Below are 64,626 nucleotides of genomic sequence, written 5' to 3'. Positions count from 1 at the left end.
TTTAAGTTTTCTTTTGGAAAACAAAATCAAATTACAAATAATTTTTACCTAAAATTAGTATGATCAAAATGAAGACGGTTGTTTTACTTTATAACCTTGTGACAAAAAGTGAGGCTAGTGGATCAAATGGAGGGGAGTTTATGATCTATAAATAATGGACCAATCAGACTCATTGTTTTAAAGGACAATCATATTTCATTGTATTTTAATTTTCCAGCTACAGTAACCAATCATATTGTTTTTAATCATGAGACCACTAAGTTCACTATTTAAACCATTCACATTATTCCTAGTCAGTCTGAAGTCTGGATATTATACTAAACTTATTATTTTAAAATCAAGATTATTTAACCCAGGACATGGTCAAGTAGGGGTAACATTTCAATGGCATCCGACCAAACCTCAAAGCAGTTCAGTTGAAAAGTAACACACCTTCTAATGTTCAAGTCAGTGAAGTGGTATCCGATTATGGCATCACTTAAATGGAGGTGGCCAGCTTTTAATATTATATATTAAAAATGTCAACTACAATTATCAATTTGAAGGGATGATCAAAGTGTAATCATCGTTATAATATACTACATACATACATAATACATACATACATATATATATATATATATGTATGTATGTATGTATGTATGTATGTATGTATGTATGTATGTATGTATGTATGTATATTATGTCATATAATAGTATATATAAATATATATATATATATATAATATATATATATATAATATATAGATAATATATTATACCAGCAATGAAGGACAAAAGAACAGAGCTCTTGCTTTGCTTGCTCTGTAAGTATGACCATCGATCTATTTTCACGAGAGTTCCGTGGCGTTATATAGTACATGCAGTACCACCCATTGTTCCACCCACCTTTAATTACAACAATTATTTGTAATAAAATCGCCAAATTTAAATTCGGTCAAATTTATTTGCTTATTTTGATGGCAAACTGTCAAATATTTAAGCCGCCAATAATACTCGCTATACGGTATATAGGATATACATACCAGGAAAAACCCCTGAGAAATGTCCTATGTACTGTTAGTATAGCATATAGTACACTAGTAGAACATCAGATTGTGTAATGAGCTATTAAAAATAAATTACAAGCGATTTTTTATATGTGATTTTTGATAATAGTCTTTTTCTGTAGATTATAAAAAAGTGTACCTGTACTTTGAAGTCAACACTTTGTGTCACTAAAGATCGTCAGTACAACTGACACCCCTCCTCCTCTTCAGTTACTGTCACTGTCCAATCCAGTACTTTACAAATTCCTGTTCAGTCTTCACGTGACACAAGTATCCAGCCAGAAAAACTATTACAGTCTATAATTCTGCTAACAGAAAAATGGCCACTGATAATACTCTTGCTTCATGGTACATAGAGCAGATAGATCGTGTTAGGAATGACGCAAAATCTCAAGCTACTTACTATGGTATTGAAAATTTAACATCTTCCCTAACAGGAAGAAGCTCTGCTACTGAGATGTCACACTCTTCACACGCACGTCCTAAACCCATCATTCCCACTGCTGCTCTTCAAACATATGCTAACTATCTTAAATCTTATTATAAAAAACAAATTTCCCAACTATTTTAAAAGTCATGTTCTACGTTTCCACACTCAAAAGTACATCAACTTAGCTTTAGTACATAAAGAGATTGAAACCAATCACGAAGGTGAACCATCAATTCTTCTTCAACTTCACGGTAAGGTAGATCAAATTCTCAGAAGAAAATCTCCATTGACTATTGAGGAAATTGGTATATTCAGTGGAGCTAAAAGCTCGGAGCATTTTAATTGAAGGTGCACCTGGTGTTGGTAAAGACAACATTGTCTTGGCATTTGTGTCAGAAATGGAGTGAAGGGTTATTTCTTCAGGAGTGGTCTCTAGTGGTGCTAGTGCGAATGAGAGATAAACGGGTTCGTGAAGCGAAGTGTTTTTTCAGACCTATTTTACTATCCTGATCCACTTGTTCAAAAAGAAATTTGTGATGAGTTGATGTCTACTAATGGAGCTGACTTGCTGATTCTCTTTGATGGTTATGATGAGATTTCAAAGTATCATGCTCCATATGATTCATTGTTCTCTTTAAAATTCTTAACCGTGAAGTCCTGACAGAAGCTACACTCCTGGTAACTAGTCGCCCTATCTCCACTCAACTCTTAGGAGATGAATTTATCCAGTCTATTGACCAACATATTGAAATATTGGGATTTGGAAAGCAAGACATTAATAATTACATGCTAGTAGCTTTAGAAAATAATCCTGCACTACTTGAAGCATTTAAATTTTATCTCTCTTCTCATCCTTTTGCTCAGTAGCTATGTACATTCCTTTACACTGTGGCCTTATTATTGAAATTGTTTTCGAGCTAATTGGAGAAGAGAGAAGGGGTTTTCTCCTAAAACATTGACTCAGTTATATACATCTTTAGTGTTACAACTCTATTGAGGTGTTATATGGATGAGCATGTTGAATACAAGGACCGTGAATCAGTCAGAAACTGAACGATCTGCCTGAGAAGATCTATGAACAGTTGATGCAACTTGCCAAGCTGGCTGCAGAAGGAATTGAAAAGCAACAATATATTTTTGATGACATTCCATGTGAGTCATTAGGTTTGATACAAAGAGTAGATGAACTCTACGTTGACCAAGATGCTAGAGTATCTTACAGTTTTGTTCATCTTACTTTACACGAGTACTTAGCAGCTCTGTACTGGTCTAAGATACCAGAACAGTTGGAAGAGCTTCTTGCAAAACCACATTTATTCCCACTGACTGAATTTATTGTCACAAACAATGTTAGCATTGAAGAACAATCTTCCAGCTTTGGTTCAGCTTCTGTCATACACTGGCCTGTTTTGCTGTTTCTTTCAGGTCTCACAAAGCTAGAAGGCTTAGATTGCTCTCTTCTTAGCATAACAAAAATCAGTAATGATTTGACACAGTCATTTCTGTCAATCCTGGTCTTTGTCAAGTCCTATTTGAAGCACAGTCACCAGAGTTAGTTTTCAAGTTATTCTCTTCTGGTTGCTTTAAGCCTGTTATAAACACAACACTAGATGCAGTAGTAACAGGTTATTGCATTTCTTGTAGTTCACCACAATCGTACTGGGAGATCTACTTTTTTGGCCACACTCATAAACCACAACATTGCGTATGTTAGCAACTGGCTTACATTATTTAGATACACCTAAAAATGGAGGACACATATCACGACTTGTTTTGGATACTTGGGATCAACTCTCACAGTGTATTGAGGTTTTGCCAAAGTTTCATCCTTACACACAAGAGCTTGTAGATTTACAATTATGTGGCAAGCTAACATTTGGTGCTTCTCATACTGATATTCTAGTACAAGTTGCTACATATTATCCTTCATTACGTAAAGTGACTATTATTTCATCTAAAAACTCATCACATAGTTGGAGTCACCTTATTTGTCTCTTCCTCAATTGCTCTCTTTAGAAACTCTTTATTTGGCTTTTGTATATCTCCAGGATAACTCTTTGGAGGATTCAGAAGATAGCAGTCAATTACTTTGTCGCCCATTGTCACTATGTAAATCATTAAAACATTTTAAACTATGGCTTTTCGAACACGTTCCAGTGATAGCAGTCAACTGATGAGAATTTACTTAATGTCCTTGTAAGCAGACTCCAGATATTAGAATTGGATTTTTCTACATTAAATGAAGCATCCACTTCACTTCTAAGCAAGACATTACAAAGTGAGCATTGCTGTTTGCAGAGGCTAAAACTCGGGTCCTGTAAAATTACTCCAAACAATCTGAATCACCTTCTCATGAGTTTTAACAAAAAAACACCAGTCTGCATAACCTTAAAATTGAGAACTGTACAGCTTTATCTCAGACATTACCATCTCTTAAGGAAATACTGTTACTAACACTACACTAAAGAAAATGGTGATATGGGACAATAGTATACTAGAAACTGATGTCGAGGAATTAGTGCAAACTGTACAATCTGGTACTCTATCACAACTTGTCCTTCATGTAGACTATAAACTACACTGCGCACCAGGCATGGGTCAAAATACATTGAAAAGTATTTAAATACAAATACAAATACCCTCAAAAATATGAAATACAAAATACAAATACAAATACTTCTAGCAGGAGTGTATTTCAAATACAAATACAAATACTTTGAAAAGTATTTAAATACTTTTAAAATACGTCTTTGTACTATCCAGAACCTCCCCATTATTTGCTTTTACATGTAATAACTAATTACAAATTATTGATTGCATCTAATAAACATACGTTCTTCAAATGTTTTGTTGATTAGGCGACATTAATCCTATCTCACAGATAGTGTACCTGTTGGTACTTATAGGTGTCCATAGATCTTACACATAATTATGCAGAAGAAAAAAACAATTTAAAAGGGAGTATTTGAAGATTTCATGAAGTATTTGAAATACAAATACAAATACTTCCTGTTCAAAAGTTCAAAATACAAATACAAATACAAATACTCAAAAAAAGTATTTAAATACAGCTAAATACAATACTCATGTATTTGACCCCAAGCCTGCTGCGCACATATTGACAAAGTCTGTTTTCAGCAGTCAGATGACCCATTATAAACCAAAATTTAATAATGATTCCTTAACCATAAACCATTAATTTATATGACTTTATTATTTCAGTAGACCACAGGGTGGGTTCAGTCCATAATGTCAACTCCCATAATGATAATATCACTCATGATTTGACATTTGGATGTACCAAGTCACAAGGCAACACTCATTTATCTACTTAATTACAGTCATAGCTAATTATTAGTAAGAGGTCTGCACTTAAGTAATTTTTATTTTTAACATCTTTACTCTGATTTATATAGTCATATACTAGAAATTCAAAATATGACAGAGATTGGGGCAGTATATTAGGAATGACTATAATACAGGTTATAAAGGTTCTTTGGATTGTTTACAAAAGTTTTCTTTGTCTTTGTGTAATGTCTCTATAATATTTCTATAAAGTTAACTTTGAAAATACCTGAATACTGATAGAGACAGATTAAATGTAAATAAAGATAACCTCATGATCACTTGATTATATTATATCATGTCACAATTGTGTATAGAAGTGTAATAACAGTACAATTATTGTACTGTTATTACACTTCTATACACAAGTACAGATGAATAGATCACAGTAAGTATAATCACAGATTAACAATGGTTTTGCTGAATTCCTCCTATCTCGACCATATCATTAAGACCAGACAATATACCCACATCTGTCTCAAGCTTGCCTTCAAAGGAATTGTATGTTCAACATAAGTAATTAGAACTGTTTCTATATAGTTTTCAGTAATTTCTGCTATTTATGAGGTATCACTCCAACTACCCAACAATCTTGAAACATCTTGAACCAGGTCAGAGGTCTAATGTAATTAGGTAGGGTATTTGAATCAAAAGCCTGAAATGAGGGTAGCTATAATACTAGTTAACCATCCAAATGATAGTTCAGTTAATTTGTTAGAATAGAAAAGATCATCTTGGTCTCATTACATTGCTGAAATCATTGAACAGATTCATTATCAGCTACAATGAATAATGGAACAAAAGGAGAAAAGGGAGACACAGGACCAAAGGTATGTTGTGAACATCATTCAGCACTGCTTGATTGTAATGATATAGGGAATAAAAGGAGATATGGGTAACAAAGGAGAGAAGGGGTCAAAAGGCAATAGTGGATCAATGAAAGTAATAGTAAGTGGTATATATATTTGTACAGCCATGTAGCTATTTATTATTTTGTTAGGGAGAGAAAAGAAGAAAAAAAGGAAATATGGGTCAACCTGGTCCAAAAGGAAGTAATGTAAGCTACATGTATAATTATTTCAAATTATAATATATATCTGTTGGTTTAAAGGGAACAAAAGGTCAAAAGGGTGAAGTAGGACCTAAAGGAAATATAGGTCCTACTGGAGACAAAGGAGACAAAGTAATAATTTCCTTTAGCATGAAGTATTTTTAAAGTCATTATTCAATATTTATATAACAGGGTGAAAAAATGAGATAAAGGACAAAAAGGAGAAATTGGTCCAATTGGTGATACATGAGATAAAGTAAAAATGTAACAATTTATGTGACTTATTATGAATGAGGACATTTTAAAGGAGAGAAAGGATTAATTGGACTAAATGGTTATATAGGAGATGAAGTAATTTGATAATATTAAATGAGTCTTTACATATCAAAATAACAGGGTGACAGAGGACTAAAAGGTGACAAAGGAAATATAGGACCACCAGGTAAAGATGGCACACAAGGACAAGCTAGAATACCAGGTAAAGATGGACTATCAGGATGTAGTGGACCTCCTGGAAAAAAGGGGAAAAAAGGTCATAAAGGAGAAAAAGGAGACAAAGGGACAAAGGTTAACATTCATAATGTCTCTGGCTGTATAAGATATTTTATAGGGTGTGAAAGGAGATATGGGTTTAAAGGGACAAAAGGGTGATACTGGCATGAAAGGTCAAAAAGGAAAATCAGGGCTTAATGGAACTAAAGGAGAAAAAGGGAATACCTGGTAAAGATGGCATCCCTGGAATTCCTGGATGAGCTGGAAAACCAGGGTACTAAAGGAGCTAAAGGAACACCAGGAAATCCTGGTTTACAGGAGAAAATGGAAGGACAGGAGTACCAGGAAAAGGTCAGTGTAGTAACCATGAAACAATGATTTAAGGTTTTATATTTTGGCAAATATGGCAAAAAAGGAGATAGAGGTCTCCTAGGGAAATGGGACAACCTGGAAGGAATGGAACAGATGGAATAAAGGGAGAAAAAGATAGTCCAGGTGAAAAAGGAATGAAAGGAAGAGATTGTCCACCTAGAATGAAAGGTGAATTAAAGGTTCTCCAGGAGCTATAGGAAATACTGGAAAACCAGGATCAAAGGTATATGTTTAGTTACAGCATTGAATTATGTATAACTGAAATTTTAAAGGGTGAAAAGGGAATGAAAGGATCTAAAGGAGACATTGGACTGTCTGGAAATTGCACTGGTATGTTTAACCACAATAATTTAATATCATATAAGAAGAAATTCTAACAGGCATAGAAGGGCCTGTTGGACCACAAGCCCCTCCAGGACATAATAGGCTACCTGGAAAGCTTGCCCCCTAGGACTTACTGGACCAAAAGGAATGATAGGCAATAAAGGCACGAAAGGAGATATTGGTTAGTAATTCTTTCTCAATAACATACACTTAGTTTTAATTTGACTACAGGTCCACCAGGACCTAAGGGTATGGAATGAGAGAAAGGAGAAAAGGGAGATGAAGGAGATAAAGGACTGCATGGAGATAATAGTACAATAATTGGACCTAAAGGTGAAACTAGGTCCACCAGGTGAGGAAGATAATCATATTACTGTTACATGAAATTAATGTCTTTGATCACTACAGGTAGACAAGGTTTTCCAGGAAATAAAGGTACCAAAGGAGAGAAAGGCCCATCAGGTCCTAAAGGTGAACCATTACCTGGCCCAAAAGGAATGCCAGGTCATCCTGGCCCAAAAGGAGACATTGGCAGAAAAAGGCCTACCAGGTCCACCAGGAATGAATGCATTGGTAAGCAATCAGTAATATGAAGAAGGACATGATACAATTTCAATCTATATAATAGATCTTTCAGAATGAAACACATCTATGTCAAGATAGAAACAGTCTATCCACATGGCACTATAGCACTCAATCTTGACAACAAAAGTCTCTATGTATATATTACTAGAGTTGGATGGATAAAACATACATGTAATTATGAAGAAACTGACACTCGCTGTAAAAGAGATGTTGAAACAACTCAATCAAATGGGTCAGAATATAAAGATATGGAAGTGGATTTAAATAAGTTAATTGTTGGCACAAAAAAGAGAAAAATTCTAGTATTCTAAACAAGTAATACTCGTTTTACTAATTATATATATAATATTTGTTAGGTTAACTAGTAATTCATATCATTTGCTATATAATTTATAAACCAATCAAACAGACCAACAATGTAATACTAATATAGTCAATTCCCATAACATTAACTGTCAATGTCCAAAAAAATTTCATTTTCAGTATAAACTATGAACTTGTACAAAACATGTCTTCTTAAATTTAAACACAGAGTATAGATGACGTCATCAAATTATATATGTGTCTATTCAGTCTAACAGTACATGTCAACAAGATGGCTAAGACAGCAAAAGCCATGTATATTGAGAACTTTTCTGTTTACTTTTCATAGTATTACCCAATATAGCTGATTTTACAACTGCTTTAGCAAAGCGCTGATTAGTTTTAGGACGTGGGTGGTCATACCTATGACAAGTAATAATATAGATCTACTTAATCAAACTAGCTAGTGACATAGAACTAACCATCCTGTAGCTCCCATTCTATCAGCTCGCATCTTGTTTCTCTTAGCATCTCGTATCAAAGTCTCCATAGCTAGCCTGAAGAAAGTATAATAAGAGCAAAGAGGTAGATAATAACACCACATGATGTCAATGTTTAATATTTGTATGTGTATGTTAAAGATTGATTGTAAATTTAGCCCATCTTAAAATATGTTGATAGCTTGAAAACTTGTTGGCCAGCTCAAAATTAAAATGTCTTAACATAACAAATCTATCTTGTTGAAACCACATTTTGTTGTTGAAAGAAAACAGTTAACAACACTTTATGATCAGCCACTACTATATAACTGACAGTAGAATATTGTTAAGTTAATAATCATTCATTGGAAAACAAAATCACAATTTCCAAATAATTTTTACATAAAAATTAGTATGATCAAAATGAAGACAGAGGTTGTTTTACTTTTATAACCTTGTGACAAAAGTGAGCTAGTGGATCAAATGGAGGAAGTTTATGATCAATAAATAATGGACCAATCAGATTCATTGTTTAAACGACCAATCATATTCATTGTATTTTATTTTCCCACGCTACATTAACCAATCATATTGTTTTAATCATGAGACCACTAAGTTCACTATTTAAACCCATTCACATTCATTCCTAGTCAGTCTGAAGTCTGGATATTATACTTAACTTATTATTTTAAAATCAAGATTATTTAACCCAGACATGGTCAATTAGGTAACATTTCAATCGCATCCGCATCCGACAAACCTCAAAGCAGCTCAGTTGAAAAGTAACAACCTTCTAACTGTTCAAGTCAGTGAAAGTGGTATCGATTATGGCATCACTTAAATTGAGCTGGCCAGCTTTTACATATTATATATTAAAATGTCAACTACAATTATCAATTTGAAGGGATGATCAAAGTGTAATCATCTTTCTAATATCTACATACATACATACATACATACATACATACATACATACATACATATATATATATATATATATATATATATATATATATATATATACATACATACATACATATATATATATTATGTATGTATGTATGTATGTATGTATGTATGTATGTATGTATGTATGTATATATGTATATAATATATATATATAATGTATGTATGTATGTATGTATGTATATATATATATAATATATATATATATATATATATATATATATATATATATATATATATATATATATATATATATATTATATATATATATATATATATATACCAGAATTGAAGGACAAAAGAACAGAGCTCTTGCTTTGCTGTTACTCCGAGTTTCACGCGTTATCAGACAGCTGAATGCATCTGTTGGTTGAGCATCGAGGTGTTAACTATTGTCTTGTCCCTTGAGAACTGTGCTAAATAGTACTACTTGTTTCATTGGTCGGCACTTTGAGACGAGTTCGGACCTTTTGTTAAAGGTGGTGGTTTTGTCGGCGTTGATAATAGAGAGTTTTTCGGTTAGGCAAAGGTTTTGCACCGCTTTGTTGTGTTGGAGGCCTTCGGTTTATTGACCAGGTAATTTGAATTCCTCACCTTCTTCTTCAATTGCCAAAACATACTTCGATAGTTCCGTGCTGTTTCCAAAATAGCACGGAACTATCGAAGTATGTTTGGCAATTGAAGAAAGAAGGTGAGGAATTCAAAATTACCTGGTCAATAAACCGAAGGGCCTCCAACACAACAAAAGCGGTGCAAAACCCTTTGCCTAACCGAAAAACTCTCTATTATCAAACGCCGACAAAACCACCACCCTTAACAAAAGGTCCAAACTCGTCTCAAAGTGCCGATATGAAAAACAAGTACTATTTAGCACAGTTCTCAAGGGACAAGACATAGTTAACACCTCGACGCTCAACCAACAGATGCATTCAGCTGTCTGATGATCGCATAACGCGTGAAACTCGGAGAGTAACAGCAACAAAGCGAGAGCTCTGTTCTATCAGGAATTACAGTTGTTGTAACAATGATTGGCAACAGAATATAGCTTTTAATAGAAAGTCTTGCAAAGTCAATAGCAAAATATTTTGTATATGACAATGATAATAATGATACATGATACCTCATGTTCATGAACATTTGAGCTCTAAATACCTCATATTTCTTATAACATCAAAGGGAAATATTCAAAAAATGTCTAAAACAACATTGATCATGACTAGGAAAATCTTTTAAAAATTAATACTTATCACATTCTCTATAAACTGTATATCAGATTATGCTAAATGAGACAAAGGAAAGGCATAAAACAAGTTCACAAAAGTTTAGAGAAATGATAAATGTATGATCTTGTGTGATATAATCTATATATAATAAAGACATTTTTACAAATAATAGTGAATAGATATGTTATATAGAGTATATTATAGTTAGTATTTAATAAATAAATGTAGGTCATTCTACAATACATTGGGCATTGTTTTATATGTTTATAATATTAATTTTAGAGTTTGATTTGTATTTACATTACTAGTAATCTTTGAAATGGTTTGTACTCCACAAATTAAATGATATCCATGAAGTAATGAATTGTTTTTCTCTTAAAATATTTATCTTAAATTTTACAGCAAGTCATACTTGAGAGACTATATGTAATCAATTCAATAACGCTGTGTGTGTGTGTGTGTGGTTGTAATGTTTGACAACTATCTTTACATCAGCACTGTTACTTTTACCATAACACCTTATAGAATAGTCCCCTCTTTGAACAAAGGGAGGCTGCCTTGTGGTTTATCTAACCAAATGTATGTTTATATTATAACTTGATAAATCCAAACCTCATTATTTCTGTTAGAGTGCAGTGCAAGTAGCATGTGATTTCAAATTGTAGATGTTTCAATAATTTAGAGTTAATTTCTGTCTAAAGTTCCATGGCATTACTAGTGGACTGAGTTCATATTGTTATGCATTAACTGCAATTTTCATTCTATCAACATGCTTTACATTATCAAAGTGCCAAGATGGTAAGATTAACTTATTCATTGTGTATATAATACTATAATGTTTATATAATTTGTAGTGTCACTGAATCTGCTTCAGCTCACAAATTTGCAAGATAGAATGGCAATGGAGTGAGCATAGTCCCAGGACCTGTAGGAAGTCAAGCATTTAAGTTGTCTCATCCATTTACTCTTATTGCTCAAGATAGTTCATGGATTGAATTGAGCCAAAGAATTGGCAATTGTGCTTTCTTCTGTCAAATTGATAGTAACTATAGTGGTAATATTCTTCAATGGTCTTCCTATTCTGGTAACATTCTCAAAGTGGATATTGAGAAAGATGCACAGAACAACAAAATTTCTGAGTGTGAAACTGTTTGATCAATCACCCGTTAAGTTTCAACTCCCTGCATCAATGGGTAATTATCTAAGCATTGGGTTCAGTATTAAGTATGGCTATACAATTACTGTCTATGCTGACTGCTATCAAATCACTTCTGCTGATCTACCAAACTTGCTATATGGAAACTAATACAACTAGAAATGTTACGATATTTCAAACAGCATCTCCTTCTTCAATGCCAATGGTATTTTTATAGTTAGCTATTGTGTATACTTGTTATATTGTTTTATTTCAGGTATCTGAGATGATATTATCAACTATCAAAACATTAGCAATTAAGGATTGTCCAGTTAGTCCTGATACAATGACTGTTGTTTATTTACTTTTATTTGTTTTTATAGAGGATCAAAATTCGAGTTCAATCTCAGGTTAATAGAATTAACTAGATTCATTTATCTTAATATTTTTAGGGAAAGGAGGGTTGTCCTGGACCAACAGGATATGTTGGGCCAAAGGTTTGTTTTATTTAATTTGTAAAGTAAACTGTTATGTCTATTATTGTTTTAGGGTGATATGGGCTCCTTGGTAATCAAGGAATATCAGGCTATGATGGGAAAAATGGTAGCACAGGACCCAAAGTGAGGTTATCATGTAAATTACTGGTTAAAAATTGTTTCTAGGGATGTGTCGGAAAGAAAGGTGAGATGGTATGAAAGGAATAAAAGGGAGATCCTGGAATAAAAGTAAATTATTATTCACTTAATTAAATTATTCCTCCTATCTTATATAGGGTCTGTCTGGAGATAAAGGTACAAGAGGACCTGTAGGAGGTCTGGAATGAAAGGAGACATAGACAAACCAGTATGTTCTGACAATATTATGTTAATTATAATTTCAACAGGGAGAACTTGGAATAAGAGGTCAAAATGGAACTGATGGTATACCAGGTCACCTAGGACAACAGGGAAAACCTGTGTGTTTTAATTATGTTAGGGCTGTTTTTAATTCTTTGTTTGTGTAGGGTCTTGCAGGAACAAAAGGAGCTAAAGGTAGTATTGGACCAAAAGGAGACAAGGTACATATGATGCATACTAGCAGCTTATCTGATCTACTATCATCCAAATATAGGGTGATAATGGTACAATAGGTGATGATGGTAAGAAGGGGACTAGTGGTCTTCCTGGTAACAGGGGGACACTTGTGAGTATAATCAGAAATATATGTTATTATTATTGTTGTTGTAAGGGTCTTCCTGGAATTAAGGGACAATATGGTGTTAAAGGAATGAAAGGAATCAAGGGAGAAAAGGGTTCTGTTGGAATGATAGGACTGAAGGGGACAAATGGAATGAAAGGAATTAAGGGAATTAAAGGAGACAATGGTACAAATGGCTTAAAAGGAGACAGAGGAAAACGTGGTGATAATGGAAAGACTGGATGTCATGGACCACGTGGAGCAGATGTAAGTATTCTGTATTATGAACATCTATGAATTCTCTGTCATTAGGGAGTACCAGGATCAAATGGTAGTAATGGAAATATGGGATCACCTGGAACACAAGGATTGACAGGATCAAAGGTTGATATTAGTATAATGTAATATTTAATAATTATAATTTCAATATTAGGGTACAAGAGGACATATGGGACCATCAGGTATTAATGGTGTACCAGGTTATCAAGGTGGACAAGGACTAACAGTAATATTGGTCACATGTAATACATATTTATACAAAAAATGTTCTAGGGTCCTCCTGGAATGACTGGACCACCTGGTATGAAAGGAGACAAAGGAATACCTGTATGTTATCTGTTGATAATAATTTCTCTATATTGCCTATTTCATCTTTATTATGTGTGTGTGTGTGTGTGTGTAGGGTGATGATGGTATAAAAGGAGACACTGGTGACAAAGGAACCATAGGACTTCCAGGTCAAAATGGATCTCTTGTAAGTTAGTAATAATTGGTATACATTATGAGTTGATATCTTTCTTAACTAGGGACTTCCTGGAATTAAGGGACAATATGGTGTTAAAGGAATGAAAGGAATCAAGGGAGGAAAGGGTTCTGTTGGAATGATAGGAATGAATGGGACCATTGGAATGAAAGGAATTAAAGGAATAAAAGGAGACAATGGTACAAATGGCCTAAAAGGAGACAGAGGAAAAACGTGGTGATAATGGAAAGACTGGATGTCATGGACCACGTGGAGCAGATGTAAGTATTCTGTATTTTGAACATCTATGAATTCTCTGTCATTAGGGAGTACCAGGATCAAATGGTAGTAATGGAAATATGGGATCACCTGGAACACAAGGATGACAGGATCAAAGGTTGATATTAGTATAATATAATATTTAATAATATAATTTCAATATTAGGGTACAAGAGGACATATGGGACCATCAGGTAATAACGGTGTACCAGGTTACCAAGGAGGACAAGGACTACCAGTAATATTGGTCACATGTAATACATATTTATACAAAAAATGTTCTAGGGTCCTCCTGGAATGACTGGACCACCTGGTATGAAAGGAGACAAAGGAATACCTGTATGTTATCTGTGATACATAATTTTCTCTATATTGCCTATTTCATCTTTATTATGTGTGTGTATGTGTGTGTAGGGTGATGATGGTATAAAAGGAGACACTGGTGACAAAGGAACCATAGGACTTCCAGGTCAAAATGGATCTCTTGTAAATTAGTAATAATTGGTATACATTATGAGTTGATATCTTCTTAACTAGGGACTTCCTGGAATTAAGGGACAATATGGTGTTAAAGGAATGAAAGGAATCAAGGGAGGAAAGGGTTCTGTTGGAATGATAGGAATGAATGGGACCATTGGAATGAAAGGAATTAAAGGAATAAAAGGAGACAATGGTACAAATGGCCTAAAAGGAGACAGAGGAAAAACATGGTGATAATGGAAAGACTGGACGTCATGGACCACGTGGAGCAGATGTAAGTATTCTGTATTATGAACATCTATGAATTCTCTGTCATTAGGGAGTACCAGGATCAAATGGTAGTAATGGAAATATGGGATCACCTGGAACACAAGGATTGACAGGATCAAAGGTTGATATTAGTATAATATAATATTTAATAATATAATTTCAATATTAGGGTACAAGAGGACATATGGGACCATCAGGTATTAATGGTGTACCAGGTTACCAAGGTGGACAAGGACTACCAGTAATATTGGTCACATGTAATACATATTATACAAAATGTTCTAGGGTCCTCCTGGAATGACTGGACCACTAGTATGAAAGGAGACAAAGGAATACCTGTATGTTATCTGTTGATACATAATTTTCTCTATATTATCTTTATTACATGTGTGTGTGTGTGTAGGGTGATGATGGTATAAAAGGAGGCACTGGTGACAAAGGAACCATAGGACTTCCAGGTCAAAATGGATCTCTTGTAAATTAGTAATAATTGGTGTACATTATGAGTTGATATCTTTCTTAACTAGGGACTTCCTGGAATTAAGGGACAAATATGGTGTTAAGGAATGAAAGGAATCAAGGGAGGAAAGGGTTCTGTTGGAATGATAGGAATGAATGGGACCATTGGAATGAAAGGAATTAAAGGAATAAAAGGAGACAATGGTACAAATGGCCTAAAAGGAGACAGAGGAAAACGTGGTGATAATGGAAAGACTGGATGTCATGGACCACGTGGAGCAGATGTAAGTATCTGTATTTTGAACATCTATGAATTCTCTGTCATTAGGGAGTACCAGGATCAAATGGTAGTAATGGAAATATGGGATCACCTGGAACACAAGGATTGACAGGATCAAAGGTTGATATTAGTATAATGTAATATTAATTGTGTATTTTCAATATTAGGGTACAAGAGGACATATGGGACATCAGGTATAATGGTGTACCAGGTTACCAAGGTGGACAAGGACTAACAGTAATATTGGTCACATGTAATACATATTTATACAAAATGTTCTAGGGTCCTCCTGGAATGACTGGACCACTGGTATGAAAGGAGACAAAGGAATACCTGTATGTTATCTGTTGATACAACTATCATAATTTTCTCTATATTGGCTATTTCATCTTTATTATGGTGTGTGTGTGTGTAGGGTGATGATGGTATAAAAGGAGACACTGGTGACAAAGGAACCATAGGACTTCCAGGTCAAAATGGATCTCTTGTAAATTAGTAATAATTGGTATACATTATGAGTTGATATCTTTCTTAACTAGGGACTTCTGGAATTAAGGGACAATATGGTGTTAAAGGAATGAAAGGAATCAAGGGAGGAAAGGGTTCTGTTGGAATGATAGGAATGAATGGGACCATTGGAATGAAAGGAATTAAAGGAATAAAAGGAGACAATGGTACAATGGCCTAAAAGGAGGACAGAGGAAAACATGGTGATAATGGAAAGACTGGATGTCATGGACCACGTGGAGCAGATGTAAATATTCTGTATTATGAACATCTATGGATTCTCTGTCATTAGGGAGTACCAGGATCAAATGGTAGTAATGGAAATATGGGATCACCTGGAACACAAGGATTGACAGGATCAAAGGTTGATATTAGTATAATGTAATATTTAATAATATAATTTAATATTAGGGTACAAGAGGACATATGGGACCATCAGGTATTAATGGTGTACCAGGTCACCAAGGTGGACAGGACTAACAGTAATATTGGTCACATGTAATACATATTTATACAAAAATGTTCTAGGGTCCTCCTGGAAGACTGGACCACCTAGTATGAAAGGAGACAAAGGAATACCTGTATGTTATCTGTTGATACATAATTTTCTATATTATCTTTATTATGTGTGTGTGTGTGTGTGTAGGGTGATGATGGTATAAAAGGAGACACTGGTGACAAAGGAACCATAGGACTTCCAGGTCAAAATGGATCTCTTGTAAATTAGTAATAATTGGTATACATTATGGGTTGATATCTTTCTTAACTAGGGGACTTCCCTGGAATAAGGGACAATATGGTGTTAAAGGAATGAAAGGAATCAAGGGAGGAAAGGGTTCTGTTGGAATGATAGGAATGAATGGGGCCATTGGAATGAAAGGAATTAAAGGAATTAAAGGAGACAATGGTACAAATGGTTTAAAAGGAGACAGAGGAACAACGTGGTGATAATGGAAAGACTGGACGTCATGGACCACGTGGAGCAGATGTAAGTATTCTGTATTATGAACATCTATGAATTCTCTGTCATTAGGGAGTACCAGGATCAAATGGTAGTAATGGAAATATGGGATCACCTGGAACACAAGGATTGACAGGATCAAAGGTTGATATTAGTATAATATAATATTTAATTGTGTATTTTCAATATTAGGGTACAAGAGGATATATGGGACCATCAGGATTAATGGTGTACCAGGTTACCAAGGAGGACAAGGACTACCAGTAATATTGGTTAGTATGTGATAACATATTTATACAAAATGTTCTAGGGTCCTCCTGGAATGACTGGACCACTGGTATGAAAGGAGACAAAGGAAACCTGTATGTTATCTGTTGATACAAACTATCATACTTTTCTCAGTATGGGTTATTTCATCTTTATTATGTGTGTGTGTGTGTAGGGTGATGATGGTATAAAAGGAGACACTGGTGACAAAGGAATCATAGGACTTCAGGTCAAAATGGATCTCTTGTAAATTAGTAATAATTGGTGTACATTATGAGTTGATATCTTTATTAATAGGGACGCATCGAGGTGTTAACTATTGTCTTGTCCCTTGAGAACTGTGCTAAATAGTACTACTTGTTTTCAGGGTCGGCACTTTTAGACGAGGTCGGACCTTTTGTTTAAAGGTGGTGGTTTTTGTCGCGTTGATAATAGAGAGTTTTTTTCGTTAGGCAAGGTTTTGCACCGCTTTGTTGTGTTTAGGAGGCCCTTCGGTTTATTGACCAGGTAATTTTGAATTCCTCACTTCTTTCTTCAATTGCCAAACATACTTCGATAGTTCCGTGCTGTTTCCAAAATAGCACGAACTATCGAAGTATGTTTGGCAATTGAAGAAAAGGTGAGGAATTCAAAATTACCTGTCAATAAACCGAAGGGCCTCCACACAACAAATCGGTGCAAAACCTTTGCCTAACCGAAAAACTCTCTATTATCAACGCCGACCAAAACCACCACCCTTAACAAAAGGTCCAAACTCGTCTCAAAGTGCCGATATGAAAACAAATACTATTTAGCACAGTTCTCAAGGGACAAGACATAGTTAACACCTCGACGCTCAACCAACAGATGCATTCAGCTGTCCTGATGATCGCATAACGCGTGAAACTCGGAGAGTAACAGCAACAAAGCGAGAGCTCTGTTCTATCAGAATTACCAGTTGTTGTAACAATGATTGGCAACAGAATATAGCTTTTAATAGAAAGTCTTGCAAAGTCAATAGCAAAATATTTTTGTTATATGACAATGATAATAATGATACATGATACCCTCATGTTCATGAACATTTGAGCTCTAAATACCTCATATTTCTTATAACATCAAAGGGAAATATTCAAAAAATGTCTAAAACAACATTGATCATGACTAGGAAAATCTTTTAAAAATTAATACTTATCACATTCTCTATAAACTGTATATCAGATTATTGCTAAATGAGACAAAGGAAAGGCATAAACAAGTTCCACAAAGTTTAAGAGAAATGATAAATGTATGATCTTGTGTGATATTAATCTATATATAATAAAGACATTTTTACAAAATATAGTGAATAGATATGTTTATAGAGTATATTATAGTTAGTATTTATAAATAAATGTAGGTCATTCTACAATACATTTGGCATTGTTTTATATGTTTATAATATTAATTTTAGAGTTTGATTTGTATTTACATTACTAGTAATCTTTGAAATGGTTTGTACTCCACAAATTAAATGATATCCATGAAGTAATGAATTGTTTTTCTCTTAAAATATTTTATCTTAAATTTTACAGCAAGTCATACTTGAGAGACTATATGTAATCAATTCAATAACGCTGTGTGTGTGTGTGTGTGTTTGTAATGTTTGACAACTATCTTTACATCAGCACTGTTACTTTTACCATAACACCTTATAGAATAGTCCCCTCTTTGAACAAAGGGAGGCTGCCTTGTGGTTTATCTAACCAAATGTATGTTTATATTATAACTTGATAAATCCAAACCTCATTATTTCTGTTAGAGTGCAGTGCAAGTAGCATGTGATTTCAAATTGTAGATGTTTCAATAATTTAGAGTTAATTTCTGTCTAAAGTTTCCATGGCATCTACTAGTGGACTGAGTTCATATTGTTATGCATTAACTGCAATTTTCATTCTATCAACATGCTTTACATTATCAAAGTGCCAAGATGGTAAGATTAACTTATTCATTGTGTATATAATACTATAATGTTTATATAATTTGTAGTGTCACTGAATCTGCTTCAGCTCACAAATTTGCAAGATAGAATTGGCAATGGAGTGAGCATAGTCCCCGGACCTGTAGGAAGTCAAGCATTTAAGTTGTCTCATCCATTTACTCTTATTGCTCAAGATAGTTCATGGATTGAATTGAGCCAAAGAATTGGCAATTGTGCTTTCTTCTGTCAAATTGATAGTAACTATAGTGGTAATATTCTTCAATGGTCTTCCTATTCTGGTAACATTCTCAAAGTGGATATTGAGAAAGATGCACAGAACAACAAAATTCTGAGTGTGAAACTGTTTGATCAATCACCCGTTAAGTTTCAACTCCCTGCATCAATGGGTAATTATCTAAGCATTGGGTTCAGTATTAAGTATGGCTATACAATTACTGTCTATGCTGACTGCTATCAAATCACTTCTGCTGATCTACCAAACTTGCTATATGGAACTAATACAACTAGAAATGTTACGATATTTCAAACAGCATCTCCTTCTTCAATGCCAATGGTATTTTTATAGTTAGCTATTGTGTATACTTGTTATATTGTTTTTATTTCAGGTATCTGAGATGATATTATCAACTATCAAAACATTAGCAATTAAGGATTGTCCAGTTAGTCCTGATACAATGACTGTTTGTTTATTTACTTTTTATTTTGTTTTTATAGAGGATCAAAATTCGAGTTCAATCTCAGGTTAATAGAATTAACTAGATTCATTTATCTTAATATTTTTAGGGAAAGGAGGGTTGTCCTGGACCAACAGGATATGTTGGGCCAAAGGTTTGTTTTATTTAATTTGTAAAGTAAACTGTTATGTCTATTATTGTTTTAGGGTGATACTGGGCTCCTTGGTAATCAAGGAATATCAGGCTATGATGGGAAAAATGGTAGCACAGGACCCAAAGTGAGGTTATCATGTTAAATTACTGGTTAAAAATTGTTTCTAGGGATGTGTCGGAAAGAAAGGTGAGACTGGTATGAAAGGAATAAAAGGAGATCCTGGAATAAAAGTAAATTATTATTCACTTAATTAAATTATTCCTCCTATCTTATATAGGGTCTGTCTGGAGATAAAGGTACAAGAGGACCTGTAGGAGGTCCTGGAATGAAAGGAGACATAGACAAACCAGTATGTTCTGACAATTATTATGTTAATTATAATTTCAACAGGGAGAACTTGGAATAAGAGGTCAAAATGGAACTGATGGTATACCAGGTCACCTAGGACAACAGGGAAAACCTGTGTGTTTTAATTATGTTAGGGCTGTTTTTAATTCTTTGTTTGTGTAGGGTCTTGCAGGAACAAAAGGAGCTAAAGGTAGTATTGGACCAAAAGGAGACAAGGTACATATGATGCATACTAGCAGCTTATCTGATCTACTATCATCCAAATATAGGGTGATAATGGTACAATAGGTGATGATGGTAAGAAGGGGACTAGTGGTCTTCCTGGTAACAGGGGGACACTTGTGAGTATAATCAGAAAATATATGTTATTATTATTGTTGTTGTAAGGGTCTTCCTGGAATTAAGGGACAATATGGTGTTAAAGGAATGAAAGGAATCAAGGGAGAAAAGGGTTCTGTTGGAATGATAGGACTGAAGGGGACAAATGGAATGAAAGGAATTAAGGGAATTAAAGGAGACAATGGTACAAATGGCTTAAAAGGAGACAGAGGAAAACGTGGTGATAATGGAAAGACTGGATGTCATGGACCACGTGGAGCAGATGTAAGTATTCTGTATTATGAACATCTATGAATTCTCTGTCATTAGGGAGTACCAGGATCAAATGGTAGTAATGGAAATATGGGATCACCTGGAACACAAGGATTGACAGGATCAAAGGTTGATATTAGTATAATGTAATATTTAATAATATAATTTCAATATTAGGGTACAAGAGGACATATGGGACCATCAGGTATTAATGGTGTACCAGGTTATCAAGGTGGACAAGGACTAACAGTAATATTGGTCACATGTAATACATATTTATACAAAAATGTTCTAGGGTCCTCCTGGAATGACTGGACCACCTGGTATGAAAGGAGACAAAGGAATACCTGTATGTTATCTGTTGATACATAATTTTCTCTATATTGCCTATTTCATCTTATTATGTGTGTGTGTGTGTGTGTGTAGGGTGATGATGGTATAAAAGGAGACACTGGTGACAAAGGAACCATAGGACTTCCAGGTCAAAATGGATCTCTTGTAAGTTAGTAATAATTGGTATACATTATGAGTTGATATCTTTCTTAACTAGGGACTTCCTGGAATTAAGGGACAATATGGTGTTAAAGGAATGAAAGGAATCAAGGGAGGAAGGGTTCTGTTGGAATGATAGGAATGAATGGGACCATTGGAATGAAAGGAATTAAAGGAATAAAAGGAGACAATGGTACAAATGGCCTAAAAGGAGACAGAGGAAAACGTGGTGATAATGGAAAGACTGGATGTCATGGACCACGTGGAGCAGATGTAAGTATTCTGTATTTTGAACATCTATGAATTCTCTGTCATTAGGGAGTACCAGGATCAAATGGTAGTAATGGAAATATGGGATCACCTGGAACACAAGGATTGACAGGATCAAAGGTTGATATTAGTATAATATAATATTTAATAATATAATTTCAATATTAGGGTACAAGAGGACATATGGGACCATCAGGTAATAACGGTGTACCAGGTTACCAAGGAGGACAAGGACTACCAGTAATATTGGTCACATGTAATACATATTTATACAAAAATGTTCTAGGGTCCTCCTGGAATGACTGGACCACCTGGTATGAAAGGAGACAAAGGAATACCTGTATGTTATCTGTTGATACATAATTTTCTCTATATTGCCTATTTCATCTTTATTATGTGTGTGTATGTGTGTGTAGGGTGATGATGGTATAAAAGGAGACACTGGTGACAAAGGAACCATAGGACTTCCAGGTCAAAATGGATCTCTTGTAAATTAGTAATAATTGGTATACATTATGAGTTGATATCTTTCTTAACTAGGGACTTCCTGGAATTAAGGGACAATATGGTGTTAAAGGAATGAAAGGAATCAAGGGAGGAAAGGGTTCTGTTGGAATGATAGGAATGAATGGGACCATTGGAATGAAAGGAATTAAAGGAATAAAAGGAGACAATGGTACAAATGGCCTAAAAGGAGACAGAGGAAAACATGGTGATAATGGAAAGACTGGACGTCATGGACCACGTGGAGCAGATGTAAGTATTCTGTATTATGAACATCTATGAATTCTCTGTCATTAGGGAGTACCAGGATCAAATGGTAGTAATGGAAATATGGGATCACCTGGAACACAAGGATTGACAGGATCAAAGGTTGATATTAGTATAATATAATATTTAATAATATAATTTCAATATTAGGGTACAAGAGGACATATGGGACCATCAGGTATTAATGGTGTACCAGGTTACCAAGGTGGACAAGGACTACCAGTAATATTGGTCACATGTAATACATATTTATACAAAATGTTCTAGGGTCCTCCTGGAATGACTGGACCACCTAGTATGAAAGGAGACAAAGGAATACCTGTATGTTATCTGTTGATACATAATTTTCTCTATATTATCTTTATTACATGTGTGTGTGTGTGTAGGGTGATGATGGTATAAAAGGAGGCACTGGTGACAAAGGAACCATAGGACTTCCAGGTCAAAATGGATCTCTTGTAAATTAGTAATAATTGGTGTACATTATGAGTTGATATCTTTCTTAACTAGGGACTTCCTGGAATTAAGGGACAATATGGTGTTAAAGGAATGAAAGGAATCAAGGGAGGAAAGGGTTCTGTTGGAATGATAGGAATGAATGGGACCATTGGAATGAAAGGAATTAAAGGAATAAAAGGAGACAATGGTACAAATGGCCTAAAAGGAGACAGAGGAAAACGTGGTGATAATGGAAAGACTGGATGTCATGGACCACGTGGAGCAGATGTAAGTATTCTGTATTTTGAACATCTATGAATTCTCTGTCATTAGGGAGTACCAGGATCAAATGGTAGTAATGGAAATATGGGATCACCTGGAACACAAGGATTGACAGGATCAAAGGTTGATATTAGTATAATGTAATATTTAATTGTGTATTTTCAATATTAGGGTACAAGAGGACATATGGGACCATCAGGTATTAATGGTGTACCAGGTTACCAAGGTGGACAAGGACTAACAGTAATATTGGTCACATGTAATACATATTTATACAAAATGTTCTAGGGTCCTCCTGGAATGACTGGACCACCTGGTATGAAAGGAGACAAAGGAATACCTGTATGTTATCTGTTGATACAACTATCATAATTTTCTCTATATTGGCTATTTCATCTTTATTATGTGTGTGTGTGTGTGTAGGGTGATGATGGTATAAAAGGAGACACTGGTGACAAAGGAACCATAGGACTTCCAGGTCAAAATGGATCTCTTGTAAATTAGTAATAATGGTATACATTATGAGTTGATATCTTTCTTAACTAGGGACTTCCTGGAATTAAGGGACAATATGGTGTTAAAGGAATGAAAGGAATCAAGGGAGGAAAGGTTCTGTTGGAATGATAGGAATGAATGGGACCATTGGAATGAAAGGAATTAAAGGAATAAAAGGAGACAATGGTACAAATGGCCTAAAAGGAGACAGAGGAAAACATGGTGATAATGGAAAGACTGGATGTCATGGACCACGTGGAGCAGATGTAAATATTCTGTATTATGAACATCTATGGATTCTCTGTCATTAGGGAGTACCAGGATCAAATGGTAGTAATGGAAATATGGGATCACCTGGAACACAAGGATTGACAGGATCAAAGGTTGATATTAGTATAATGTAATATTTAATAATATAATTTTAATATTAGGGTACAAGAGGACATATGGGACCATCAGGTATTAATGGTGTACCAGGTCACCAAGGTGGACAAGGACTAACAGTAATATTGGTCACATGTAATACATATTTATACAAAAATGTTCTAGGGTCCTCCTGGAATGACTGGACCACCTAGTATGAAAGGAGACAAAGGAATACCTGTATGTTATCTGTTGATACATAATTTTCTCTATATTATCTTTATTATGTGTGTGTGTGTGTGTGTAGGGTGATGATGGTATAAAAGGAGACACTGGTGACAAAGGAACCATAGGACTTCCAGGTCAAAATGGATCTCTTGTAAATTAGTAATAATTGGTATACATTATGGGTTGATATCTTTCTTAACTAGGGACTTCCTGGAATTAAGGGACAATATGGTGTTAAAGGAATGAAAGGAATCAGGGAGGAAAGGGTTCTGTTGGAATGATAGGAATGAATGGGGCCATTGGAATGAAAGGAATTAAAGGAATTAAAGGAGACAATGGTACAAATGGTTTAAAAGGAGACAGAGGAAAACGTGGTGATAATGGAAAGACTGGACGTCATGGACCACGTGGAGCAGATGTAAGTATTCTGTATTATGAACATCTATGAATTCTCTGTCATTAGGGAGTACCAGGATCAAATGGTAGTAATGGAAATATGGGATCACCTGGAACACAAGGATTGACAGGATCAAAGGTTGATATTAGTATAATATAATATTTAATTGTGTATTTTCAATATTAGGGTACAAGAGGATATATGGGACCATCAGGTATTAATGGTGTACCAGGTTACCAAGGAGGACAAGGACTACCAGTAATATTGGTTAGTATGTGATAACATATTTATACAAAATGTTCTAGGGTCCTCCTGGAATGACTGGACCACCTGGTATGAAAGGAGACAAAGGAATACCTGTATGTTATCTGTTGATACAACTATCATAATTTTCTCAGTATGGGTTATTTCATCTTTATTATGTGTGTGTGTGTGTAGGGTGATGATGGTATAAAAGGAGACACTGGTGACAAAGGAATCATAGGACTTCCAGGTCAAAATGGATCTCTTGTAAATTAGTAATAATTGGTGTACATTATGAGTTGATATCTTTCTTAACTAGGGACTTCCTGGAATTAAAGGACATGTTGGTGAGAAAGGACCACCAGGAATCAAAGGAGAACAAGGTCCTTCTGGTATGGAAGGATTGAATGGGACAAAAGGCATAAAAGGAATTGTTGGAGATAATGGTACGACAGGAGAAAAGGTAAAAAAGGAGATCTTGGAGATAAAGGAAGCAAGGGTAACATTGGACTTACTGGACCAAACGTATGTAAATAAGATTAATGGTCATTTCATTATTACATTTTTAGGGAACAATTGGTGGACCTGGTGAAAAAGGTAATAACGGATCAATGGGAAACAAGGGTGATCCTGGTGACATGGTATACATATATTATAGCTGCAATGTTATGTTATAAGCTGTAGGGATTAAAAGGTGAAAAAGGCAATAATGGTACTATTGGTGACAAAGGTGACAAAGGATCAATAGGATTAATGGTCAGTAGTATTCAGTCAGTATTCAATTGAGTATAATAATACATATATTTTCTAGGGGGATAAGGGAGATACTGGAAGAAATGGATCAGATGGTCAGAAGGTGAGTGATTATTAGATTTGACAAGTATTAACTCTGACTATAAGGGTATTAAAGGATGTAAAGGATTTAAAGGTGATGTTGGTCCACTTGGAGAAAAAGGAGACAAAGGAGTAAAAGGAATGAAAGTCATATAAGTCCCTTACCTCATGTGTGTCAAGATAGTTTTGTTAATAGGGCGTGAATGGTACTAAAGGTGAAGAAGGAGACCGTGGTCAAAATGGAACTAAAGGATTAAATGTAAACATCAATATATGGTTTTTGTTATAAATTATTTGTAGGGAACTAAAGGTGATCTTGGTGATATTGGTTCAAAAGGATTCAAAGGTTTTAAGGGAGAGAAAGTAATGAGTAGTTAATTGTCTATTATTACATTATATAACAGGGACCAAATGGAACTAAAGGTTTTAAAGGAGAACCAGGAGACCGTGGTAATGCTGGGAAGTTTGGTAACATTGGAATTCCTGTAAGTTGAAGTACTTTATGTAGAAAATTGAATTGATTACCAGGGTCAAGTGGGAGCTAAAGGTCATTCTGGTTTAAAGGGAATGAAAGGTGATCTAGGACCACCTGGAACAAGTGGAATAAAGGTAAGATACACAGTTGTAATGTTTTCCTTAAAGTTTCAATCCCCATTCTTAAAATTGTTTTCCATATGTTTAAGAGGAAACAAATAACAAATTTGTACCATAAAAGTCTGCATAATTTTACTCTCCCTCAATCCCCTTCCAAATACTATAAACTTATTAGAGAAAATATAGAAATAACTAGATTCATTGTTATGATAATAACTACATTCATTGTTATGATAATAACTACATTCATTGTTATGATTTTCCAACACATGACTTTGTTAATGTTTCACATTCATTTGATGTAAGGTATCAATCCAAGTTATTAATAGTTTACTTCCTCATGTATCTCTTGTGTAAACTGTGTACACATATATTATCATATGTCATAATTTTCTATTTATTGCAAGGGATTTAAAGGAGGGAAAGGAATGAAGGTGATCCAGGAATGATGGGAAAAAAAGGTGGACAAGGGAAAATGGTATCTTAATTGTTATTAATAGAGTTTGTTATTCCTTTGACATAGGGTCCATTTGGACCATTAGGGGGCAGGGGTCCACAAGGAATTAGTGGTTCACGTGGAAGTCCAGTATGTAACTTAAGTTTATAATGATAATTTAAAGCTGGTAATTGCATAGGGTGTACCTGGAGTAAAAGGTGGTCCTGGAGATATTGGAGATATGGGAGTAAAAGGCTACCATGGTGATAAAGGAGAACCAGGTCGTAATGGAAAACCGGGACCTCAAGGAAATAATGGCAATAAAGTGAAATATTGGCATTTGTGATTTTATTTTTGTTATTTTTAAGGGATCTACTGGATTACAAGGAGTACATGGTAATAATGGCACTACAGGACCACCTGGAAAAACTGTACTTACTGGCACTTTTTTTTAAAAGTTAATGTTATTTTTCTCAAGGTTTAATTGGTAATAAAGGTGAACCTGGTGATACAGGTAATCAAGGCTTTAATGGAATGAAAGGTGTAAAAGTTAGTCTAATGATGATAGTGTGTTAAAAAATGATCTACCAATAGGGAGAAGTGGGAATTAAAGGAACAAAAGGCAATGTTGGTAATCTTGGAAATATGGGACCACCTGGAAAGATGGTAGAGTCTATTATAGTAAGATATTGCTCTAAAATGTTTGGTAGAGATTGAAAGGAACCAAAGGATTTAAAGGAGATGTTGGAGACATGGGAGAAAATGGACAAAAGTAAGTTTAAATACAAACAACAATACTAATCCTTTCTCTGTAGGGTAATAATGCCACACCAGGAACTGATGGATCTAAAGGAATGACAGGTGCTAGAGGACAAAAAGGAAAAGAGGTTACAATCTGAATGGGTATAGTTTTATATACATTATTTACAATTAGGGTCTTAAAGGATCAGTTGGATCAAAAGGAATGATAGTACATATGTCTTAATTAAGCTTGTTTTATCATAATATTTGTGCTAGGGTGATAAAGGGGTCAAAGGAATCCGAGGTCAGGTTGGCACAACTGGTCTAATAGGACCTCGTGGAAAGACGGGATTAAAAGGAGATATTGGACCACCAGGTCCTAAAGGAGATAAGCCCAATCCAGGAAATAAAGGCAATAAGGTTATACTAAAAAGAAATGATATGTACAAATTTATCCAATGTTATTAGGGCTCTAATGGAACTGTTGGTATTGATGGATTAAAGGGTGAACCAGGGAGTGATGGTATGAATGGCACTACAGGACCTCCAGGAAAAATGGGATTACGTGGTAAACCTGGTGTGCCTGGCAAAATAGGTATTTGTTGTTAAAGAAGCTTTAAGTTAATTTATTGTGTTAGGTGACTCTGGAGAGGCTGGAATAAATGGCAGTAAGGGAAATCAAGGTTTTAATGGGAAAACTGGAAAGTTTGGATATGTTGGTCCCAAAGGTAAAGATGGTCAACCTGCCCCTCCTGGTGAAGTGGGAGACTTAGGTGAAATGGTTTGTGTTACGTTTATTATCTACTGATGGTTGGTTATCTTATCTCCTACAGGGTGAAAAGGAATGAGTGGTACTCCTGGTCCTGATCCTGATCTTGGCATGCCTGGAGATTTGGGAATACCTGGTCATAATGGTACTCTTGGCTTGAAAGGAGACCCAGGCAATGATGGAAATCCTGGCCACAATGCTACTCTAGGACCTGCAGGAAAACATGGACTCGTGGGTTCAATAGGAGATTCTGGTGACCCAGGACAACCTGGACAAGAAGGAGAGACAGGAATACCTGGAAAAGGTAACATCAGCTTTAAAAGTAATTTAATACTCATTATTAAGATGGAGACAATGGTAAGACAGGACCACCTGGTCTAGTTGGACCTTCTGAAATTAATGGAACTGATGGCAGACCAGGGTCAATTGGAGAAAAGGGTAATAAAGGAATGCAAGGAGAAGATGGAATTTTAGGATCTAAAGGAGAAAAAGGATCAACAGGTTCTCTTGGTGGTAAAGGACGTACTGGAAAACCAGGACCACCTGTAAGGTTATGCAATAATAGGTCTTCACTAACCTCTTAATGTTTTGAAGAGAGGAGTAGGAGCAATTGGATCCAAGGGAGATTCTGGTACTCCTGGGGACAATGATGGTTAGAGGATGTAATGACACTGATTTTTAACCTGTGTTATAGATGTTATTGGACTTCGTGGTCCTCTTGGTCTTCCTGGACGTCGTGGTTTACCTGGTCAACAAGGTAATAATGGATCCATTGGAATGATAGGAGCTAAAGGACCACCAGGAGATAAAGGAGATAAAGGAAGTAAAGGTATGGTTCATTGATTCTTAAAAAAAAAACAAGTCACAAATAGTGTCCCTTTAGGTAGTATTGGTCCTAAGGGAATGAAAGGAACTAAAGGAATACCTGGACCAATAGGAGACCCAGGTAATGTTATTGAAGTGAAAGGTTCTCCTGGTCCTCAAGGGCCAAATGGTTAGTTTTACTAATTCACCTCATTATTAATATATTGATACTTCATAAAAGGGCGTAAAGGTCGTCCAGGAATGAAGGGTATGACAGGGGAGGATGGTGATCGTGGTCCACCAAGTAACAGAACTATAAGAGGTATTAAAGGTGATCATGGGGAGAAGGGTATGACCGGACCTCGTGGTAGAAAGGGTGATTCTTTTGGTCTTATTGCTAAGGTAATTAATTAACTGGCAGTCAATATTTGCATTTTTCTTGTGTAAAGGTTTTGAAAATGAAACTCAACTTCTTTTGAATATGAATCATCAAAGTGGTGATATGGCTTTTAATTTGGACAACAAAAGTCTCTATGTTATTTGAATGCAACAGCAGCTGTACAAGCTTGTCCAGTATGTTGTTATTTTCACATGAGCATTATATCTGATATATTTCTTTAAAGGATGCTATTATAGTACAAGGACTACCTGTAAGAAAATGAATTTATGATAACATTGCAATCTTGTTACCTAGGGTGATCGTGGTTTAAGAGGAAAACCAGGTCCTCCAGTAAGTCTTCTAATACAGTGGAACAATACATATGAACTTAATTTGTGATAGGGTATGAAAGGATCTGTAGGACCTCCAGGGCCACCAGGAATCAATGGAACAGGTGGACCTAAGGGTGAAACCTGGAGATATGGTAAAGACTTAAGGTAATTAAATCCTAATTGTCATCTTACTTTAGGGACCTCCTGGAGATGATGGACTACCAGGAAGAAAAGGAGTACCAGGACAAGATGTATGAACTAATCAGTAACAAATTTTTGTTTCTACATACCTATCAGGGAGAAAAAGGTATGAAAGGAGAAAAAGGAAGTGATGGACCTAAAGGAGATAAAGGGGATCGTGGACCAAAGGTTTGTAGTTATCATTAAATACATGACAATACAATCTTTGCATATTTAGGGTGACAAAGGAATGTCAGGCTTACCTGGACTTAATGGAACAGTGGGTCCTACTGGTAGACCAGGGAAAGTGGTAAATTATATTAATAATATAGAACTATCAATTAAGTTGTTATACAGGGTTGAAAGGAGAGACTGGTGAACCTGGTCCACTAGGACTCAAAGGATCTAATGTAAGTAATATGTAATCATTGATTAGACAATGCGGCTTTATAAAGGGTACTAAAGGAATGAAAGGATCTCCGGGAATGAAAGGGCAACAGGGACCTCCAGGAAGGAAAGGCATTCCAGTAAATATATTTTAAAAAGCACTGAATTTACTGAAACCTAAGGGACTCCTGGAGAAAAAGGTGAAATAGGAGAGAAAGGAGACCAAGGTCCAAAAGGTGATCCAGGTCCTGAGGGTGAACAAGGACCAAATGGAACAAAGGGAGAGCCTGGAGACAAAGGAGCAAAAGGAGTAGATGGTCCAAAGGGAATGAAAGGAGACAAAGGAGATCCTGGTCTTAAAGGGATTCCAGGACCAATAGGACACCAGGAAGAAATGTAATATGCTAGATTATACCTACATATAGCTATCATAACAATACTATCAGGGAACTGATGGAGAAAATGGACAAAAAGGAAACCAAGGATTTAAAGGAAGTAGAGGCAAACCAGGACCACCTGTAAGATATAAAATGCAGATTATGACCCACTTACTATTTCTTACAGGGTGATATTGGGGAGCCAGGAACACCTGGACTGAATGGAACAGCAGGTCCTATAGGAAGACCTGGAAAAATGGTGAGAGTTATATTATACCTTTATTAATTTCCTTGTAATCATTACAGGGTCCTGCTGGAGATCCTGGCATGAAGGGAGTCAAAGGAATGAAAGGAAACACCGTATGAATTGTGTTTAAATATTTGTTATAATGTTTATTATTAACAAGGGTATGAAAGGAATGAAAGGATCTCCTGGTGTACAGGGACCACAGGCCTTCCTGGCAGAAAAGGCATTCCTGTAATATTATTTTGACAGTGAACAAAAAAGTAACATTTTGTTAAAAGGGACCTCCTGGAGAAAGAGGTGAAAAAGGAGATATAGGAGACCAAGGTCCAAAAGGTGATCCAGGTCCTGAGGGTGAACAAGGACCAAATGGAACAAAGGGAGAGCCTGGAGACAAAGGAGCAAAAGGAGTAGATGGTCCAAAGGGAATGAAAGGAGACAAAGGAGATCCTGGTCTTAAAGGGATTCCAGGACCAATAGGACCACCAGGAAGAAATGTAATATGCTAGATTATACCACATATAGCTATCATAACAATACTATCAGGGAACTGATGGAGAAAATGGGCAAAAAGGAAACCAAGGATTTAAAGGAAGTAGAGGCAAAACCAGGACCACTGTAAGATATAAAAATGCAGATTATGACCACTTACTATTTCTTACAGGGTGATATTGGGGAGCCAGGAACGCCTGGACTGAATGGAACAGCAGGTCCTATAGGAAGACCTGGAAAAATGGTGAGAGTTATATTATACCCTTATTAATTTCCTTGTAATCATTACAGGGTCCTGCTGGAGATCCTGGCATGAAGGGAGTCAAAGGAATGAAAGGAAACACCGTATGAATTGTGTTTAAATATTTGTTATAATGTTATTATTAACAAGGGTATGAAAGGAATGAAAGGATCTCCTGGTGTACAGGGACCACAGGGCCTTCCTGGCAGAAAAGGCATTCCTGTAATATTATTTTGACAGTGAACAAAAAAGTAACATTTGTTAAAAGGGACCTCCTGGAGAAAGAGGTGGAAAAGGAGATATAGGAGACCAAGGTCCAAAAGGTGATCCAGGTCCTGAGGGTGAACAAGGACCAAATGGAACAAAGGGAGAGCCTGGAGACAAAGGAGCAAAAGGAGTAGATGGTCCAAAGGGAATGAAAGGAGACAAAGGAGATCCTGGTCTTAAAGGGATTCCAGGACCAATAGGACCACCAGGAAGAAATGTAATATGCTAGATTATACCCACATATAGCTATCATAACAATACTATCAGGGAACTGATGGAGAAAATGGGCAAAAAGGAAACCAAGGATTTAAAGGAAGTAAAGGCAAACCAGGACCACCTGTAAGATATAAAAATGCAGATTATGACCAACTTACTATTCTTACAGGGTGATATTGGGGAGCCAGGAACACCTGGACTGAATGGAACAGCAGGTCCTATAGGAAGACCTGGAAAAATGGTGAGAGTTATATTATACCTTTATTAATTTCCTTGTAATCATTACAGGGTCCTGCTGGAGATCCTGGCATGAAGGGAGTCAAAGGAATGAAAGGAAACACCGTATGAATTGTGTTTAAATATTTGTTATAATGTTTATTATTAACAAGGGTATGAAAGGAATGAAAGGATCTCCTGGTGTACAGGGACCACAGGGCCTTCCTGGCAGAAAAGGCATTCCTGTAATATTATTTTGACAGTGAACAAAAAAGTAACATTTTGTTAAAAGGGACCTCTGGAGAAAGAGGTGAAAAAGGAGATATAGGAGACCAAGGTCCAAAAGGTGATCCAGGTCTGAGGGTGAACAAGGACCAAATGGAACAAAGGGAGAGCCTGGAGACAAAGGAGCAAAAGGAGTAGATGGTCCAAAGGGAATGAAAGGAGACAAAGGAGATCCTGGTCTTAAAGGGATTCCAGGACCAATAGGACCACCAGGAAGAAATGTAATATGCTAGATTATACCTACATATAGCTATCATAATAATACTATCAGGGAACTGATGGAGAAAATGGGCAAAAAGGAAACCAAGGATTTAAAGGAAGTAGAGGCAAACCAGGACCACCTGTAAGATATAAAATGCAGATTATGACCCACTTACTATTTCTTACAGGGTGATATTGGGGAGCCAGGAACGCCTGGACTGAATGGAACAGCAGGTCCTATAGGAAGACCTGGAAAAATGGTGAGAGTTATATTATACCTTATTAATTTCCTTGTAATCATTACAGGGTCCTGCTGGAGATCCTGGCATGAAGGGAGTCAAAGGAATGAAAGGAAACACCGTATGAATTGTGTTTAAATATTTGTTATAATGTTTATTATTAACAAGGGTATGAAAGGAATGAAAGGATCTCTGGTGTACAGGGACCACAGGGCCTTCCTGGCAGAAAAGGCATTCCTGTAATATTATTTTGACAGTGAACAAAAAAGTAACATTTTGTTAAAAGGGACCTCCTGGAGAAAGAGGTGAAAAAGGAGATATAGGAGACCAAGGTCCAAAAGGTGATCCAGGTCCTGAGGGTGAACAAGGACCAAATGGAACAAAGGGAGAGCCTGGAGACAAAGGAGCAAAAGGAGTAGATGGTCCAAAGGGAATGAAAGGAGACAAAGGAGATCCTGGTCTTAAAGGGATTCCAGGACCAATAGGACCACCAGGAAGAAATGTAATATGCTAGATTATACCCACATATAGCTATCATAACAATACTATCAGGGAACTGATGGAGAAAATGGGCAAAAAGGAAAACCAAGGATTTAAAGGAAGTAGAGGCAAACCAGGACCACTGTAAGATATAAAATGCAGATTATGACCCACTTACTATTTCTTACAGGGTGATATTGGGGAGCCAGGAAGCCTGGACTGAATGGAACAGCAGGTCCTATAGGAAGACCTGGAAAAATGGTGAGAGTTATATTATACCTTATAATTTCCTTGTAATCATTACAGGGTCCTGCTGGAGATCCTGGCATGAAGGGAGTCAAAGGAATGAAAGGAAACACCGTATGAATTGTGTTTAAATATTTGTTATAATGTTTATTATTAACAAGGGTATGAAAGGAATGAAAGGATCTCCTGGTGTACAGGGACCACAGGGCCTTCCTGGCAGAAAAGGCATTCCTGTAATATTATTTTGACAGTGAACAAAAAAGTAACATTTTGTTAAAAGGGACCTCCTGGAGAAAGAGGTGGAAAAGGAGATATAGGAGACCAAGGTCCAAAAGGTGATCAGGTCCTGAGGGTGAACAAGGACCAAATGGAACAAAGGGAGAGCCTGGGGACAAAGGAGCAAAAGGAGTAGATGGTCCAAAGGGAATGAAAGGAGACAAAGGAGATCCTGGTCTTAAAGGGGATTCCAGGACCAATAGGACCACCAGGAAGAAATGTAATATGCTAGATTATACCCACATATAGCTATCATAACAATACTATCAGGGAACTGATGGAGAAAATGGGCAAAAAGGAAACCAAGGATTTAAAGGAAGTAGAGGCAAACCAGGACCACCTGTAAGATATAAAATGCAGATTATGACCAACTTACTATTTCTTACAGGGTGATATTGGGGAGCCAGGAACACCTGGACTGAATGGAACAGCAGGTCCTATAGGAAGACCTGGAAAAATGGTGAGAGTTATATTATACTCTATTAATTTCCTTGTAATCATTACAGGGTCCTGCTGGAGATCCTGGCATGAAGGGAGTCAAAGGAATGAAAGGAAACACCGTATGAATTGTGTTTAAATATTTGTTATAATGTTTATTATTAACAAGGGTATGAAAGGAATGAAAGGATCTCCTGGTGTACAGGGACCACAGGGCCTTCCTGGCAGAAAAGGCATTCCTGTAATATTATTTTGACAGTGAACAAAAAAGTAACATTTTGTTAAAAGGGACCTCCTGGAGAAAGAGGTGAAAAAGGAGATATAGGAGACCAAGGTCCAAAAGGTGATCCAGGTCCTGAGGGTGAACAAGGACCAAATGGAACAAAGGGAGAGCCTGGAGACAAAGGAGCAAAAGGAGTAGATGGTCAAAAGGGAATGAAAGGAGACAAAGGAGATCCTGGTCTTAAAGGGATTCCAGGACCAATAGGACAAAAGGTTGGTCATAGTTATATATATATAGTTTTGATTGTTTATTTAGGGTGAGGTTGGTCCAACAGGAGAAAAAGGCAATAATGGAACAAAAGGCAAAAAAGGAGACACAGGACCAAAGGTATGTTGTGAACATCATTCAGCACTGCTTGATTGTAATGATATAGGGAATAAAAGGAGATATGGGTAACAAAGGAGAGAAGGGGTCAAAAGGCAACAATGGATCAATAGGAGTAATAGTAAGTGATATATATATTTGTACAGCCATGTAGCTATTATTATTCTGTCAGGGAGAAAAAGGAGAAAAGGGAAATGTGGGTCTGCGTGGACCAAAAGGAAATAATGTAAGTTATGTATATAAATATTTCAAATTATAATATATATCTGTTGGTTAAAGGGAACAAAAGGACAAAAGGGTGAAGTAGGACCTAAAGGAAATATGGGTCTTAAAGGAGACAAAGGAGACAAGGTAATAATTTACTTTAGCACGAAGTATTTTTAAAGTCATTATTCAATATTTTATATAACAGGGTGACACAGGAGATAAAGGACAAAAAGGAGAGATTGGTCCAATGGTGATAAGGGAGATAAAGTAAAATGTAACAATTTATGTAACTTATTATGAATGAGGATGTTTTAGGGAATGAAGGGAGATAAAGGATTAATTGGACCAAGTGGACTAAATGGTTCTATAGGAGATAAAGTAATATGATAATATTAAATGAGTCTATTACATATCAAAATAACAGGGTGACAGAGGACCAAAAGGTGACAAAGGAAATATAGGACCACCAGGTAAAGATGGCACACAAGGACGAGCTGGAAAACCTGTAAATGACTAGCTATTAATATTTATATTAATATACAATCAACAGGGTTTAAAAGGTAACACTGGTGATAAAGGTATGAAGGGTGACATAGGTCCACTTGGACTACGTGGTAGAACAGGGAAACCTGTGAGTGATAAAACTATTTTTAATATCATTAATTTAGCAAAAAATAATACAAACATTACATTTGGACAAATGTTTGAAACCATTGTCAATTATTCCAAAGGAAAATTGAGATGGAACTGTTTAATGACTCTACTTTTTATAACTTACATTTTGTGTTACTTAGGGTGATCCTGGAATGAAAGGAGAGAAAGGTAACCTTGGATTAACTGGAAGACGAGGCAGTCCAGGAAAACCTGTGAGTCAAAATATAAAGCATCAATGTCACAATTCATTTTATCATCAGGGACCAGCTGGTACCCCAGGTAACATGGTATACCAGGACCAAGGGGTACACCAGGAAAACAAGTAAAATATCACATGGTCTTATCATTATAATGTGTATAAAGGGTTTACCTGGGATAAAAGGTGAACGTGGCATAGAAGGACCACAAGGAATGAAAGGTGAAAAAGGAGATCCTGGACGTGTAGGAGATACTGGAAAACCTGGACCTCCTGGTATTCCTGGTATGAAGGTGAATACTTATGGACGTTATGGTATGTTGTTGTTGTTGGAATATCAATTATTAGGGTATTATGGGATTGAAAGGAAATAAAGGATACCCAGGTTCTCGAGGAGTACCAGGAATTAAGGTAGATAGTGTTAGAAATATGATTATTATTTAGTTGATGCCATCTTGGTAAGGGTTCTCCTGGTATAAAAGGTATAAAAGGCAATCGTGGTCCCAAAGGTATAAAAGGGCAAAAAGGAGACAAGGTTAGTTATTGAGTGGGATGTTTAAATTTCAAATGTCTATACAGGGAATGGAGGGTATTAAAGGAGATAAAGGAGATATTGGAATTCCTGGAGCTAGAGGACCTCCAGGAAAGATGGTAATATTTTTACAACCAATCAAAATTTGTGAAATGTTATTTAAGGGATCAATGGGAGATAAGGGAATGAAAGGAGAAAAAGGAAGGAAGGGTGATCAAGGAATACCTGTTAGATATTATCATATTGTATAAAAAATATTACAATCATTAGGGTATTGATGGTATAGATGGTAAAAATGGTACAAAAGGATCATCTGGACTACGAGGGCTTTCTGGAAATAAGGTGCATAACTTACTATCTATATTAAATTCAGTCATCTCATTCAAAAATAGGGACAAAAAGGAAATATTGGACCCAAAGGAGATAAAGTAACAATAATGAATAATTATCCAAATTTAGATCAGGAGTATGCATTTTGAATAATTTCAATTATATTTAATGTCTCTTCATGTGATATCAATGATTGACCTCAGCTGCTAAATTTATTATAGGCTACTTCTGGTGACAAAGGTGAAAAAGGTCCTAATGGTCTACCTGGTGCTAGAGGACCACCTGGTAGGAAAGGTGAAAAGGGAATTAAAGGAGTTAAAGGTTTAATGGGAGAAAAAGGAAATAAAGGCGAAAAAGGACAAAAAGTAATTTTAAAGGCAAACTTATTGTTATATTTCTTTCATAGGGAGTCAAAGGTATCCAAGGCATTGAAGGGCTAAAGGGCAATTCTGGTCATGATGGCATCCCAGGAGCTAGAGGATCACCAGGAAAAATGGGATTACAAGGACTTTCTGGACCAAAAGGACAAAAAGGTATGGCTGTGCTATCTCATTAGCTTTTGTTTACAGATTTTGGTTCTAGGAATCAAGGGTGTTAAAGGTTTGAAAGGTGATCCTGGATCGAGGGGAATACCAGGTAAAGATGGACTACCAGGACGTAGTGGACCTCCTGGAAAAAAGGGAGAAAAAGGTCATAAAGGAGAAAAAGGAGACAAAGGGACAAAGGTTAACATTCATAATGTCTCTGATTGTATAAGATATTTTATAGGGTGTGAAAGGAGATATGGGTTTAAAGGGACAAAAGGGTGATACTGGTATGAAAGGTCAAAAAGGAAAATCAGGGCTTAATGGAATTAAAGGAGAAATGGGAATACCTGGTAAAGATGGCATCCCTGGAATTCCTGGACGAGCTGGACCACCAGGAGAAAAGGGTATTAAAGGAGCTAAAGGAACATCAGGAAATCCTGGTTTACCAGGTGAAGATGGAAGGACAGGAGTACCAGGAAAAGGTCAATTTAGTAATCATGAAATAAAGATTTAAGTTTTTTTAGATGGTGTAAAAGGAGATAGAGGTCCTCCTGGGGAAATGGGACAACCTGGGAGGAATGGAACAGATGGAATGAAGGGAGAAAAAGGTAGTCCAGGTGAAAAAGGAATGAAAGGAAGAGATGGCCAGCTGGAATGAAAGGTAAAAAGGGAATGAAAGGTTCTCCAGGAGTTACAGGAAATACTGGAAAACCAGGATCAAAGGTATATGTTTAGTTACAGCACTGAATTATGTATAACTGAAATTTAAAGGGTGAAAAGGGAATGAAAGGATCTAAAGGAGACATTGGACTGTCTGGAAATTGCACTGGTATGTTTAACCACAATAATTTAATATCATATAAGAAATTCTAACAGGCATAGAAGGGCCTGTTGGACCGCAAGGTCCTCCAGGACGTAATGGACTACCTGGTAAACTTGGTCCATTAGGACCCACTGGACCAAAAGGAATGATAGGCAATAAAGGCATGAAAGGAGATATTGGTTAGTAATTCTTTCTCAATAACATACTCTTAGTTTTAATTTGACTACAGGTCCACCAGGACCTAAGGGTATGGAAGGAGAGAAAGGAGAAAAGGGAGATGAAGGAGATAAAGGACCACATGGAGATAATAGTACAATAGTAGGACCTAAAGGTGAACTAGGTCCACCAGGTGAGGAAGATAATCATATTACTGTAACATGAAAGTAATGTCTTTGATCACTATAGGTAGACAAGGTTTTCCAGGAAATAGAGGTACTAAAGGAGAAAAAGGCCCACCAGGTCTAAAGGTGAACCATTACCTGGCCCAAAAGGAATGCCAGGTCCTCCTGGTCCAAAAGGAGACGTTGGCGGAAAAGGCCTACCAGGTACACCAGGAATGAATGCATTGGTAAGTAATCAGTAATATGAAGAAGGACATGATACAATTTCAAACTATATAATAGATCTTTCAGAATGAAACACATCTATGTCAAGATAGAACAGTCTATCCACATGGCACTATAGCACTCAATCTTGACAACAAAAGTCTCTATGTATATATTACTGGAGTTGGATGGATAAAACATACATGTAATTATGAAGAAACTGACACTCGCTGTAAAAGAGATGTTGAAACAACTCAATCAAATTGGTCAGAATATAAAGATATGGAAGTGGATTTGAATAAGTTAATTGTTGGCACAAAAAAGAGGAAATTCTAGTATTCTAAACAAGTAATACTCGTTTTACTAATTATATATAATATTTTGTTAGGTTAACTAGTAATTCATATCATTTGCTATATAAGTTATAACCAATCAAACAGACCAGACAATGTAATACTAATATAGTCAATTCCCATAACAGTAACTGTCAATGTCCAAAAAAATTTCATTTTCAGTATAAACTATGAACTTGTACATAACATGTCTTCTGTGAATTCAAATACAGAGTATAGAATGACATCATCACATTATATGTGTTCATTCAGTCTAGCAATACATGTCAACATTATGGCTAAGACAGCAAAAGCCATATACATTGAGAATCACTCTCTTTTTCTGTTTACTTCTCATAGTATTACCCAATATAGCTGATTTTACAACTGCTTTAGCAAAGCGCTGATTAGTTTTAGGACGTGGGTGGTCATACCTATGACAAGTAATAATACAGATCTACTTAATCCAACTAGGGACATAGAACTAACCATCCCGTAGCTCCTATTCTATCAGCTCGCATCTTGTTTCTCTTAGCATCTTGTATCAAAGTTTCCATAGCTAGTCTGAAGAAAGTATAAGAAGAGCATTGAGGTAGATCATAACATCCCATAATGTCAATGTTTAATATCTGTATGTGTATGTTGAAGCTTGATTATAAACTCAGCCCATTTTAAGTATGCTGTAGCTTAAAGACTGGTTGGACAGCTCAAAAATTAAAATAAAAAGTTTTAATGTAACAACTATATCTTGTTGAAACCATATTTAGTTGCTGAGAGAAAACAGTTATAACACTTATATATAAGTCACTACTATATATAACTAACAGTAAAATACTGATAAGTTTTAAGTATAATCATTCAATGTAATTTTAAAACATAGAAATGAGATATAAAGTGATCAAATTGGAGACAGAGGTGGTCTTGCTTTCATAACCTCAAATCTTGTCCTACAAGAGAACACACAGAAGTTCAATTGAAAACTAAAAACATCTAATTGCCTAGTCTCACGTAGCCAGCCCCTCCCTCTTGGGAAGGGTCTGGTCAACTGTAAGTATAGCTCTCGTTCAGAGAACTACTGGAAATCCGGTAGTTGATAAGTAGTGTTAAGAGATAGGAGGGCAAACACCCACTTTAAAATTGCTGACTAAACAGAAGTACAATGCTAGATACGCGAGCAGTTCTCTCAAGCTTTTCAGTACATTTGTACTTCTGTTGAGTCAGCAATTTAAAGTGGGTGTTTTGCCCTCCTATCTCTTAACACCACTTATAGACTACGGATTTCCGGTAGTTCTCTGAACAAGAGCTATACTTACAGTTGACCAGACCCTTCCCGAGAGGGAGGGGCTGGTGGCTACACGAGACTACTAATTGCCAGAGTCAGTGGAGTGGTGTTGATTATGACATTACTTAAAATTGAGCTGACCAGCTTTTGTATATATATATATATATCACAATGTCAACTACAATATCAATTTGAAGGAGTGGTCAAGTGTTATCATCTTGATTACCTTTCTAATTCCTTTTCCTGGTCTTCTTCCCGTTCTCTCTTGATACCTATCGTTTGGTTGTCCGTCTGGGTTCGGTCCTCCTGATGTTCGATCTTTAGTTCAGTATCTGATGCTACGTTCTGATCATCAGTTGGTCTAGTTGAAGGACTAGCCATTAAGGAAAGGACGTTAACAAAACGTAGTGTGTTCACGGAGGGGTGGAGTCGACAACAAACTATGAATTTACTTAAAAACTTGGCCCATCTCTTCGAAAAGATTACGGTTAATAGCAGAAGGTAGGGTAGCGATGTTATGTAGCCTTTCAAAATCCCGTTTGCATTTGTGTTGCTAGTGGGCAATAGAGTTCATCTGAAAATATGGAGCAAAATAAAGGTAAGATGACCATAAATTAGATTCTTTACTGCATTGTTTACTTTTTCCTATGTAGCAATTCTGAATCTCCATACTCGTTATCTGTTCGTATATTAGAGCAATTTAATTCAAAATTAATTCAAGCTATTACCAATGTTCAACCCAATGTGTTAGCAGGGCAATTATTTAGCGGAGGACTTATTTCTCCTGAAGTCAAGAGTGACATATTAACAATAGAGCCTACAACAGCTCGTGAAAAAGCAAGTATGTTGTTAAGTGCTATTGAAACATCAGTAGCAAACAGAAGGAGGACATGTCCTAGTGAGTTTTGTCGAGTACTTCAGCAATATCCTGAGCTAGAGATATTAGCTAACACTATTCTCCAAAATGAGGTACAATACAAACACTATATATATATAATTATTATAATAATTATATATAATATACTATACATACTAGGGAAAAAACCCTGGGGAATTTCCTATATACAGTTAGCCTCATAGCATATGGTACTAGTAGGACATAACATTTTATTAAATTACCGGTAAATTACAAGGTCAGAGTTAACAAATTAAAGGCTAGTGATTTTTTGACAGCAGTCTTTTCCTGTAGCTTATAAAAAAAGTGTATTTGTTACTGTGGATTCAAGACTTCATGTCACTGAAGATCGTCAGATACAACTTGACACACGCCCTCCCTCTTCTCCTACTGTCACTGGTGATACTGTCCAATCCAGTACTTTACTAACTCCATATCAATCTGTTCAGTCTTCATGTGACACAAGTATCCAGCCAGGAACTATTACAGCCTATAATTCTGCTAACAGAAAAGTAGCCACAGATAATATTCTTGCTTCATGGTACATAGAGCAGGTAGATCGTGTTAGGAATGACGCAAAATCTCAAAGTACTCACTACGATATTGAAAATTTAACATCTTCACGAACAGCAAGAAGCTCTGCCACTGAGATAAAACACTCTCACATACACAAGTCTAAACCCATCATTCCCACTGGTGTTCTTCAAACATATGCTAACTATCTTAAATCTTATTATAAAAAACAAATTTCCCCAACTATTTTAAAAGTCATGTTCTACGTTTCCACAATCAAAAGTACATCAACTTAGCTTTAGTACATAAAGAGATTGAAACCAATCACGAAGGTGAACCATCAATTCTTCTTCAACTTCACGGTAAGGTAGATCAGATCCTACGCAGAAAATCTCCATTGACTATTGAGGAAATGGTATAGTATTCGGGGGAGCTAAAGCTTGGAACATTTTAATTGATGGTGCACCTGGTGTTTGGTAAGACAAACATTGTCTTGGCATTTGTGTCAGAAGTGGAGTGAAGGAATACTTCTTCAGGAGTGGTCTCTAGTGGTGCTAGTGCGAATGAGAGATAAACGGGTTCGTGAAGCAAAATGTTTTTCAGACCTATTTTACTATCCTGATCCACTTGTTCAAAAGAAATTTGTGATGAGTTGATGTCTACTAATGGAGCTGACTTGCTGATCTCTTGATGGTTATGATGAGATTTCAAAGTATCATGCTCCATATGATTCATTGTTCTTTAAAATTCTAACCGTGAAAGTCCTGACAGAAGCTACATCCTGGTAACTAGTCGCCCTATCTCCACTCAACTCTTGGGAGATGAATTTATCCAGTCTATTGACCAAACATATTGAAATATTGGGATTTGGAAAGCAAGACATTAATAATTACATGCTAGTAGCTTTAGAAAATAATCCTGCACTACTTGAAGCATTTAAATTTTATCTCTCTTCTCATCTTTTTGCTCAGTCAGCTATGTACATTCCTTTACACTGTGGCCTTATTATTGAATTGTTTTCGAGCTAATTGGAGAAGAGAGAAGGGGTTTTCTCTAAAACATTGACTCAGTTATATACATCTTTAGTTACAACTCTATTGAGGTGTTATATGGATGAGCATGTTGAATACAAGGACCGTAAATCAGTCAGAGACTTGAACGATCTGCCTGAGAAGATCTATGAACAGTTGATGCAACTTGCCAAGCTGGCTGCAGAAGGAATGAAAAAGCAACAGTATATTTTTGATGACATCCATGCGAGTCATTAGGTTTGATACAAAGAATAGACGAACTCTACATTGACCAAGATGCTAGAGTATCTTACAGTTTTGTTCATCTCACTTACACGAGTACTTAGCAGCTCTGTACTGGTCTAAGATACCAGAACAGTTGGAGGATCTTCTTGCGAAACCACATTTATTCCCACTGACTGAATTTATTGCCACAAACATGGTAGCATTGAAGAACAATCTTCCAGCTTTGTTCAGCTTCTGTCATACACTGGCCTGTTTTGCTGTTTCTTTCAGGTCTCACAAAGCTAGAAGGCTTAGATTGCTCTCTTCTTAGCATAGCAGAAGTCAATAGTGATGTTTGATACAGTCATTTCTGTTAATCCTGGTCTTTGTCAGATCCTATTGAAGCACAGTCACCGGAGTTAGTTTTCAAGTTATTCTCTTCTGGTTGCTTTAAGCTGTTATAAACACAACACTAGATGCAGTAGTAACAGGTTATTGCATTTCTTGTAGTTCACCACTATCACACTGGGAGATCTACTTATTTGGCCACACTCATGAACTACACACTTGCATATGTTAGCAACTGGGTTACATTATTTAGATACACCTAAAAATGGAGGACACATATCACGACTTGTTTGGATACTTGGGATCAACTCTCACAGTGTATTGAGGTTTTGCCAAAGTTTCATCCTTACACACAAGAACTTGTAGATTTGATATTATGTGGAAAGCTAACATTTGGTGCTTCTCATACTGATATTCTAGTACAAGTTGCTACATATTATCCCTCATTACGTAAAGTGACTATTATTTCATCTAAAAACTCATCACATAGTTGGAGTCACCTTATTTTGTCTCTTCCTCAATTGCTCTCTTTAGAAACTCTTTATTTGGCTTTTGTATATCTCCAAGGTAACTCTTTGGAGGATTCAGAAGATAGCAGTCAATTACTTTGTCGCCCATTGTCACTATGTAAATCATTAAAACATTTTAAACTATGGCTCTCAAATACATCTTGTGATAGCAGTCAGCTGATTGAAAATTTACTGAACATCCTAGTAAGCAGACTCCAGACATTAGAATTGGATTATTCAACATTAAACGAAATATCCACATCACTTCTAAGCAAGACATTACGAAATGAGCATTGCTGTTTGCAGAGCCTAAAACTCGGGTCCTGTGAAATTACTCCAAACAATCTGAATCTGCTTCTCATGAGTTTAACAAAAAAACACCAGTCTGCATAACCTTAAAATTGAGAACTGTACAGCTTTATCTCAGACAATACCATCTCTTAAGGAAATACTTGTTACTAACACTACACTAAAGAAAATGGTGATATGGGACAATAGTATACTAGAAACTGATGTCAAGGAATTAGTGCAAACTGTACAATCTAGTGCTTTGTCACAACTCATCCTTCATGAAGACTATGAACTACACTGCACGCATATTGACAAAGTCTGTTTTCAGCAGTCAGATGACCCTTTTAATTTCCACTGAATTATGTACTATTCAGTCAAATGACCTATTGACAAATTCCAAATGAAGTTGTAAATGATTAATATTTACAACCAAAATTTAGTAGTGATTTATTAACAGTAACCATAAACCTTTTAAACTTAGATGACTTTGTTATTTCAGTAGACCACAGGGTGGGCTCAGTCCACAATGTCAACTCCATAATGTTTATTTCCATAATATCAATCATCATGATATTTTTTATTCTAATAAATCTTTACTCTGATTTATAATTATATATAACTAACATTTCTTCTAGTTTATATAGTCACATACTATGTGAAGAAATTCAAAATATGACAGGGTTTAGGGCAGTATGTTGCATGCCACCATAGATAACTAATGCTCTATTATTTATAATGCCAAAACATAGTGTGCCCCATGACAATACACTCCAAGATGGTGAACAATAGTAATTATTATTACAGGTTATAAAGGTTCTTTGGATTATTACAATTTTTTCTTTGTCTATGTGTAATATCTCTATAATATTTCTATAAAGTTAAATAACTTTGAAATGCCTGGAATGCTGATACAGATTAAATGGAAACAGATAACCTGACTTGATTATATAATGTCACTATAAACTATTGAATTGTACTATTATTACACTTCTATACACAAGTACAGATGAATATTCAGAGTAAGTGTCATCACAGATTAACAATGGTTTCCTGATCATGAGTTTCCTCCTCTATCATAACTATAGACCAGACAATAAACTACACCTGTTTCTGCCTTCAAAGGGATTGCATGTCCAATATAAGTAATTAGAAACTGTTCTGTAGTTTTCAGTAGTTGCTGTTATATGACTCCAACTACCCAACAATCTTGAACCAAACTAAGGTCTAATTAATGTAATTAATTAGGTGGGGTATCTGAATCAAAAGTGGAATGAGGTATAGCTATAATACTAGTTAACTATCCAAATAATAGTTCAGTTAAATTGTTAGAATAGAGAGATAATCTTGGTCCTCAGTACATTGCTGAAATCTAGAATAGATTCATTGTCCCGTACAATCATTAACTTAAGACTTGAGACATATAACAATTGTTCAAATTAGCTGTTTGTGAAGTTAAGGTTAAACTTGGATCTTGCCCAGAAAGTTACTCCAAACAATCTAAATTTGATTCCATTTTGATCTAACAAAACACAACCAGCCTACAGGTAAGGTGTTCATACATAAACTTAACAATTGAGAACTCTCCATCTTTTACTGATACCAGGCATGCAGTACCATTCGTATTAATAATAAATAGTGTACAATGGTTTTACTAATATTACCCAATACGCGACATCAATAAGGAATTGTTTCTGGTGTGCTCTTGTTCTTCAATCTACAATGGTGCTGCCAGATAACCATTTATAATTGGAAAAAAGTATGGCCTAAACTATTCATAATTTTTTTTTGAATTTTAATTTAAAGAATGAACAAAACACAAAAAATGTAGCTTCAGTTAGAACTACCAACCAAACTGTTCACTAGTGGTACAGTTTTATTGCAATTGGAGTTCAACTTCAAAACATCCTTGCATCGTTACCACTTGGATCATACATTGTCCATGTAACAACTGCCTTCACTGTAGGAATACTCAGACTTAATAGGACTTGTAACTGACTCAGTGTAGGACGGTGCGGACTTCATTGTATGGGACATTGTACACCATCGTCACCAGATACTAGGTTTGGAAGAGGAAATGGGACATTGACTCCTAGCACTTTTGCCGGAGACTGTATTTGTACCAGAAGCAAAGTCTGCTGTGCCTTGAAACGTGACCCGAAATAGATGCGGTAGGCCACGAGTTATAGTACATGGAGGAGCTGTACAGCCTGGTATGTTTACAGAGGTTATTGGAAAGCTGTGTAGCTGCCGACTACATGAATCCACAAACATCTCCTTACATCCTCGTTGAGAAATCAGGACGACTGAAGAGGGTTGGTGATGTTAAACTTAACAAAAAATACAACAAGAACGAGAGCAGTTTCAGTAACATCTTTGTGTTTCGTTGAGCGATCGGACCTTCACCTTTGACAGTGTGACTATATAGAAAGAGGTCTATTACTTATTATAGTTATTAATTTTGTCTTAATGTATATGTATTATACCGTCACATACTATGACCGTCCGGCATCATCGAGGGCGTTAGTCTCGTCCCCCAGGGACTGCCTCGCCCAAATGCAAGATACGTGAGCTTCCCGTCCTACACCCGGAAAAAAGGAGGATAGATTATGTAATTAGAGCCTTCTACGATCCAAGAATGGGTTGTCCTAGGTTTGAAAAGAAAGTTGTTCTCCAAAGGCCAGTAGATATCCCTTTCAGTCACTTTATCAGCCAGGGAGTTGGATTTGAGCAGTTTTAGTAACTTGATCATTTTTGCCATCCTACTTCGTTAGCTATGCAATAATAAAGAAAAAGAGAAGACAAGTGAAAAAAATAAAGTACAGACGAGTTATCTGTCAAGACTGTCACGCTACCAAACATCAAGGGCCTGTATAGTACTGGAGGCTCTGATCTTTAGGACAATGCCTTGTCCACATCTTGTTGCCGAGGAGTTATTGAGGTTCATTCTTTGGATTTAGTTATACCAGATGATCTCCATCGGATACCTGGAGTGACATATTACATTGAGTAAATGATAGTGACAAAGATGAGTTTAGTCTTGGCACTAAAGGAAGTTCAACCTGAGGTAGTCTTTCATGTTGGCGTGGCCGTTGTCCCATCTGTCAAGACAAAGGACAACGATCATCTTCAAGTTAATGGTGAAGGTACTGAAACACATTGTAGAGATTTGTAAAGGTATGGTGGTAAACGTCTGTCTATACCAGCACTTGTGATGTACTGATGGCTAAAGAACTTCTCAGGTTTTAGAATTAGCAAATGAGACAAACCTCTCCCAAAAACAACCAAATTAAATGCCTATTGTGCATCAAAACTACAGGGGAAAAAGTCGTTTTAGATGCTAACAATGGCAATGATTTTATACATGGTGTACTGAGATTGTCTCTAATTGCCTGGCATGGACTCGGCTCTGTTTCGTGCGTTATTACATAATCAAGCAGTTTACATGCGGAAGTGGCACTAATAAAACTGTCTTGTGAGATCAATTCTTGCGCAGAGGGTCATATTCTGGCAGAGAAGAAACTACAAGTCATCCCATCGCTAGTTGCTGGTCAAGTCTATCATTTATTATCAGGTGACGTGTATCAAGTAAGGACCTTGTAGGATACACAATAGAGGATAGTAGACCACTATATGGGGTTACTCTCATCCATATTCCATACCAAAGTGGCTTGCTTATATCACACTGCCATGTTCAATGAGTGTGTGTTAGTCGACTTATAGGTTATGTCCTATTGATCCTAATTAGATTAAATGCTGTTGAGTTCTTTTGTCGAAGTTACACATTTAGTGGAGACAAAAGCTCATCAAGAGTTAGGGTGGCCAGAGCATTCTATCATGGCAAGAAGTAGTTTGTAATGTTATAGAAGAAAATATGAAAATAAGAAACAAAAATAGATTTTTTTAATTTGTGAACAAGATTCATTATTACAGTTACGTCATTATTATTGCTAAAATTAGTAACCATGTCTAAAATAGTAACTAGGTCTAAATTAGCTGTCGAGTCCATCCCCTTCACAATCTATATAACCACACACAATCTTCGGATCTGTCAGGTATTACAGATAATTTAATTAATTTTCTTTTTCAGCTATTGGATCCATGGCATAACTTTGGAGGACAAGTAAAATATTAGTTGGACTCCCGAGTTCTCAGGCTTATCCATGGTAGGAGCAGCCAGCATGGAGTGTAGTGCTACAATAAAAGGCTCTTTTTATGAGCCTTCTCAGCCGTGCACCCGTCGATATTGTAGTGTATTGACAAGAGAGGGTTCTATGCATGGAGAGAAAAATGGATCTGTCAAAAGAGACTTGGAATTGAGTCATTGACCAATGTAAGCACAACAAGATATGCACCATTTATTCTTTCCATGTATCCATTTAGTATTTACAGTGAAAGAATGTGATCGTCTTTCAGTGGTAAACCTAGGATACCAAAGTTCAAGTAGACTTTCCTCTTACCTCTATGGATCTCAGCAAACAAAAGAAAGAAACTAAACTCATGGTCAGGCAATTAGAGATGGATCATCAAACAATTTATGTGGAGGAGTATTGAAAGGTAAACCATTTAACATTGATAATATCTAGCTATCATTCTAAACTGGATGTAGGAATGGAACAGATTATAGGACGTTACTGGGGAAAAGGCTCAAGTGGCCTCTGTTCTCTTCTTACTGATGGCCTTGCTAATGTTGTATACTCAAATCGTGATGGTATATGGAAGAGCGATGAGAAAAGCTAATCGATTCCATCACCTGGCCCTCGGTAACTATGCTAAATAATGTCTGTTTTTGTTTCACTGAATCTTTTCTCTCTCATACACCACAGCCATGAAGGGACAGTGTACACATTTGGATTGGTTCAGATCATGACGCTAGTCTTTTAGAAAAAAATCTGTCTAACTCAGGAGGTGGTGTCTATTTTACTATATGGAACTCAACTGAAAGGTAATGAAACTATATTGTTGACTTTATAATTACTTATAATTCTATTATAGGGGATTTCTTATGTTTGTATTACAATGCTATAAATTATGACCATATTTAACCTGTTAATATAAATATTCATAATACTACTTCCTCTTTGTAGATTCTGAATCATTTGATGATGGTCTTGGTGGTTAACTAAGTTGTGATGGCTCAGAAATCACAACTTAAACTGAAGCATTGTGGCGAAAATAAGATCAAGCTGTACATGCTGGAGGGACGACCAGGTAATTGGAAGACAGCTAACAAAAGGTAACGACTATACTATTACTACATTATAGTTACTGGCATGGATATATAAGGCAGACCTTAACAGATACTCTCTATTGCAGCTATTAAATAGTGTTAAATTGTCTAAATGGATATATGACATCTCTTATAGAGATAACTATGTCACTATCATTACTACTAACATAACACTATTGCTATGTGTCTTTATAGTTGTGAAGTAACAATGGGTGACTTCAGTCAGAAGAAGAGAGAGACATTCTATTAGAACCCAAGTTGCCTGTTTCTTTCTGTCTCAAACTAGTGATGGGTTATAACAGGTTCAATTAGTTTATCAATGTCCTCCTCCTCAACAATGGATAACATTGGAAGTAATCTGAACAATAGAGAGAAGTGGTTAGTACTGATACGCCAATATAAACATTAGTGATTCGGGGTATAGATGGTCTCGTGGTGAGCCTAGTAAGAAGCTTGACCACAGAGGAATCGTATCTAGCAAAACAAGGCCTTAACAGAAGCTAGACACACACGCTTATCAAGGCAAATATCTCTGAAGCAAAAAAGATATTAGAAGTGCTGTACAGAGAATTACGGCCATCGTATTGTGGGAGAAGAATTCTGCAAGGGTTATTGGTGATTGACTAAGCATCCAGAGTACGTGAGAATAAAACAAGAGTCCGTTCATGGTCCATACATGATGCAAGTAAGACCCCTAAAATGGGGCTGATATGGAGTGTGCACTGTCATCCCTCCATTTTAGAAGCAGGTCAGGCAGTTCCAAGGAGTAATTTATGAGTGAGGCAACCCCCCCCCCTATTAGCAATACTTCCAGAGGTTTATTTGTTGACAAATCCAAGCCATGAAATAAGAACTACTTAGAATAAATATAGTATGTATTGGTTGTAATAATATAATTTTTAACCAATTAGTTGAACATTCCTTTAGCCTTTGTATCAAATTAAAGTTATTGTTGGGCAGAAAAATATATTTTTAATTTATAAAACACCAGTACCTCCCTGAGCTGCTTGACCCCCCCATTCGTCGGGAGAATGGCATCGTTGTGTCGTGTCAGCTGAGTCACCTTCCAGCTATACAGCGATTCTTCCAGCTTTCTTGACCCCTTTTTGACGTGACCTCATGATGAGCGGGTACTGCATTTGCCGGCGTCACTGTGCGTTCAATGGGCGTCTTGTGCCCTGATGCTCACCCTGACAGTTTTGGAGTCGGCTCGCACATTTTTTTCGCCCCGCTGTGTTCACTCCTGCGTTATAGCACCTTGAGTGTGTGTTATCACGCTTGTCACTGTCGCACGTTCTTTCTCCTTTATCATTTATGAGCTCGGTTGTCCGTGCCAGCTACTCTCTGTTTATTGTGTGTGTATGCTATCTTGTGTCACCGTGTCCATATCCAAGTGGGATTACCCTTCTATTCTCTTTTTGTTTGTTTCGTTTTTGTGTGTAGCGTCATGTATGACATGTTCCCCATGTTGTGACCTTTGATTTTGACTTTTACCAGTCTCTAATGTTTTGTTCATCCGTTCCTTGTGTGTTTCGTGTCGGTAGTCTTATTACAACCACCCTTTGATCTCACTACGGTTCTAACATGACTTCTTACAAACAATCTGAAACCTTTTTGATAACTACGTTTTTCTGGTATTATTGGTTGGTAACCCTGTTTCGTATCTCTTACATATGACGAGCTTTGGCATTCTTTCTGAGATCATCGCAGTGTATGTGCTCCCCCTACTGTCGTGCCACTATGCTACCTAATCTGGCCGTCCCCCTTAAGCAATTTGTCCTCAGTCTTCTCTTGTAATTATATACAATTCTTCAACAGGTCTTAGATTCGTGTCGGTTCTCGTTAGTTGTGTGATCTTCGGGCACAATATATTCATTTTCCATCTCTCTGATGGATTCTCGTGATGCTTTTAGATCCTTTCATTTGTCATTCACTTTATTGATCTCGTGGGTGTTTGCCTTGGTGTATCTATATTACTGTTTTAAGTTCCTGTTTTGGTTGTTCACTCCCTTGCACCTGACGCTCCCTTTTCCAGTCTCGATACTCTCCCAACATTAGGGGCTCCCGGACTTATTTCTGTTTATTTTGAGATCTTTATGTTTATGGCTTAGTTGCAGCGTGTTCTCTCTCTCCTCCTTCGGGGCGCTTAACTCCTACCAAATGGCTAATAGTTTGTCGGTGTGCCACACTGTCTTACTGTTCTTCCTTTTTTCCATAGGAGCATTCGCGTGTCTCTTTTCCTTTCCTCTGGCTCCACTTCTTTTCGTCCTGACCTTTGCTCTATCGCACTTTCTTTTCCTTTCTTGTTAGGTGACCTTTATCTTCAGGATCGTGGTCTTAGTTCTTTTTGTTCCTTTCCTTCACTCTTTTTTTTCCTTTTTCCACTGTTTCGGTTTTTTTTTTGTCTGCCCCTCCCCATCTCATTTTGTGGGGCGATGAGATTTCCCGTTATGATAATTATACATTTCTTTTTTTTTTTTTCTAATGTTCCCCCCATTCGTGTTTTGAGAATATTTACTGGTGGTCCCGTATCATCTGCTATCCCACCGTCCCCTGCTTCACTGTCTGACAGTTTCATCCAAATTTGCCGCAAAGTTTTATTCTGAATATTCTCCCCTAACCACCCTTATGCAATTGTGGACGGGGTAGTAATCTGATCAATTACCGACCATGGTGATCACTGCTAATCCTCACAAGAATAGGCAGTAACATTATAAACCCACCCCTTTTTTCACTGAAATCCATCTGTACAGTTGACTATGGTCCCCTGCTACATTTCGTTACCCCCTCCCCCATGTGCCCTCACTACGTTGTCCTGCACCAACTATGTTTGTGACAATATAAAGTAGAATATTATAGAATAAATCGAAAGAGAGAAGACGAGAGAACAGTGTATGAAAGCGTTAATTTGTGAAAATACAAATAAAACTCATGGGGCAGCAGAAAATTGTCAGTAATTCCCTCTTATTATTGTTCTTTTTTATGTTATAAGAACCAATCTATTACTTTACCTGTTTCGGTGCAATAAAAGTTGTTAATAGGCGCTTTTCGTTATTCCTTTTTTTTTTCCCCGACCTCGCACCTTTTATGGACTTTGTGACATTTACTTACGCTTGTTTCGCGAGCATGCATCATAAGGTCACTTCTTTGTTTGAAGTTCCAACTTCCTCTTTCCTTCCTTCCCCTTTCCCCCCCCTCACCCAGGCCATTATTTTCACGTGAGACCATTGTTGCTGTAAAAAACTTCAGTGTTATCGCTGATATCCTTCGACGTCCCCCTTTCCCACTTCGCCCAGCTTTCCACTACACTTGTTCAGTGATAATTGTCGAGTCCCACCTCCCTTTTTTTTTTGTTTATTCAGTCGATCATAGCAGCAATTCAAATGGATACTCCCAAATCAACACAATTCGGTTCCCTTCCCCCCTTCATAAATGAGTAGGCTATGCTTTATTTTTTGTCACATTTGCATTCCTTATTAGGACAGCAGCATGAGGTAATAATGGTAATGATACCAAGCATAACAGCTGCTATTAGATGCTTAAATCAGAAGATCGAGACTATGGGGGAATATAACATATTATGATTTATTTTGACATGGTGAAGGCCTAATCAAGCCGAAACATTCTATAATGTTTTTCTAAAAAATTATTATTTCATATTAACTATAGCAAAAACAGACTGAGCCAGTCCTCGTTCATTATAAATATTCGTAGCCCCATATCTTATAGAATGTGCAGGCATGTGTAAATGTCAATTTACTGCACAAATGCAATTCTCATGATACTTTCTGCCGCAGGACCATGCGTCATGACATTTGATCTTTAGCCTTTAAGATTATAAAATAGATTATTAATTATAATACTACAATGGTGGCTCCATTCAACAAAAATGACATTTGTAATTATTAAGTAAATGTATTATTATAGAGTGTATATGGCAGTTGATAAACACTCTTGCATAAGATAACCAAATATTCTGAGATAACACAACATGGTTATTCTAAGCAATAAAAAATGAAACTAGATGGATGGCAGTTATTTGTAATCAGGAGCGAGAGCATTAAAGCCAGACATGCGGAAGCCAGTGGTTGTGTTCAGTACAAACTTTCCAAGTTCACTATCGATCATGGCATGCCCTTTGAAGACAAGCTAATATTATGGACTCCCGAAATCTAGATTATCCAAGGTAGAGCAGCCAGCAGCATGATGTGTGTGTACAATAAAAGCTCCTTATATGAGCCTTCTAGCCAGCGCAACAAGCGATATTGTAGCTGGATTGAACAAGAGTGGTCTATGCATGGACCCAGAAATTGGAATCTTGTAAAAAAGACGTTAGAATTAGTATGATCCCAATGTAAGTAAAACAAGTATCAGGCATTTTTTTCCTTTTAATCTTCAGGATGATATTTTTATAGGGTACATATTGACCTTTTCCCCTGTCCGATTGTCTTTCAGTGATAATTATGATACAAGTTAAGGAGACTTTCTCTTACCTCTATGAACTCAGAAACAAAGAAAGAAATAAACTCATGGTCAAGGCAATTAGAGATGATAATCGGACTATTTATGTTGAAGGATTTTGAAAGTAATTCATTCAATCATTGATAATCCAGCTATCATTTCTAAATGATGTAGGAATGGAACAGATTATAGGGGTACTGGGAAAAGGCTCTTCAAGTCCGCTGTTCTACATGCATTTAATGATGGCTTGCTAATGTGTCTCTCAAACTCGTGATGGTAGTAGGAAGAATGAGAAAGCTAATAATACATTCACCTGGCATACGGTAACTATTGCTAAAATAATGGTTGTTTATTTCCTAATCTCTTTCTCTCTCCATACACACAGCCATTTGAAGGACAGTGTAACATTTGATTTGGTTCCGATCATGATGGCTCGTCTTTTAGAATTGTTCAACTCAACTCAAGGAGGTGGTGTTTTTTATATTAGGTTGAACTCAATAAAGGTTAAGAACTATTACTTGTGTAATTTATAATTACTTATATCTATTATAGAGGGTGATTTCTTAGTTGTATTTAACAATGTATAATATACTATATTAACCTGTTATAATAACTCTCATAATGTATAATCTCTGTGTAGTTCCTGAAATTCAATTTGCTGATGTCTGTGGTGGATTTACTCTGTGTGATGTATAGACATACTCTAAACTTGAAGAATGTGTGCGGAAAATAAGATCACAGCGTACTGCTGGAGGACGACGTTATTGAAGACAGCTAACAAAAGGTAACACTAACGATTAACTAAATATAGTTACTGGCATATTAAGGCATCTTTAGTTACCTTAACAAGATACCTTATTCATGTATAAATAGTGAACATTGTTTAAAGGCTATGAATTCCTCTATAGAGATAAATATGTCCACAGCATTATTGACTAACATACATAATGTATGTGTCTTTAGTTGTGGAAGGAACATGGGTGATTCAGTCAGAAAAGAGAGCGACTTCTATTAGAACTCAAGGTCTGCTTTCTGCTCAATAGTGTTTGTTCTATAACAGGTCAAATGTTTAGTTCACTGTCATCTCCTCAACCAATGGATAACATTGAGAATCTGGACTAATAGATTGAGAATTGGTTCAGTTACTGATATGATCAAAATAACATTAGTGTTTCTGTCTAGAGATGGTCTGTGGTGAGCTAGTAGAAACTTGACACACAGAGGAGGTACATAGAAACACTGCCCTCAAGAAAGATAGACAACAGCTGATCAGGAAATATCCTGAAGCAAAAAAAAAATCTCTAGAAAGTGTGTACAGGAATTAAGCTCGTATCTGTGGGAAAGAAGAATTTGCAAGGGTATGAGTGATTTGAACTCTAAACGCATCAGAGGACCATGAGATCACAACAAGAGTACCGTCCATGGTGACTCATGACATGATGAGCAAGTAAGTAATGGCTCGCGCTTGTAGGATCGTGGAATGTGACACTGTCAGCTACCTCATTTTAGAAAAACAGAGTCATGGAGTTTCAAGGAGTAATGTATGAGTGAGGCCACACCATAGGCAATAATCACCTGTTCATATGTTGCCAAATCCAGGCCATGAAAGTGAAGAACTATTTGGATCAATAACAGTATTTGATGGATTGACTATATATATCAATATATTTTTATCAAATAGTTTGAACATCCCTTAGAACATTGGCCTACCCACACCATCAATGTGTCCGTGCTCTGGTGTCTCTTTCTACAAGCCTCCCACTATTTTATGACTGCCACTTACAACAGCCAGCCATACTCCTAGACACCCCCTTCTGCTGCCCCTCTTCCTTGATTTTGCCCCATCGTGTCTAGTTCCTTGAGTCTTTCTCTGCACCGATCAGACTAGTATTTCATCTGGTGTCTTCTATCTATCCCATTCACGCATTCCTTCGGCATCTCCTGTCTCTCAATGGATCCTTTTTCTTTTCCATCTCTACGTCTGTATTCGGACTCGCCGTTTACCGTGTCTCGTGTATGCCCACCCTGCTGCAGGCCTGTACCTCTCTCCCCCTGATGGGCCCTTTCCACGTTTGAGTCCGTGCGTGACGTAGTGACGAGTTCCTTCTTTTGTGCGAGCTGCGTCACGTGTTTTCCTTTTTTTTGGACACTACCTTCCCTTATCACCCTCCCTCCTATCCTCTCCCCTTTTTTCCTGTATCTTGAGTGTATGTATCTATCACGCGGCAGCGATTTATTTCGCCTCGTTGAGTACCTTATTGCGCGACCATTTTGTCTTCGCTGTTCCCCCCTCCACCTATCCAGTCTTCTGTGCGCAATTCTTCGGCAGTTTTCGCTTCTCTCCCTTCTTTTCTACCCTCTTCCTTCTTTGGGTGTTATTTATATTTCACTTTGTTAGTCTATTTATATCTCCCCCTCTATATTTTTATTTGTTTATTATCGACAAATTGGTGCTAATTATGCTAAAACTCGCCTCCTTCTCCTCCCTTTGGTGACTGCGACCCATTATGCGACTCATTCAGACACTGGAACGAATTCTGTCTTTTGTAGCCGCTTGGTTCGAGTCTGCCTCTCCATGTCCTCTCTCCGTTCCAACAACCTCATGCCTTCCTATTTCATGACTGGCACGTCTCCCCACCTTGCACCGTCCTTTTATGCATACAGTGTTTTCAGCATGGATTCGTTCTCTTGTCTCTTCTGATTCCTTTTCAGTTGAACATATGATACGCAGTCGATATGTTAACTGGTATTCTCGCCCTGCCTACTACCCCTCTTCCGTTCTGGATTATCTTGCAGCTGTGTTTTGTCCACACTTCTGGCAACTCCTACCTTCTCCCCCCCTCTTTCGGACGCTCGATCTCCCCCCCTACTCATGTCTCACAATTCACAAATATATTTTAACTATCCTCGACACTCGCGCTTCTGAGAAAATTGGCCTAAATATTTAGACCTTTACTACGTGTTTTCTGACTTCTTGATCTCTTCGAAAGCATATCTTACGCAGCTTTTACCCTGCTCTATCGATATTACGTTATTTTTGATGATGTATCATCCTTCTCTCTCCTTATATATTATATATCATGTCTCGTCTCTCTCAGATCTACTTTATTAATTTTTGTACTCACTAGAGAACTTAGGTATAATATTATTGATTACGTTTCTCTAACTGATACGGTTTCATACCGTCTAGATCCATCTACCCTTCTGATGAACTAATTTAGTTTCTGCCATGTCAGATCTGTCTAAACCCTGATCCCCTTGCTCTTCCGTCTTCATCCCTCCTACTGGCTTGAAGCTGCTCCCCGTTGTGACAAAGCGCAGCCCCTTCACTTCTTCATGCTTTTCCTGATCCCACGACCTTTTGTGGTTATATTTGATAGCTTCCACCTCCTCTGCCTTAGTTCCTCGTGGACAGTAGGGGTGACCTTTTTCCTCTCTGCTCCCCTACTCTCTCTGTGTTGTGTGCATTTCGTGTCACGCCTCTTGCCTGCTATCCCTGCATCCAGTCCATTTATTGTCTCGTTCCGACTTGGCATCCCTACGTTGCCTCTCCTTTGATCCCCCTTGCTCTTTTTTCTCGTTGACTACCGTTCCGTCTCTACCTGTCTCCTTTTAGTTACCTGTTCGATATTCCCTTTGGCAGATTTACCACGACCGTAGATTAGTGCACATCTTTCACACGCAAACCTTACAACTTGTTTCTCCTTCCCCCTTATTTACTCCTCAAACAGCCTCGGCGGTGGCGCTTACTCTGACACTCTTTTCCCGACCCCCCTTTTGCTATGTGTTTTCCTTCCGTGAGCCACACCTGTCTCCTGCCCCTGTGTGCTTACTTTCCTTTAATCCCATTCCGTTATCTCAACATATCTTCCACCGTCGTCCCCCCTTGACACAGCCTTCTGTCATACTATCTTATGATCTGATAAACTCGACTATCGATATTTGCTTGCCCTCGCCGTTACTTGCTGTGCCTCAGACTCTCTGATTTAATAGAAGGATATAGACAAAGATTTAGATTCAGACAATTTAACTAATATGAAAACACTCTGTACAGTTATTAGGGTACAACGGCCTCCCGTACTCTGTCTTTGTGTGTCCCCGCTTCCTCTCCTGAGTCTCGCAAACATACTGCTTAGTCAGGGTGTTGCCAACATTCAGTAGATCTAGCTAGAGAAAGATCCTCCCCCCTGAGGGAAAAGGAATTCTTCCTTTTCCCCCTTAGTTGTACCCCATTTTCGACTTCCCTGACAATCCCGGCCACTCACCCAAACCTCTTCATATCGAGCCACTCTGACAGTCTCTTTGAGTGTTATCTCCTGTTTTCCATAACGTATATCTCATTCTTCTTCAGTTGTCGTTGGTACGACCTATGTTCCGCTGCCATGTTTTGGTGTGGCCCTTTCAGTTATAAGAAACTATTAAACTTCTAATAAATAGTCAATCATTCCGGCGTGAACATCATCAAATTTATGACAAATAGTGGTTAGCTAGATTGCATCAAAGGATTTGTGTTGTACATCGCACTCTTCACACAATATTGAGGACATTACTAGACCCTGCCATTGTCTTATAACCAACAAAGACAATAGATACAAGCTTTTATACACCTTTATAAAGATATTAGTTATTATTAACTTAGAAAGAATTCAAATGTTATATAATCAACAACCAATTCAGTTCCTATTAAATGCAGGCTTTGTTTATTTGTTGTACATTGGCAGTTCCTTAATTAGGACAGACAATGATATAACCTACCGTATCGGTAATTACTTTTACAATACCTAGCCAGTGATCTCCCCTCCCCATGAGAATCTTCCTTTAAATCATAAAGAGCGAGAATATGAGTGAATATAAAATAGTATGTTATAGTGTTAGACTGTAAGGCTAATTCAAGGCTGAAAAATTCTATAGTTTATTGTATATAAAAAAATGTATCTCGTATTAACACAAAACAACTGAGCAGAGCATGTTCCACTTATAAATTACCCTGCTTTCCTATTTGCCGTCTCCCCTCATAGCTTATAGAATGTGCAGGAATGTTTTAGAATGTCAAATTTTACGCTGAGATATGACTCTCATGATTCTTTCTGCTGCAGTTCCATGCAGTGCGCTCGATTTGATATTGTAGCTTTTTAAAATATGTACCCGTGTAATAATAGAATTATATATCTCATACTACAATGTGGCCTCTCTTTTTCCTGTACCGACAGACAATGGAGGGTATTCCGGTTGGTAATTATCAAGCCATATCGCCCGCTGTCATATAGTGGTCGGTACCTCATCTGGCACTGTGCTCTGCTAACAAACAGCCGCCCTCTGTCATCATTCTTATGTGACACTTCGCATTTTTCCCACAATTTTCATTACTGTCCATTTGTGTGCGCAGACGTTGTCCCCACACACTGCTTTGCTCTACAATACAATTAAACATTGTCCCTCTCACCCGGTTTCTTTTCCTTGCGCTTTTGCTCCCTGTCCTACACGCATACCGCGATTTTATGTATGCCAGTGCTCACCTTACCGTTTGTTTCCCTGCTCTGCGTGATTCAAATGCCCTCAAGTTTTGGTCGCTTGTTTACCACACTTTGGTCTCCTCTTTTTAACTCTTCGTTTTTCTTACTATTATTCGTTCCTTTGCCGCCGCCTCCCGCCTTTTTCTTCGACAGCCACGACATGCTGTCAGTCTTCTATTCCATATTCATTATATGGTAAAACTTCCTGTCCGTTTCTACCGCTTCCATTTGTCTCAGCTTTATCCACTGGGTGTAATTGATGAAGACACTGAATTGGAGTGTGCTTACACAATATAATCGCTCCCTCCCCCTCGCCCTCTTTTTCTTTACTACCGACCGCCTTTCTAGCTGCTGTTAACCCCCCCTCTTCGATAATGTCTAGCCTGTTCATTGACAACCCGATGGGTTCGAGGCATGGAGAGAATAGGATCTTGTAAAAAAGGACGTAGGGAATGCGTTTATGAGTGCACAATGTAAGTTCAACGAAGATCATCATGCATCCATTTTTCTCTTTTATGATGTATTTCTTTCAATAGGTGAAAGAATGTGATGGTTTCTTTAATCCCCTAGTGGAAACTTACATATGTACTCCAAAGTTAAGTAGGACGTTCCTCTTACCTAGAACGCAGCAAAACAACAAAGAAAAGAACTAAACTATGTAAGGCAATTAGAGATGGTTTAGCGACTAATGTATGTGAGGGATTATGAAAAGGTAATTCATTCAATCATTGCTTACAGATCATTTCTAACTGATGTAGATGGAACAATATCGGACGTATGGGAAAAGGCTTCCAATTGCCTCGTCACTTCTTACTGATGCCTGCTAGTTGGTATTCAAAATAGTGAGGTATAGGTAAGAGAAGAGATGAGAAAGTCATGATCATAATACCTGGCCATACGGGTACTATTGCTAAATAATGGTGTTTTTGTTCATAAATTCTTCTCCTCTCATACACACAGCCATTGGAGAGACCGTGTACAATTTGGATTGGTTAGATAGACGATGTTTTTAGAATCGTCAATCACGGCCTCTGTGTGTGGTGTCTAATTTATTTGACTCAAATGAACAAGGTTAATGGAATCCTCTCTTCTTCGACCTTGGACTTCCTTCTCGTACTCTTTGCTTCCACTAAATTTCCTATCTAGCAGGGATTTTATGTTTGTCAATGCAAATCTTGCTGCCATATAACGTACATATACTTTTTCCTACTATATATTCTTCCTCTCTGAGCCTTTCAGTTCTTGCGCTTTTCCGTCTTGCATTTTCCTGGCCTCTTTCGTACTCTTCACTTAGAGGAGTACTGGAGCCACCAAGTCTGTACAACTTTTGTCTCTAGTGTATCTTTGTCGATCACACTACATTGTTTACTAGCGTCTTCTCTACGATTGTATTACCCGTCAGACCGCGTGGCGACTCAGCCTTCTTTCGACCTGTCCTTCCTCTCCCCGCGATCCCTTTCCCTTCTACTCCCTTCTCCATTGATCTTTTGAGTCGCTGAGCCATGCTTTTGTTAATCCTGTTTTATAGATCCACGACTGGCCATAGATCGATCGTTTTCTTCCTCCCTTTGCTTTCGTCCAGTTCCTTGTGTGACCTATAATTCTCTCACTATGTGGTTGTACCTTCTTAGACTCCAGAGTTCGGGAACACTCCGTGAACAGATTGTGTGTCTGCAGGGTGTGACACAATACTCGGCTTGTTGGGTTTTTAGAAGGGTCCTTCTTTCCCTTCATTACTTTCCCCCGTTCGTTTTTTTCCTTTCTTTCGAGTGTTCTTTGTTTTTTTTCCCTTTTTCTCTCCTTCCTTCCCGCTTTTCTACGACGTTAATTGGGAAGACAGCTAACAAAAGGTAAACAAGACTATTATACAGTTACAGTGGGGGGTTAGTACCCTGGCATGTTGCCTCACCTTTAATAATGCATATATATATATTAATATATATTGATTGGATAGTCTTCTTAGCTTAACTAGGATTCATATATGTATTCCAATCTTCCAATATATAATTTTCAATGAGGAAAGTTTAAGGTTTAAAATGATGGTAGTTTAAATAATTACTATTCATCATTTAACCTTACCTATGAAATGATTTGGTTCCATGATCCATCAAAATACAAATAAAAATACAATTAGTGACATGACTACATGAATCCGGTGTATATAACCAAATCAATCAATCTTTACTGTGACAATGAAATATACTTCCTTTATAAAGGTGAGCTATGTTAATATTGATACTACTTTCTACATCAGTCTCTTCTTGGATCCACTACGTCACGCTTGTGAAGTATGATTGTGGACCTTCAGTCAGAGAGATGAGAAGACATTCTATCTAGAACTCAAGTTGCATGTTCTTATGCCTCAACTAGTGATGTTGTTATAAAGGTACGTATTTATTCAAGTCATCTCTTAATAATGGATAACATTGGAAGTTAATCAGCAATAGAGAGACAACAGTCAGTTCTGAGACATCATATCTAAACTTAGGGACTATCGTATACAGATGGTTGCGTGGGTGAAGATAGTAAGAAGATTGACTCACAGGAGGACCCGTTTAATAGCAACCAAGCCTCTTAAAGAAGCTGGACAACTAGCTGATAAAGGCAAATATCCTGAAGCAAAAAAGATCCTAGAAAGTGCTGTAAAGAGATTACAGGGCATCAGTATCTTTGGAGAGAATTCTGTCAAGGGTTATGATGATTTGACTATAACATCAGAGCAATGAGATCACAGCAAGAGTACCTCTCTAAGGGTTCTCAGTTAATGACCAGTGTGTAAGTAAAACAACTGGCTTATATTAATGGGGACATGCCACAGTCATCTCCCTCCATTTTAGAACAACAGCTCCATTTACTTCAGAGAATTAATTAATGTCTACACTCCTTATGGCAGTACTTCAAGAGCTGAAAATATGTTGCCAAATCAAAGAACTATAGAGAAATACAGAACTATTTTCAGCACAGCAGTAGTAATTAATTGATCCAGATCGACTGTTTATATCAATATATTTTTTAACAAGTTTGAATATTCCCTTTTAGATTTTATCAAATTTATATAAAATTTATTGTTGAACGCGCAATTTTTGTTTTTAAATTAACACACAACCACTACAAAATTAGTTTAGAACTAAGTACCAGTTTGTTCTAATACAATCCAGGGATCAGTCTCCACTTCACTAATTGGCAATATTATCCCAATCTTTTCCATACTTCTTCGGACAGTTCTCTTCATCCGTCAATTGACGATGTATAAGAAGGAAATACAATAAATACCATCACAAATTGAAGGAATATTTTCCATACCACAGGGAAGAGACCAAGATAAAGCCATCATACAAATCACCACATAGTTAGGTGTGACGGACCACATTCCCCCCCACACTGATAACTATCACTTTTGTACCACGTTTGTGTAGGAAAGAGTCTCAAGTGCTGAACTGATGGCATGCTGTGGGTTTCGACTAAAGTGGTCTTTCTGAGAGTTTGCTCCACGAAAAATAGCAATAGCCTAGTACTTTCAAAGCTACAATAGCACTGATAGCCCACCACTGTAGATATGTTGGATGAGCAACTAAATAACCGAGCTTGAATACTGTATGTGAAAGGGACCCAAGTAAATCTCCAAATTGCCAACATGAATCCAAATCCATCATGAACAATATCCATAGTTGTCAAAATGGCTTCCTCAAACCAGAGAGCATCAAGAACATACCATGACGGAAAACACAGACAAGAATCATCGAAGCAGAGACATAACCAAGTTTCTCATATTGTGTAGGCCTCATACAATAGTTGATAGTAACCCATCCAATAATGACCAGGACCAACTCACAAAACACTTCCAGTCTAGTATGCCAATACGATTGGTTAAGCTCTCGTCCATAAAAGAAATCATAGAAACAGTTACCACTGTTACCTGCCGACCGCCAAGAGCAAGTAGGGTTCCTGGATAGAAGGAACGTACATAAAGATAAACACAGAAAAGATAAAAAGAAAACTATGGCAGCCATTGCAAATGCAAGATAAATGGTTGGTATAAGAAGCTGGACAGGTAGTTTACTATAACAATAAACTAATACAAATAAAATGTGAGCTAAAATGAAAGCTATATTCCATTTAGTTTGTATTTCAAAGTGGTCCCATCTCGTAGCCGTGATCCTTTGACAACACGTCCTAGAGGAGATAAGTAGATAACATGGTTAAAAACAAACCAGATCACAAAAATCAAGAAAGCTAAAGGATGCCAGAATTCACTCCAAGGAGGTATTTGACCCAGGAACAAGATCACACCCAGCTTTATTACAAATGTTTAGAGCCCAATTACAGTCACATGGAAGCCCAATTGTCATAAAAGTGGTACCTAGAGGTCCCCAGGAACTCATAATGCGTTTGTACGAGGATTGAGAAGTTTATTAGAATCAGTAGACGTCCATAACAGATAAGACATTTAACTACCATCTATATATATACCACCCACACGTTGTCAGAAGAATAAGATTTTATAACTAAAAAGTTAATTCAAATTATTAAAAGAAGTTTCCTGTTCAACAAAATCTATGTATTGAGTAACAATGAGGTCATTGCTTTTCATTTGAATTTCATTTTCATTCTCTTCTGTTGGATTCTGCTCATTAATATGACGATGCTCAATAAACCAATTTCTAATTGTCGTCAGGAATATAACAATAAAGACAAACACCATTATAACAAATGGTATATAGTAACCCACAAGAACAGTTTAGCTAAGGGATATATAAAGTCATGACCTCCTTTCCACAGTCTAATACATTATATGTTGTAGATATATTATTCTCTGGAAAAATAGCTAAAATTATCTTGAAGTGAAGGGTTAGTGCGTAGAACTAGGACAGCAAACAATATAGTCAGAATAGTTAATTCAACGATAGTTTGACCTTCTTGTCTTTATAAGGTTTAATAATAACCATAGATCATAATCCATATTATAACAATCATTAGAATAACATCTAACAAATAATCATAATAATATATAAATTATACTAGTGTTATCAGGACTAACTGTATT

The 64,626-nt window shown here is 36.8% G+C and overlaps 4 protein-coding genes across 4 annotated transcripts; all 4 read left to right on the top strand.

Annotated features, from left to right (window-relative positions):
• Positions 1-6,601: 6,601 nt before the first annotated feature.
• Positions 6,602-24,522, top strand: LOC121392685 (collagen alpha-1(IV) chain-like). Its single transcript, XM_041523791.1, has 22 exons — positions 6,602-6,718; positions 7,472-7,636; positions 12,304-12,357; positions 12,758-12,811; positions 12,982-13,197; positions 13,737-13,805; positions 14,489-14,624; positions 15,266-15,444; positions 15,856-15,927; positions 16,240-16,328; positions 16,718-16,854; positions 19,183-19,469; positions 20,016-20,087; positions 20,474-20,527; positions 20,699-20,914; positions 20,960-21,048; positions 21,490-21,667; positions 22,205-22,420; positions 22,946-23,081; positions 23,327-23,354; positions 23,739-23,916; positions 24,445-24,522. The coding sequence occupies exons 1-22, from the start codon at positions 6,602-6,604 to the stop codon at positions 24,520-24,522; spliced, it is 2,820 nt and encodes a 939-aa protein (XP_041379725.1).
• Positions 24,523-24,527: 5 nt separating this feature from the next.
• On the top strand, positions 24,528-28,294 carry LOC121392684 (collagen alpha-1(XXV) chain-like). Its single transcript, XM_041523790.1, has 8 exons — positions 24,528-24,659; positions 25,201-25,380; positions 25,782-25,847; positions 26,120-26,200; positions 26,244-26,324; positions 26,945-27,070; positions 27,763-27,898; positions 28,125-28,294. The coding sequence occupies exons 1-8, from the start codon at positions 24,528-24,530 to the stop codon at positions 28,292-28,294; spliced, it is 972 nt and encodes a 323-aa protein (XP_041379724.1).
• Positions 28,295-28,330: 36 nt separating this feature from the next.
• LOC121392683 (collagen alpha-1(IX) chain-like) lies at positions 28,331-32,187 on the top strand. Its single transcript, XM_041523789.1, has 9 exons — positions 28,331-28,559; positions 28,950-29,084; positions 29,301-29,461; positions 29,841-29,904; positions 30,538-30,733; positions 31,021-31,039; positions 31,240-31,455; positions 31,742-31,795; positions 31,960-32,187. Exons 1-9 carry the CDS (start codon positions 28,331-28,333, stop codon positions 32,185-32,187), a joined length of 1,302 nt encoding a protein of 433 aa, XP_041379723.1.
• Positions 32,188-32,241: 54 nt separating this feature from the next.
• On the top strand, positions 32,242-38,991 carry LOC121392686 (collagen alpha-4(IV) chain-like). The gene is made up of 20 exons (XM_041523793.1): positions 32,242-32,297; positions 32,746-32,896; positions 33,065-33,136; positions 33,402-33,617; positions 33,902-33,920; positions 34,185-34,337; positions 34,624-34,688; positions 34,844-35,050; positions 35,442-35,513; positions 35,794-35,874; positions 35,920-36,000; positions 36,164-36,235; positions 36,387-36,512; positions 36,799-36,870; positions 37,488-37,614; positions 37,682-37,806; positions 37,877-38,090; positions 38,196-38,225; positions 38,661-38,780; positions 38,837-38,991. The coding sequence occupies exons 1-20, from the start codon at positions 32,242-32,244 to the stop codon at positions 38,989-38,991; spliced, it is 2,214 nt and encodes a 737-aa protein (XP_041379727.1).
• The last annotated feature ends 25,635 nt before the right edge of the window (positions 38,992-64,626 follow it).

The sequence above is a fragment of the Gigantopelta aegis genome, unplaced genomic scaffold (assembly GCF_016097555.1).
Source record: "Gigantopelta aegis isolate Gae_Host unplaced genomic scaffold, Gae_host_genome ctg4286_pilon_pilon, whole genome shotgun sequence".
NCBI classification, from domain to species: domain Eukaryota; kingdom Metazoa; phylum Mollusca; class Gastropoda; order Neomphalida; family Peltospiridae; genus Gigantopelta; species Gigantopelta aegis.
Note: the sequence above shows the minus strand (reverse complement) of the source record. Positions and strands in the feature narration are given on the sequence as shown.

Bases quoted from the DNA above. Each gene is read 5' to 3' on its own strand.
- LOC121392685 (XM_041523791.1), top strand. From the start codon at position 6,602: ATGGCATCCCTGGAATTCCTGGATGAGCTGGAAAACCAGGGTACTAAA. The intron at 7,637-12,303 runs GTAAGCAATCAG...TTATTGTTTTAG, and splicing joins CACCAGGAATGAATGCATTG to GGTGATATGGGCTCCTTGGT. The intron at 13,198-13,736 runs GTAAGTATTCTG...TTTCTTAACTAG, and splicing joins ATGGACCACGTGGAGCAGAT to GGACTTCCTGGAATTAAGGG.
- LOC121392684 (XM_041523790.1), top strand. From the start codon at position 24,528: ATGAATGGGGCCATTGGAATGAAAGGAATTAAAGGAATTAAAGGAGAC. The intron at 25,848-26,119 runs GTAAAAGGAATG...ATTATATAACAG, and splicing joins GAGAAAAAGGAGACAAAGGA to GGACCAAATGGAACTAAAGG. The intron at 27,071-27,762 runs GTGAAATATTGG...TATTTGTGCTAG, and splicing joins AAGGAAATAATGGCAATAAA to GGTGATAAAGGGGTCAAAGG.
- LOC121392683 (XM_041523789.1), top strand. From the start codon at position 28,331: ATGAGTGGTACTCCTGGTCCTGATCCTGATCTTGGCATGCCTGGAGAT. The intron at 28,560-28,949 runs GTAACATCAGCT...CCTGTGTTATAG, and splicing joins GACAGGAATACCTGGAAAAG to ATGTTATTGGACTTCGTGGT. The intron at 31,796-31,959 runs GTATGAATTGTG...ATTTGTTAAAAG, and splicing joins AAGGAATGAAAGGAAACACC to GGACCTCCTGGAGAAAGAGG.
- LOC121392686 (XM_041523793.1), top strand. From the start codon at position 32,242: ATGGGCAAAAAGGAAACCAAGGATTTAAAGGAAGTAAAGGCAAACCAG. The intron at 35,051-35,441 runs GTTGGTCATAGT...TGTTGGTTAAAG, and splicing joins CAGGACCAATAGGACAAAAG to GGAACAAAAGGACAAAAGGG. The intron at 38,781-38,836 runs GTGAGGAAGATA...TGATCACTATAG, and splicing joins AGGTGAACTAGGTCCACCAG to GTAGACAAGGTTTTCCAGGA.